Here is a 72,089-nt window from a genome sequence, read left to right as displayed (position 1 = left end):
AATTTTCCAATCCCTGAATATGGAATATATTTCCGTTTTTTGGTGTCTTCTTCAGTTTCTTGCATTAATGTTTTATAGTTTTCATTGTAGGGCTCCTTCATTACTTTGGTTAAGTTTATTTCTAGGTATTTTATATTATTTGTAGCTATTGTAAAAGGGATTATTTTCTTGATTTCTTTTCCAGATTGTTCACTGTTGGCATACAGAAATGCTACTGATTTTCGTATGTTGATTTTGTATCCTGCAACTTTATTGAATTTGTTTACCAGTTCTAACTGTTTTTTGGTAGAGTCTTTAGGTATTTCCCAATATAAGATCATGTCATCTGCAAACAAGGATAATTTGACTTCTTCCCTTCCCATTTGAATGCCTTTATTTCTTTATCTCATTTCTCTAGCTAGGTCTTCCTGTGCTGTTTACAAATATAGTTGGCATGAGAGTTTTACTAGCACTCAGTCTTTTTAAAAAATTTTAGTTTAAGTTCTGGGATATACGTGCAGAATGTGCAGTTTTGTTACATAGGTATACATGTGCCATGGTGTTTTGCTGTATCTATCCACTCATCATCTAGGTTTCAAGCCCTGTGTGCATTAGGTATTTGTCCAAATGCTCTCCCTCCCCTTTTCCCCCACCCTACCACAGGCCCCAGTGTGTGATGTTCCCCTCCCTGTGTCCATGAGTTCTCATTGTTCAACTCCCACTTATGAGCATGCAGTCTTAAACAATTATTCTAGCTTCCCCTCCTGACCAAGTTTAATCTTAATTATCTATAAATATGCACCATATTGAAGGGCATGTTTTTTAGTAGGGAGGTAATTGCTCTTCCTGCTTACAATTTTAATTAAAAATTACCTCCGCCACCTACCTCACCTCTATTTCCAATCTATTTAACAATGTAGAAAAGCAACAGTTAATGTTTATGCATGCCTCCCTGAGTTCAGAAAACACTCTTTTCCCTTTAGTAACAAAGGTAGAAGATTCCATAATGTGACATATTTTCATAAGACATTTTATGCAGTAAATGATCAGGGAGGAGTGTATCTCATGACATAATATGGGAAGAATTTTGACAGAGTTCACTTGTGTTAAGTGCATGTTGTCTGTGATCAGCTTTCCACATTGAAATATACCACCATTTCCAGGTACATGTTTTTTGTTTGTTTGTGTGTTTGTTTTTAGAGGAAGGGTCATTCTCTGTCATCCAGTCTACAGGGCAGAGGTGTAACCATGGCTCAGTGCAGCCTTGAACTCCTGGGTTCAAGCAATCCTCCCACCTTAGCCTCCCAAGCAGCTAGGACTACAGGTGCATGCCCTCATTCCTGGCTAATTTTTATTTTTATTTTTTGTAGAGTTGGGGGTCTCACTATGTTGCCCAGACTGGTCTCAAGCTCCTGTCCTTAAGCATTCTTCCTACATTGGCCTCCCAAAGTGCTAGGATTGTAGGTGTGAGCTGCCACACCCAGCCTTGTCCTCATGGTTTTTTTTTAGCACGGTTAAGCCAAACTCCTTTAGAGATGAGATCACTCTGTCACCTACAGGAGTATCAGAGGCAAGAAGACTGAAATCTGGCAGAGAGAGGCAGAACATATCTCCCTGGTTGGCTTTTCCAGAGTGTCTGCTGTCCAGAATTAGCCCCGAATGGCTTTTGAAGCACAGGTTCCAGCCATTTTCCTTATCTTTGGGTAGCCTCTCCCTGAATGCTTTTCCTACTGCCCTGATCTGTTACTCTCCCAGTGGCCTGAGTAACCTTCAAGCACAGCTCTGCCCTCTCCCATCTAGGGGGCACCATTGCCTGGAAATTGAGTCCTTGTCTGTCTTTTGGACTCATATGCCTTTATTTAACTACTTGAGTCCTGTTCTATGGCAAAGTCTCTGGTAGGTATTGGGGATACAATGAAAAAACATCAGTTGCTATCCTTAGAGTAGAGCATAAAAAAACTAAAAAGAAGCAGTAAAATTAATTTTATTGATAATTTCTGCAACGTAAGATATCTGATATGGTATTTTATCATGAGTCACTAGCCACATTTCAAGCGCTCAGAGGACACTTGTGCTAGTAGCTACTGTAGTGGACAGAGCTGGTCCAGAGGCAGAGCTGGACAAGTAAAAAAGCAGTGCAGTGTATGTAGTGAGTCCTGTACTTTTGTTTTCCTAGTGAATTTGTGTTTGCGTAGGAGATTATTTTTTGCTACATCGTGAACTCCATGAAGGGATAGGCATTGTCCTATTTTCCTCACCCTTTTATCATTAATACTTGATGTTTAGCAGGTGTTTAGTCAATTTTATTATATGAAATTGCTAAGCACAGGGCATTATAGGAAAATCTAGGATGAGTACCTGCCTGCTCTGGAGTGGGAGAAGGGTGGCATCAGAGACATTCTCAAAAGGAGGAGACACGTCTGAATCAACTTGCAAAATCAGAGTATGTGTCTGGGGTAAAGAGGAGGCAGGGAGAATATTCGAAGGAGAGAGGAATGGGTACAAATTCTGGGAAGTAAAAGGGAAGACAACAAGTTGAGGAGGAGTCCCAGGTACTTCATTATGAGGAAAGCTCAGGAAAGTGGAGGAGAACATCAGAAGATGACATTGGAGAAGCAAGCGGTGCTCAGAGGATGTATTAGTCCATTCTTATATTGCTATCAAGAACTACCTAAGAATGGGTAATTTGTAAGGAAAAGAGGTTTAATCGGCTCACACTTCTGCAGGTTGTACAGGCTTCTGCTTCTGGGAAGACCTCAGGAAACTTACAATCATGGCAGAAAGCAGAGGGGAAGCAGACGTGTCTTACATGACTGGAGCGGGAGGAAGAGAGTGAAGTGGGAGGTGCTACACACTTTTAAACAACCATATCTTGTGAGAACTCACCCATTATCATGAGAACAGCAAGGGGAAAGTCCACCCCCATGATCTGATCAGCTCCCACTAGGCCTTTCTTTGATGTGGGATTTGGGCAGGGACACAGATCCAAACCATTTATTCTGACCCCGGCCCCCGACAAATCTCATCTTCCTCTCACATTGCAAAACACACGTATCCCTTCTCAATAATTCCCCAGTCTTAACTCATTTAATCATCAACTCAAAAGTTCACAGTTCAAAGTTTCATCTGAAACAAGGTAAGTCCCTTGCCTATGAGCCTGTAAAATAAAAAACAAGTCAGTTACTTTCGAGATACGATGGGAGTATGGGCATTGGGTAAATATTCCCTTTCTAAAAGGGAGAAATGGGCCAAAACAAAGGTGCTAATGGCCCCATGCAAGTCCGAAACCCAGCGAGAAAGTCATTGAATAATATCCTTTGATTCCATGTCTCATATCCAGGCAACACTGACAGAGGGGTGGGCCCCTAATACCTTGGGAAACTCTACCTGTCTTGCTCTGCAGGATTCAGCTCCCATGGCTGCTATCAAGGGCTGGTGTTGAGTGCCTGTGGCTTTTCCATGCTCACGGTGCAAGCTGTTGGTGGATCTACCAGTCTGGGGTCTGGAGAATGGTGGCCCTTTTATCATAGCTCCACTAGGCAATGCCCCAGTGGGGACTGTGTGGGGGCTCCAACCCCACATTTCCCCTCTGCATTGCTCTTGTAGAGGCTCTCCAATGAGGGGTCTTCCCCTGCCGCAGACTTTTGCTGGACATCCTGGCATTTCCAGTTCTGTTGTCAACCATGCAATTTTCTCAGCTGTTACTTCTGCTGAAACTGCAATCTTGTGAAATGTTCTTTCTTTCAAACAGTCTATTGTGACACATGTTTCTTTTGACATTCACACTTGTTGGATGTTCCTTCTATCAAGCATTCAACATTGTCAGATGTCAAATCTTCTTTCTGTTGAACATGCAATCTTCTTGGATGTGAGTTCTGCCAAACATTCCATTGAGGCCTGTGTTTCTTTTCCAAAACATGTAAGCATGTCAGATGTTCTTTCTGCCAAACCTGCAATATTGTCAGATGTTTCTTCTGCCAAATCTGCCATCTTGACGTATGTTTCCTATGCCGAACATGCCATCTTGACAGATGTTTCCTATGCCAAACATGCACTCTTGTCAGATTTTCCTTCTGCCAAACATGTACCCTTGTCAGATGTTCTTTATCCATAATATGCAATATTCTTACATGGAACTTCTGCCAAACATTCCATTGCATCAGATTTTTTTTTTTTTTTTTGACCAAAATTCAAAACTCTGTGATGTCTCTTTGTCAAACTTTCAATCTCGCCGTGTGATTTTTGGATCAAACACCCAGCCTTGCAAGTGTTACTTTTGTAAGACATTGAATGTTGTCAGATGTTACTGCTGCCAAACATGCAAGCCTGTGAGAAGTTCTTTATGCTAAGCATGTAATCTTCATAAGCGTGAGTTCTACCAAACATTCATTGGGGCACATGTTTCTCTTGCCAAACATGCGAGTATGTCAGATGTTCCTACTGCCAAATCTGCAGGCTGGTAAGTTCTTTCTTCTGCCAAACAATCAACCTTGACAGATGTTTCTCCTGCCACACATGCCATCTTGACAGATGTTTCTTCTGCCAAACTCACAACCTTGTCACATATTCCTTGTCCCAAACATGCAACATTCTTAAATAGAACTTCTACCTAATAGTCAATTGGATTAGATGTTTTTCTTCTTTTTGGCCAAGTTTTCAAAATTTCAAAATTCTCTGATGTCCTTTTATCAAACTTTCAATCTTGTCACATGATCCTAGTGTCAAACACTCAGAATTGTCAGACAGTACAACATTTCATGTTGTCAGATGCTACTGGTGCCCAACGTGTAACCCTGTCAGATGTTCCTGCTACAAAACATGCATGCCTATCTGATGTTCTTTCTACTAAATAGGCCATCTTATTAAGTGTGAGTTCTACCAAACAGTCCATTGAGGCACATGTTTCTCTTGCCAAACATGCAAGTAAGTCAGATGTTCCAAACCTGTAAGCTGGTAAGATGTTTCTTCCACCAAACATTCAATCATGACAGATGATTCTTCTTCAGAGGAGACTGAGTGTTTGGCAGAAGATGTTCAGCTTGCAGTCTTGTGACATATTTCCTCTGCCAAACATGCAACCTTGTCAGATGTTTCTTTGGCATAACATTCAACCATGTCAGGTATTTATTGTACAAAATATACAGGCTTTGTAACATGTTCTCTCTGCCAAACGTGCAACATTGTCAGATTTTCCCTCTGCCAAACACACAATCTCCTCAAATTTTCTTCTGCCAAACTTCCAAGTTTTTCAAATGTTTTTTCTGCCAAACGTGCGGTCTTGTCAGAAGGTCCTTCTGCAAACGTGTAACTTTGTTGGATATTCCTTGTCCCAAACATGCAATATTCTTAAATAGAACTCCTGCCAAACATTCCATTGGATCAGATGTGTTAATTTTTTTCTGCCAAACATTCAAAATTGCCTGATGTCCCTGATTCAAACTTTCTTTTTTTCTTTCTTTTTTTTTTTTTTTTTTTTTTTTTGAGAGAATCTGGCTCTGTTGCCCAGGCTGGAGTGCAGTGGTGTGATCTTGGCTCAATGCAAGCTCTGCCTCCCGTCTTCATGCCATTTTCCTGCCTCCAGGCCATTTTCCTGCCTCGGCCTCCCAAGTAGCTGGGACTACAGGCGCCTGCCACCACGCCCAGCTAACTTTTTATATTTTTAGTAGAGATGGGGTTTCACTGTGTTAGCCATGATGGTCTCGATCTCCTGACCTTGTGATCTGCCCGCCTCGGCCTCCCAAAGTGCTGGGATTACAGGCGTGAGCCACCATGCCCGGCCTCAAACTTTCAATTTCTTCACCTGAGCTGCATGTCAAACATTCAGCCTTGTCAGATGTTACTTCTGATAAGCATACAACCTTGTCAGATGTTCTTTCTGCCAAACATGCAAGCATGTCAGGTGATCTTTCTATGGAATATTAAAACTTTTCAGCTGTTTTTTCTCTCAAACATTAAAATTTGTTAGATATAGTTACTGCAAAACACGCACTCTTGACAGATATTATTTTCTGCCAAACATGCACATTTGTCCGATGTTTTTTCTGCCAAACATGCCATTTTGTCAGGTGTTTCTTCTGCCAAACATGAAACCTTGTCAGATATTCCCTTTGCCAAAGATGCAATCTTCCCAGATGTGCCTTCTGCCAAACATACAAGGTTTTCAGTGGTTCCTTCTGCCAAACATGCAAGCTTTTCAGATGTTTCCTCTGTCAAACATTCAGTCTTGGCAGATGTTTCTCTTACCAAACATAAAATCTTGTAAGATTTTTCTTGTGCCAAATGTTCAATTGAGTCAGAGATTCTCATGCTAAATTTTTAATCTCATCAGATGTTGCTTTTGCCAAAAATTCAATCTTGGCACGTAAGTCTTCTACCAGAAATTCAGCCTCCTCAGATATTTCTTCTGCAAAACATGCAGCCTTATCAAATATTTCTTTTCCCAAGCATGCAAGCTTGTCAGTTTGTTTTTTCTGCCAAACATGCAACATTGTCAGATGTTCCTTCTGCAATCCACGCAATTCTCCAGGTTCTTGCAGAAGCAACTCCAAGAGTAGCCCTCTCCAGCATCTCAAGTAAGAAACTCATTGTCTGCTGTATGGCAGAATAGAAACTCAATGTCTGCAGTCTTGCAGAAGACCTTAACCTCTCCAGCCTCTCAAAGGAAGAGATCGCCATCTCCAGCATCTCAGTGGAGCACCTTGCTGTGTGCAGCATCACAGAAGTGGACTAAGTTCATAGGGCCAGGACAGTGCACCTGCTCCCACTCTAGTTTTATATTTTCTCCCCTCATCCTCACTCCTTCATAGTTCCCAAGCTGTGAATGTGGTGCTTCTCTCACAGCTGCCAGCTACTCCTGCAGTCCCCAGCCCCCAAAAGGCAGCTCTTTTTACCTCTTTCCGTTGTCTGTTTCATTCAAGTGCTCCTATTGAGGACAAGGATCTGCTGCACCTTCCATAGTTTCCCCTGGATGGCAGTTTTGTGAAGCTTCCCAAGAGCCTGATCTAGGCTCTGCGACCAGGGATCTAGTAGACACAATTACTGAAGAAGTTCAGGGTCACCTGGCTCTTCTGGCTTTCCACAGCACAGATGTTCTTTGTGACTTTGGCTACCAGCTGCAGACTCCCCAAATTCACCCTCCCCTTCACCGCACTATCTCCAACCAAACATCAGCAATCAAAGCTGTCTGGCCAATGGCTCCAACAGAAACACTGATCATGTCCATCTGTTCAGAGAAGAGAGTCATCATGAAAACCCTCTCAGAGGAGGATCTTGTTGTTAAAGGAGACTCTCAGAAGAGAAACCTTCTGTTTCCAGCCTCTGACACTAGGACCTCACCACCTCCAGTCTCTTAGAGAAGAAATTTGCCATGTCAAGCCTCTCAGAAAAGTACATCAGGGTCCTCAGCCTCTCACAGGAGAAACTCACCATGTCCAGCCTCTCAGACTAAGACCTTGCTGTCTGTCTCCTGCCTCTCAGAGAAAGAAGTCATCACCAGCCTCTCAGAGGAGCACTTCGTGGATCTTCCATCCTGGAGGTAAAATTCACCACCTCCAGACTCTTGGAGAACCTCATTGTCTCTGGCCTTTCAGGGAAGCAGCTCACTCTTTACAGTTTCCTAGAGGAAGACCTCAACCTCTACAGGCTCTCAGAGGAAGACTTTGCCATCTCTAGGACTTTGCCATCTCTAACCCCTCAGAAGAGGACTCCGCCATCTTTAGCCTCTCAACAAAAGACCTGGACATGTGCAGGATCTCAGAAGAGAACCAAAGACCTGGAGGCCAGGTGTTCTCCCCTGCCTCCACCCTATTTTTCCACATCCTTCCTTCACCACCACTCCCCCATAGACCCCAACTCTGGAAGAGGTGCTTCTCACGCATCTGCTCACTTCTTGAAGTCCCCAGTGCTCAGTACACAGTTCCTGTTATCTCTTATTATTTTCTGTTTCATTCCAGGGCTGTCTCTGGCACATACAATTCTCCTATACCCTCCATATTTTCTCCCAGATGACACCTTTGTGACTCTTCCAGAGATTATCACCACAGCTCTGGTACAAAGGGTCTTAGAAGACATGGTTACTGAAAAAGCTCAGAGGCACCTGGTCTTTTTGGTCCTCCATAGCAAATAACTTCTTTATGGCTGTGACTACTGGCTTCAGAGACACCACACTCGCCCTCAGCCTTCCCATCTCCCCCACCCTGTCAAGCACCAGCAGAAACCCAGTCTGGCCAAGACATTTGACAGGGACATTCACCATCTCCAGGATCTCAGAAAAGGACCTTGCAGTCTGAAGTAGAGGACTACGTGCTCGCAAACGAGACGTTCCCAATAAGTCCTGCTCTTGCAAATGAAGCAGGGCATTCCTTCCCTGCAAACAGGGAGGACAAAGGAGCCAGCTGCTAACAGCAGACCCTGGGGGCTTGTTTATGTGTAAACATCCTGAAAATCCAGAAAGTCAGGGAAAGGTCAGAAAAACAACAATGTGTCTTGTGACTTGGCAACATTTCACAAACGACTGTATAATATAAAGCAGAGCACGCCATTCGAGGTGGCCGCCATGTTTGTCTTGTCTTGTGTTGTCTTGTGTGTTCATTCCTTTGTCTAGGAAACACGCGGACCCCAACATCTGGCACAGCGAGCAGGGTCCGTGGCTCCACGAGAGCAAGGAACTGGAGGGGGAACACCCCGGGCAGGTATATAAATGAAGGGGGACCCACGGGAAATTATGGAGAATTCCACCTCTCTGGCCTCTAAATATTTGCGGTTACTCCAGGGACCGTTGATGTCTATAGGAGTAGAAGTAAAAGAAAAGACTTTGAAGCGATTGTTTGCCCATGTTGAACAACATTGTTATTGGTTTCAATATCAAACCAAAGTGCAGTTAAATCAAAAGGAATGGTTACAAGTGGTTAAAGTCCTGCGTCAAGCTCATCAGCGAGGGCAAATGATACCTCTGACTTTGTGGACCTTGTGTAGTTCCATTACTCAGGCATTAGAGTTACTTGACACTGACTCAGAGCGTGGTGATACTGCCACAGGAGATGAGGCATCTGAAGCTTTAGAGAGGAATGATCCTAGAGAGGAACATATTTATGCCCCAATTGTTGAGGACAAGGAATTGAAAAAGAGCTAATGCCTCCTTCATCTGAAGGAAATTCTGATTTGCAGCATATTTTAGAGATGTAACAACAGTTGTTAAATTTGCAAGGTACCGCTGCTCCTGTTTCTCCTATCTCTCCACCACGAGCCTTCCCTGTTACCTTCCCTTCTGCTCCTTTGCAAAAGGATTTCCCTTTGCCCCCACCTCCAACGTCTTTGCCTATGTCAGGTCAGGTTTTCTCTGTGCCTTTTCCTCCTGCAGGAGAAAAGAAGGAATCGAAGGAAAAGGATGATTTCGAGGAATTAGATCTATTCCCAATAACACGGGCTGCTTTCGGCCCCAATGCTCAGTTCCCAAATGGTGACCAGAATGTGACTTTTACAGCCCTACAATTTAAATGTTTGAAAGAAATGAAAGCTGCAATTTCTAATTATGGACCTCAGTCACCGTTTGTTCTTGGCCTTCTCGATTCCTTCTCTTCAGAACATATGATGATTCCTATTGACTAGGAAACGTTGGGACAGGCTGTCCTTGATCGTTCGCAATGGCATCAATTAAAAAGTTGGTGGTAGGAGGAAGCAAGAGTACAAGCTAGAAAAAATGCTACCCAAAATCCCCCAGGACCTACTGAAGAGCGGCTTACGGGTTCAGGACAATACACCACTCTTAATGCTCAGGCAGACCTAGATGATACTGTTCTCACTCAGATTAAAGCCTTGTTTATAAAAGCGTGGACTAAGGGTGAAATAGCGGGTAAAACTTCTTTATCTTTTGTAAAGATCCTACAAGGAGCCACTGAGCCGTATCCAGATTTTGTAGCCTGTCTTCAAGGTGCTGTATTAAAGACTGTAGGTTCAGGCCCTGCTGCTAAAATTCTTTTTGATACTCTGGCTTTTGAGAGTGCTAATTCCGAGTGCCAAAAATGGCTGCATCCTCTAAAAGCTAGTGGAGCTGATTTAGATGAATACATTCGGGCTTGTGCAGATGTTGGAGGAGCTATTTACAATGCTCAATTGTTTGCTGGGGCACTTTCTAAGGCTTTAAAAGGCAATTCTAAACAAGGTATATGCTATCAATATAGGAAACACGGTCATTTTAAAAAGGAATGCCAAAAAAATTAGGCCTTTCTGCTCTAAAAGAAAAAAGTTACCATCTGATATGTGTAAACGATGAAGCAAGGGCCGACATTGGACCAATGAATGCCATTCAAAACCTGATAAAAGTGGGAATGTATTGTCACCCCTCTCGGGAAACGGGAGCCAGGGCCCGCAGGCTTGGGGGCCCAACAACTACAATGCAGGCCTACCCCAGTACCCAGTGAGCAGTGGCCTACAGCATCAAGGAATGACCTCGAGTCCTCCTCAAAGACATCTTACCCTACCCCAGTTTCTCAGCTTTATGCTGCCACTAAGCAGAGTGATGCTACTGACCTAGCTATTGTCCAACCTTATACTTTATCACCTAATGGAGGAATATATAAGTTGGCTCCTGGAGTGTGTGGTCCTTTGCCAAAAGGACATATAGGACTTTTACTAGGTCAAAGCAGCAGCGCTATGCGGCGGTTAATGGTGGTCCCAGGAATAACTGATCCTGATTTTACTGATGAAATCCTTATTATGGTACAAATCTCATAATTTATGCACCTAGAGGCAGGGGAACGTATTGCACAATTGCTTTTATTGCCTTTTTTTTTTTCCTTTCCTATCTAGAGATGTGTCTCGTCAAGGAGGTTGCGGTAGTACTGGGAAAACTGTTTTCTGGGAAACTTTAGTTTCTGATCAAAAACCTTTATGTTCATTGCAAATTAATGGGATACTTTTTGAGGGGTTAGCTGACACAGGAGCGGATGTATCTATTATATGTTTGGCTCAATGGCCTGATCATTGGAAAAAGAAACAAGTATCGGTTACTCTATCTGGCCTAGGTACTGCTTCTATAGTCTACCAAAGTGTCGAGCCCCTGAGCTGTGTAGGACCTGAAGGACAACAAGGAAAAGTGTTTTTTTTATATTGTTCTCATTAATATTAACCTTTGGGGCCGTGATCTTTTACAACAATTTGGTGCCTTTTTAAGCATTCTTCATATTTCTTCAGCTGCCAAAAATATGATGTTCAAAATGGGCTACGATCCTTTAAACTCTTAGCCACTGTCCACAAGCCTCAAACTTTACAATTGAAGTGGAAAACTGCAACTCCTATTTGGGTGGAATAGTGGCCATTATCTAAAGAAAAACTTAAGGCTTTAAAGAATTTAGTTAAGGAACAATTGGCTGAGGGGCATATTGAACCAAGCATGGAATTTCCCTGTATTTGTCTTGTCAAAAAAAAAAAAAAAAAAAAAAAAAAAAAAAAAAAAAGGAAAATGGCACTTATTAACTGATCTTAGAGCTGTAAATACTTGTATTCAACCTATGGGGACTTTATCCACTGTAGCCGAAGAAGAACTGTCATTTGTAGAAAATAGAATTAGTGAAGCTCACCTTGATTATATTGCACCCAATCTTCCACTTTCGTTGTGTCTTTTTCATACTCCCCATTTGCCAATGGCCATTTTACACCAAGATAATAATATTCTGGAGTGGCTGTTTTTGGCTAATAAAGCCATTAAGAAAATTCACCCATATATTGATAAATTGGCTAAATTAATTATTAAAGGATGACATAGAGCTCGTCAGTTGCTTGGTGCTGACCCTATAAAAATTATTACCTGATTATCTAATCAATACATTAAATCTCTGTTGAAAACTCATGAGGGTTGGCAAGTGGCTTGCGCTGAGTATACTGGTTCTTTTTCTCAGCATTATCCTAGTAATAAATTATTTGCTTTTCTGCAACAATATTCTTTACTGCCATATAATCCTATCTCTTACACTCCAGTTAAAGGTCCCACCTTTTTTACTGATGCTTCAAGCAATGGAAAGGCTGGATACTGGACTTCAGACAATTCAATACTTTCTCACTATCCATTTGAATCAGTACAACAAGGAGAACTTTTTGCCATTCTTATGGTTCTACAATACTGGCCTCAAACCCCTTGTAATATAGTTAGTGATTCCCAATATGCTGTATATGTAACTAAATATATTTCTCAGACTTCTTTAACATTATTTCTTCAAACTCCTTTACAAAAATTATTTTCTTTATTATTTGTAACTCTTACTTCCCACACTACCCCCCTTTTTATCATTCATATTCGTTCTCATTCAGCTTTGCCAGAACCTTTATCTTTTGGCAATAGTCAGATTGATTCTTTACTTATTGGCAGTGTCCACCGGGCTCAGGATGAGCACCAACTACATCATACTAATAGTTTAGGATTACAACGGTGATTTTCTATAACACGCCATCAAGCCCGAGCTATTGTCAGAGCCTGCCCACCTTGTGCTCCTATTATTGCACCTTTTTTAAGTCCAGGTATTAATCCTCGAGGCATTCAAAAAAATCACATTTGGCAAATGGATGTAACTTATGTTCCTTCCTTTGGTCATTTAAAATATGTTCATCATACTATTGATATGTGGCCACATTTCCAGTGGGCTATGCCATTACCCTCTGAAAAGGCTGACTCTGTTATTACTCATTTACTTACTCGCTTTGCAGTTATGGGAGTCCCTGCTGAATTAAAAACTGATAATGCCCCTGCTTATTGCCCTCGCAAATTGGCTGTCTTCCTCTCTTTATACCATATTCATCATTCCACTGGTATTCCATTTAACAGTCAAGGTCAAGCAATTATTGAAAGAGCCAATGCTACCTTAAAATTACAACTTTTAAAACCAAAAGGGGGAGATGGGCAAGATTCCCCAAAACATCAAATTCTGAAAGCCCTTTTAACTTTAAATTTTCTCAACCATTGGCGCCAATTACAGCAGTCTGCAGCGGTGAAACATTTTCAACAGCCTTTAGAAAAGCCACATAACAGTAATCTGTGGGTGCATTATCCTTCATTACAAGGGAAATATTTAAAAGGAAAAGTTTTACAATGGGGCCAAGGCTATGCTCTCATCCGTACAGGTGCCGGAGACAAGTGGTTTCCATCTCGATGGTTGAAACAGTGCCATGGCGAAGAGGAGCCGATCCAAAGAGTTCCTGAAGGAATTCCAGGAGCTAAATCTGAGCGCTCAGAGAACATTCACCTTCGGAACTTGACATGCGGAGCCCCCGACATGGGGACAACTGAAAAAGTTAACTCAAGAAGCTGAAGGGGTTGTTCAACAAGCTGGGCAGCCCAAAACCCCACTGACTTTATTCCTGGCTATGCTGGCTGTAGTAAATTGTCAGGTAACAGCTGGAGAATTTATATACTGGGCTTATATTCCTTTTCCACCCTTATATCAAGGTGTGGCCTGGGGAGACAGAGAAGTCCCAGTATTTACTAATGATACTGCTTGGATGCCATCGCCTTTTTTAAACCAGGATCCTGAATTAGACACTGGCACAGTAAATAGTTCATATCAATTTGGGGTTGAAGGGTTACCTATATGTCTTGGGGGTAGTCCACATTGTCTGCATCCTTCTCATGATGCTTGGGCTGTTCACTATAACCATAGTCATATCGCTGCCCTTAGTATGATTATTGTAGCTCAAAGTTTTAAGTATAATCATACTGCAGTACTTAACTCTGCCAAGTACATTATCTTTATGCCCCATCCCCAATGTGTCCGGAGGTGTTTCCCAACTAGAGTGGACTAGATGTAGAGGTAGTGGGCCACGATTGTTGTTAGAAGTAAAAGGGAAGAGTCGTAAATACCTTGTTACAGATTGGAGTGTACATGGAGATTTTCAGACTAAATTCAGCCATGTCAATCTGCATTGGCATAAAGGTAATCACAGCATTTCTGCAGATGGCAATGAAACTATTATTTGGCATGATGGTGGTCTATCACCCCCTATGCCACATTTGGCTAATACCTCACAAATACAAGGTCATATTTGGAAGTTGCTAGCTGCTAGTAAACCAATGTTCACTTTCACAGGAAACATGTCCTTAAATCTTACTAATATTGCTAACCCTTTCCATATAACTTTGCATCAAAATAGTTCTAGATATGTTATTGCATGTGTAAGAAAGCCTTACTTGTTGTTGACAGGAGTTTTTAAATGGGATAATAATACGGGTGTAGTTAACTGTACAAACAATTGTACATTCTTAAGTTGTATAAATGCTACTTGGTGGAATAATAATTGGAATGAGTCTCATTCCGATTTATATATACTAAGAGCCAGAAAAGAAACCTGGCTAACTGTAAACTTAACACGTACTTGGAGTGAATCTGCTGAGGTTACTCAAATTTACAAGGTTATGCAAGATCTTGTCCACCACAGTCAGAGGATGGTTGGAATCGTCGTGACTGCTGTGATAGGACTTGTAGCAATTTCTTCCACCGCCGCTGTTGCTGGATTAGCTCTACACCAGAGTATACAAAATGCAGAATTTGTGCAACAATGGCATGAACAATCACATTTGCTGTGGCAGCAGCAACGAGACATAGATGCTCATTTGACTGAACGAGTGCATAATCTGGAGCAAGTGGTTTCTTGGTTAGGAGATCAGCTAACAGTGTTGAATATCCGAGCTTTGTTGAAATGTGATTGGACTACCCAATTTTGTTTTACTCCTGTTCCTTTTAACAGCACTGTACATAATTGGACTGAGATAAAGAGACTTTTAATTGGTCATAATAATCTTTCCCTAGAAATACAAGAATTAACACAAAACATTTCTGAAACATTTCACAATCAGTTACCGTTGCTGACTGGTGCAGATTTGATGACTGGTATTGCACAAAGTTTGATGTCTCTGAACCCTATGAGCCCTGTAAAAACTTTGCTGACCTCTGTTTCTAGTAATGTATTGATTGTTGTTCTTGCCTTGGTCATTTTCACAGTCTGCTGGAGACGGTACCAAAGGGCAAACACCAAATCCCAGTGAGCTCAACATGTAATGATGGTTTTAAAAGAAATTCCAACTTATAAATAAGGAAAGGGGAAATGTAAAGGACTATGTCCTCGCAAATGAGACGTTCCCAATAAGTCCTGCTCTTGCAAATGAAGCAAGGTGTTCCCGATAAGTCCTGCTCTTGCAAATGAAGCAGGGCATTCCTTCCCTGCAAACGGGGAGGACAAAGGAGCCAGCTGCTAACAGCAGACCCTGGGAGCTTGTTTATGTGTAAACATCTTGAAAATCCAGAAAGTCAGGGAAAGGTCAGAAAAACAACAATGTGTCTTGTGACTTGGCAACATTTCACAAACGACTGTATAATATAAAGCAGAGTGCGCCATTCAAGGCAGCCGCCATGTTTGTCTTGTCTTGTGTTGTCTTGTGTGTTCATTCCTTTGTTTAGGAAACATGTGGACCCCAACACAGAGAAGGACCTCACCATCTCCAGCCTCTCTGAGAAAGATCTAGCTATCTCTAGCCTTTCAGAAGGGAACCTCACCTTCTCTATACTCTTAGAAGGGAGACTCCCAGTTTGCAGCATCTCAGCAGAAAAACCTCCAGTCTCCAACCTTGTGGAGGAGGACCTCACAGTCCTGGGCTTCTCACCATGTCCAGTTTCTTTCTTTCTGCAAACATTAAACCTTCTCAGATGTTGTCTCTGAGGAGAAACTCACTGTTTCCAATTTTTCAAAGGAGGACTTCACCAGATTCTCACAAGTATGTTTTCTGGTTTTTTGTTTTGTTTTGTTTTCTTCATCTGTGAATATGACTTCATTGTCTTTTGCTTTTTGGAGGGGAAACTTCTTTTCTTCAGGCTTTTAAAGGATAATTTTTTTTTTCTTTCACATCTCAGGAGAGTCTCACTGCCTCCAGCCTCTCAGAGGAAGACCTCACTTTCTCCTGCCTCTCAGATGAGAAACTTGCCATCTCCAGTTTCTTGTAAGAGGAACTCACAGTTATTAGTTTCTAAGAGAATGACCTCTTATCTCCAGTTGGTTAGAGAAGAAACTCACCCTTTACAGCCTCTCAGAAATAGACTTCATTATCCCCAGACTCTCAGCAATGAAACTTGCCATCTGCACTTTTTCAGAGCAGACGTTCATTATCTTCCACCTTTCACAGGACAATTCAAAATTTTTCAAATAATTTACGGGAAACATGTGACCTTGTCAGATACTTTTTGTGCTAAACATAGGAGCTTGTCAGATCTGTCTACTGCCAAACACGAAAGCCTGTCAGATTTTATTTCTGCCAAACGTGCAAGCTTGTCAGATGTTTCTTTGGCCAAACATGCAATTTTTGTCTAATTGTTTTTTTGTCTATTTTTTTGCCTAATTGTTTTTCTGACAAACATGAAAACTGGTCACATTTTCTACTGCCTAACATGCAATCCTGTCAGATGTTCTTCCTGCCAAACATGAAATCTCAGATGTTTCTTCTGTGTAACAGTGAAACTTGTCAGATGTTACTTATGCCAAACATGTAATCTTTTCTTCTGCCAGACCTGCAGCTTCATCAGATGTTACTTCTGCCAAACATGTAACATTATCAGATGTTCTTTCTGCCAAACACGCAATCTTTTCAGATATTTTTCTACCAAACGTATGCAATATTGTCACATGTTCATTCTGCTAAACCTGCAACCTTATCAGTAGCTCCTTCTGCCCAACATGTAAGCTTGTCAGAAATTCTTTCTGCAAACATCAAAGCTTTTCAGATGTTGTCTCTGCCAAACATGCAGTCTTCTCAGATGTTTTGTTTTCTGTTAAACATGCAAGTTTGGAAGATGTATCATTTGCCAAATATTCAATCTTGACTTTCTCCTGCCAAACATGAAGACTTGTTAAAAGTTCCTTCTGCCAAACGTGCAACCTTGTCAGATGCTCCTTTTGCAAAACGTTTAAACTTGTCACATGTTCTTTCTTCCTAACGTGCAGCCCTGTCAGATGTTCCCTCTGCCGAACGTGCAATCTTCTGAGATGTTCCAACTAACAAACATGCAGTTCTTCTGCTAAATATGCAGTCTTGTAAAAAAAAAAAAAATTCCTGCCAAATATTCAGTTGAATCACATCTTTCTCTTGCTAAATATTCAAACTTCTTACATATTCCTTTTGCCAAACATTCAACCTTGTCTGATGATTTCTGCCAAACATTCAGCCTTGTCAAATATTCTGCCAAACAGAAACCTTGTCAGATGTTTCTAATGCCAGAGTTGCAATCTTGTCAGATGTTCTTCCTGCTGAATGTGGAGCCTTTTCAGATGTTCCTTCTGCCAAACATACAAACTTGTCAAATGTTTCTTCTAACATTTTTTGTCAGACGACTTATGTCAAATATTCTATTGTTTAAGATGTCTATTTTGCAAGCTGTCAACCATACTATCTTTTAATATGTTTCTTTTCTGCCAGACCTGCAGTCTTCTTAAATGTTCCTTCTGCTAAACCTGAAATTTTCTAAAATGTTTCTTCTGCCACACATTCAATTGTGCCAAGTGTTTCTTTTGTCTAACGTTCTAATTTGTCAGATGTTTCTTCTGCCAAACATGCAACCTTTGTCAGATGTGGCTTTTTGCCAAACATTTCAAATTTCAGATGTATTTTCTGCCAAATGTTCAAACTTTTCAGATGCTTTTCCTTTTTAACATGCAGTCTAATCAGTTGTTTCTACTTCCAAACATGCGAGGTTGTCAGATGTTTCTTCTCCAAACATTCAACCGTTACAGATGTTTCTTCTGTCAGACATTCAATCTTGTTTGCTATTTCTTTTATAGTAGTTAGCTAGTCAGATGTGATCAGGACAGAAAATCTTTTTCATCCCCACCAAAAATGCCAGTTGTCCATGAGTTGATGGTCAGGTGGTTGTTAAACTGCCTGTATGAGATAATAATTGGTCACACCCAGGAAAAGCAGTCTTTCAATAGATAGAAACACCTACAGTTGTTGATCAGCAGTTTCCCAATAAGATCTCAAGAGTTGAGTGAATAGGCTAATGTACGCTAAGGGGCAAAATGGTGGAGTTTAAAACATTTATGACCTTTCTCTGGGAATATTCAACTGGTAAAAAAAAAAAAAAAAAAAAAAAAAAAAAAAAAAAAGTCAATAAAAAATGAAAAAACAGAATAAAGAAAGCTTAAATGAATGTGCATACAACTCCAGTAAACACACTGTACATGTGCTGATAGGCTACTATGCATGCAGACAGACTGGTCCAAGAAAAGAATCAGAAATGTAATGCAATTTCAGAAGCCTGCCAACCTATACGGCCCCAAGTAAAAGGTCAAATCATGAACCTGATATCTAAAGTCACATGATTGGCCCTCTTTAAGTGTACTTTACTTCCTTTCTTTCTTGCTCTATTACTTTTTAATAAATTTTACTCCTGCTCTAAAACTTGCCTGGGTCTCTCACTCTGCCTAATGCCCCTCAGTTGAATTATTTCTTCTAAAGGGGCAAGAAATTGAGGCTTCTGCAGGCTTCTACTGATCCACAGCTGCTAAAATTCCTATTGCCAAACATTAGATCTTGTCAGCCTTTTTCTCGGCCAAATATTCGATCTTGTCAGATGTTTTCTTCTGCCAAATATTGAATTATTTTACACGTTTCTTTTGCAGGCCCTGCACATTTTCAGGTTTTCTCTCTGCCAACCATGCAGTCTTCTTGGATACTCTTTCTGCCCACTATGAAATCTGTTTAAATGTTTCTGTTGTCGACCATGCAATCTTCTCAGATGTTTCTTCTGTCAAATGTGCAGTCTTCTTAAATGTTCCCTCTGCCAACCATTCAATTGTCAGTTGTTTCTCCTGCCACATGTTAAATTTTATCAGATGTTTCTTTGCCCCAGCATTCAATCTTGTCAGATGTCTTTTAGACCAAACATCCAATCTTGTCAGCTGTTTTTCTTGCCAAACATTCAATCTTGTCCAATGTTTCTTCTAACCAATATTGAATCTTGTCCAGTGTTTCTTTGGTCAAATATTTAATCTTGTCAGATGTTTCTTCTACCAAACATTCAATCTTGGCCAATGTTTCTATTACAGTAGGTAGCTAGTCAGACATTAGCAGGGCAGAGAGGGCCTCTTCTCACTAGGAATGTCAGGCAACCATGAAGTGATGGTCAGGTCTCTCTAAAATAATCATTGGTCACCACCAGTAAAAGGCAGACTCCCAGTAAAGGGAAACATCTGAAGCTAGTGATCAGTGACTTCCTGATAAGATTTCAAGAGCTGGGCTAATGGGCTCATGCATGCACAGTAAGAGGCAAAATGGCAGAGTTTAACTGGTATATGACCATTCTCAGAAAAAATCCACCAGGTAAAAGTGGAATGCCTCAAGTTAGCGTGCGTATATCTCTAATAAAGACTCTGCACACGTGGCTCCTTCCAAGAGCTGACAGGCCACTGCACATGTGAGAGCCTCCTCTAAGGGAAGAATCAGAGAAGTAATGCATCCCCCAAAGTCTACCAACCTATAAAAACCCATGTCAAGGGTCAAACTGTGCACTTGGATCTCTCAGGTTGCATGCTTGGGCCTCTTCCAAGTGTACTTTGCTTCCTTTCATTCCCTCTTTAATACTTTTTAATAAACTTTCACTCCTGCTCTAAAACTTGTCAGTGTCTCTCACTCTGCTCTATGCTCCACAGTTGAATTCTTTCTTCTAATAAGGCAAGATTTTAGGTTAGGGCAGACCTTTTCCATCCACAGACACTGAAATTTCTACTTCCAAGCATTCAGTCTTTTCTAGTGTTTTCTCTGCAAAATATTTAATCCTATCACATGCTTTTTCTCCTAAGTCATCATTCTATTCAGATGTTTCTTTTGTAGGCCATGCTATTTTCCTAGGTCTTCCTTCTGTTAACCATGCAATCTTCTAAGATATATATATACTCCTTCTGCCAAACAATGACACTTCTCAGATGTTTTTTTCTCTCAACCATTCAATATTGTCAGATGTTTCTTTTGTCAAAAAATTACTCTTGTCAAGTGTTCTTTCTGACAAACATTCAATCCTGTCAGGTTTCTTTTGCCAAACATACATTCATCTTAGATGTGAGTCCCTCTAGTGGAACACCAAACGTGGAGGTGATCTTAGGAACCCCTGACAAAATTGCATTATGTGAGATTTCTTTATTTAATTTGATGTGTTAAATGTGACTGCAATCAGAAGATTATTTCACATAATGCTTTTAAAATCCATTTTTCTTTATATTTGCCTCTCAGATTTCTGTCTTTCTATATTTATTGCGATAACAGAATAAAAGGGATGAATGAAACAATGATGTATAAAAAAGGGGAACATGCACAAATCCTATTTCAACCAGAAACAAATTTTCATGATGCACAATATGTTCTACAGTATAAATATTTCTATTAAAAAGATGAAGATTAAGTCAATATTTTACAACTCAGTAGGATTAATTTCCTTTTCATAATAATTGTGCATAAGAGCAGGCATGAGGGCACAGCACAGGGCTATAGTATCAACTACTTGGCTGGCTTACTTTGGGAAATGGCTTGACTTTAGGAGTTGAAGTCTATAGTGCCCTATGATCACACCTGTGAATTGCCACAACACTCCACCCTGGGCAACATAGCAAGATCCTGTCTCTTAAATAGTAAATACATACATACATATGTACATATGTACAGTAATAATTGTGCTTAATTTAGATAAGTGAGATAATTGTAGTAAAACATATATCCACTGAATAAAGTATAATAGTGTTTAATAATAGAAATTGTTTTGCTTTTAATTTTTTTATAACACTACAAACACAGTGAACCTGTTTAAGGCAGTTCTCAGAAAAGTCAGTCAAAAGAATTCCTTCCTCAATGTAAGATGATTTATCTGCTGTTCCCACTAAATTGTGGGTTTAACCATCAAAAATGAATCAAACTTTCAACTTATTTATAAATATGGTAATTGCATTTTACCTCATAACCTAGTTAAATCACAGATTACCAATTTCTGAAGAAATATAATACCAGAAAAAAACTTCATACTAAAACTATTTCAGATACAACAATTTGAGCCTGACCATTCAGAAGACACTCAAAATCTTGGCAGAGCATTATCAGTGACACTGTCACTACGGTATGCATATAAAGAGATTCAGTTTCAGGAACAAAGAGAATACAAGATATACTTTAGGATAGGGAGTCAATTATTTTAAAAGGAAATAATACAAATTTGTCAAACATACATATCTTTAAAAATGTGTTCTAAGAGTACTTTCTTTAAGGATGAAATTCAAAAGGAAGCAGTAAAAGCAGAGATAACAGAAGATAGCAAAATAAAGAGGAATTGCACTAACAAAAAGATGTGTAACAGCTTTTCTACAGATATCCCTAAAATTCCCAGAATACTGAAAACTAGTATTTAAAGCATATCTCCATATTTCCCTCTGTATCTCTCCATACGACATTATATTACTTGTCTGCAATATATTATTATTAAAATGTCCACTTCTCCAAGCCGCTGGTTTATAAACTACTTCTGATTCAAATGTGAAACTCTCAAAACACAGTTGTATTGAGGGGGAGTATATGTGCATCTGACAGTAGCTTCTAGTTCTTGCTACCAGGTTTTTGTTTCAGAGTGACTGAAAGCATTTTTTTCTTTCAGGAAATACAAATGAAGTATTTCCACAAGAAGCAGCTAAGAAAGACAAGATCTTTCTTCACACCTGACCATTAGGTTTTGACAATCCTGGAAAATGTTGACACATGTACTCATTAGTCTAGATAACATTCCCTGACCCTGTGTATGTAGCTGCAAAAAAGTTGGTTACTTTTGGCATCTTGGTAGATTGTTAAACACCAGAAGCATCAATCACATTAATAGTACACCCAAGAACTCTAAATTTTTTTTAAAAGGGTACCACCAGAGAGCTTTTAAAAGCTAAATCCAATTTACTTTTTGCTGTTAGTATCGATACTTCCTGCTTGAAATATTCATCTTTGTAAAAATTTTTTTGCAACATCACTCCCTCTGACTTTGCTCCTGCTTTTCTCTTGCCACTGTTCAGTCTCTTTTACCAACTCTTTTTCCTCTGCATATTGTTAATATTCCCTGGGTTTTGTCAAGGGCTTTCTTCTATTTCTTCTACATATTCTGCATTATGGACAAGCTCATTAAGATCTATGGCTTTGTCTAATAATTATAATAAAATTATTCTAAGTCTGCAACTTCAACCATAGAGTTCTAGCTCCAGGTAGAAATGCCTATTATCCAATTACCAACTGAAAATATCCTACATGAATGTTTCTTTGACCTCAACATATATGGAAATAAGTTAATCTATCTCATTATACCAATTATTATTCTTATATCTTAAGTTTAAAAACTTCAGCAAAAAACAAATGAAAATAGAATAATGCCAAGAAAAAGTTTCACATGTTTAAATGTATAATCTGAGCTTCTAACTTACTTATTTAACCCCGGATGGGTCAAAAATTTTAATAGATTGATAGTAATGCACAAATTGGTGACACAAAACAAACAAACTATAGCATGAACTACTGCAAAAGCTTCCGTTGTTTCTCAATCTCTTTACATGGCTACCCTCCAACTATGCTCTCTATGAAGTGTCAGAAAACTACAGGCCAAAGGTCAAATGCAGCCTTCAATATAGCCTTGTATGTTAAGTTTTATTGGAGTACAATTATGCCTATTTGCTTACCACATTTTATGACATTTTTCACACTGCAGTGACAGAATTGAATAGATACGATAGAGACCAAATGGCCTAAAACGTTTCCTATTGAGCCTATATGGGAAAAGCTTGCCAATCCCTACTTTAAACAGTGACAAGAATGCCCTAATACTCAAATCTAATCTTGCGACTCCCCTGCTTAATGTTTTATTAGATTATTCTTAGCTAATCAAAGTAACTACATTTGCTTTCATATTGACTCGTTTAGGAATGAGCATGTTGTACCCTAAAATGTTACAGGAAGATCACTGCAAGCATCTGAGTTTACTCCCTATTTAAAAGAAACGTGAAGAAAGGCAACCCTTCCAGCCTTCACATACTGTCTTCAGAGAACATGATGATTGAAGTCATTGCTAATTAGCCAACCATGGACAAAACACTGCCAGTAGCACAGCTAAGCTATGATATCCTTGAACCACCAAAACAACTTTGGTTCCCATGGTTTTAGTCATTGTTATTATAGTTAGGTCAGCTAATATTCACAGCCAGAAGTATTCAGAGAATTTTTCCCTGGCCCACAGAATAAGATCTACTCATTTATATACTATTAAAAGGCTTTCTGAAGCTTGCCTTATGTAGGTATTCAGTCCACACCACTCCCATGCCACATTATTTCCACTAGCAAAGTGTAACTGCTCATAAACACTACAAAGATTAATCAAGCATACAACATTTTGCACTTGCTCTTCCTTCTGTCAAACACGAAATCATCTCAGATGTTTATTCTGCTTAACGTGCAAACTTATCAGATGTTTCTTCTGCCAAACATTCAATCTTGTCCGATGTTCCCATGACATTAGGTACCTAGTCAGATATGAGCAGGACAGAAAAGCCCCGCTCCCACCTTCACCAGGAATATAAGAAAACCATGAGGTGGTTATTAAACTACCTTTCTAAAATAATAATTAGTTGCAGCTAGCTCAGGGAAAGGCAGTTTTCCAATAAATAGAAACATCTAAAATTGGTGATCAGCAGCTTCATAATAATACCTCAGGATTTGAGCTGGTGGGCTTAGATGTGTGCAGTAAGAGGCAACATGGTGATTTTAATTGATTTGTGACCTGTCTCTGAGAACACCTTACATTTTGAAAAAGCAATACCTTAAGTGAGCAGGCATACAACTCCAAAAAACACACTGCAAATGCAGTCCCCCAGGTGCTGGCAGGCCACTGCATGTATGGACAGCACACCCTAAGGGAAGAATCAGGGGAAAAATAACACAACCTGAGAAGGCTTGGATCTTCTCAGGTCCATGGATCTCTCAAGCCACCCACTTTGCTTTCTTCCACATGTACTTTATTTTCTTTTGTTTCTGCTCTAATGCTTTTTAAGAAACTTTCACTCCTGCTCTAAAACTTGCCTTTGCCTCTCACTCTGCCTTATATCCCTCCGTTGAATTCTTTCTTCTGGGGAGGCAATTCAGGTTGCTGCCGACACATGCAAATCTGCCACCACTAACATTTTTACTACCAAACATTGAACCTTATCAGATGTTTCCCGTGCCAAATATTTAATCTTTTCAGATTAGAATCTTTTCTTTTGCAGGCCATGCACTCTTCCTAGGTCATCCTTATGCAGACTGTGCAATCTTTTTAGATACTCCCTCTGCCTACCATGCCATCTCCCTCAGGGTTCCTGCTGACCACGCAATGCTCTTAGATGTCTCTTCTGCCAAATACTACATCTTAGATGTTTCTTCTGCCAAAAATTCAAATATGTCAGATGTTCTTCCGCCAAACATTCAGTCTTGTCAGATGTTCTTGTTACTGTAGGTAGCTAGTCAGACATGAGCAGGGCAAGAAAGGGTGTCCCACCACCAGGAATGTCAGGCGACCATGAGATGATGGTCAGGCAGTTTTTAAGCTGCCTCTAAAATCATAATTGGTCATACTCGGTGCCAAGGAAAGGCAGTCTCCCAATACACAGAAACACTGGCAGTTGTTGACCAGCAGCTTCCCCTTAAGATTTTAGGAGTTAGTTGAGTGGGTTCACACATGTGCCCTAAAAGGAGAACTGCCAGAGTTTAACTCCTCTCTGACTTTTCTCTGGGAGCGTTCCACCTGTATGAGAATGTTTCAGGTGGGCAGGCATACAACTCCAGTAAACATGCTGCGCATGTGGCCCCTCCCAAATGCTGACAATCCACTATGCGTAGGGACACATTGTTCCAGTGGAAAAATCAGGGGAAAAATAACACAACCCTAGGAGCCTGGCAATGTAGAAGACCCCAAGTCAAAGGTCAAACCATGCAGTTGATCTCTCAATTTGCCTGTGTTGCCCTCTTCCAAGAGTATTTTACTTCCTTTCATTCTCGCTCTGAAAATTTTAAGAAATTTTACTGCTGCTCTTAACTTTGCCTCAGTCTCTCATTCTGCCTTATGCCCTGCAGTTGAACTCTTTCTTCTGAGGAGGCAAGAATAGAAGTTGCTGCAGAACTTTACATATTCACCGCTACTAACATGCTGTGTTGTTGTGACTCAAATACAGTCCCCCATGGTGAGACACTTCTACACCTCATCTTCTTCCTCTTTGGACAAAGGAATTCAGCTCATATACGTGGGTTTTGTCTCCCCTTTCAATCTCCTGCTTTCTAAACCACCCCTAGAACAATTCCACTGGCCACAAGTGGCTCTGCTGTGCTCCTCCCGGCTGATCTCAGCTCACCCTGATAAGTGGCTTACAGGAGTGGGAAGGAACCTGGAGTCTGTACCACATAGAACCAAGGCACTAATGGCCTTCCTGGACAGGATGCTCACGAGAGCTGTGAGACTGAAGTCTAAGACTGTGCAGTGCCTGGGGCTTCCTCTCAGCTTTTACACCTAAAATCAGCTCTTTCCAAAAAGTCCACACCACCTATTCTCCCGTTTCTCTGTGTGTATTCTGAAATATCACCCACCATACCTTTTCCCATGGAAGTTAGTCTGCCTTTTCTCTGGTTTCACTTCGCATACCATGTGACTTCTCTGCCTGAAATACACATGCTCCTAGTCACTCGCATGCCCGCAACTCTTGCTGTGTTGGCTCGAAAGCAGAGACATGAGCTCTGCTCATGAGATATTCCCCTGTAAATATTCCCTGACATTTATATTTGTTTTCACCAGCTCAGATGATGTTCAAGCCTTTCCCTATCTGCTGGCACATTGCTGGGAAAGATGTTAACTGGAACTCTGGGGCTCTGTCAGCTTCTTATGACTTACCACATGCTTTTCCTTACTGTTATGCTCAGGGCCCAGTTCTTCAGTGGCTTTTGAAGCCATTTGTTCACCTGCATAGAGCTTCATTCTGTGGCCTTTTAAGAACCCTACCTACTTGCTTTTTTTTGGAAATAGTACCCCTATGGGAGGGGGGAAATTCTTCCTCTAACCTTTGGGAGTTTTTACCCTAACGCCCAAATCCTCTGGAGGTTACTACCTTATGTCAAGAGGGCAAATAAATATGGCCCTCTCAAATTCAAGGGTGGCTGTTTTGGGGAGCACAGGGAGGCTTTCCATGAGTATTCCTCACTCGCTTCCTCCCACTTCCTCCTGTAGCTTCTATTTCTCTAATCACTTCTATGCCCTTCTCAATATGCATCAAGGTCTTCAAGGTCAAATTCAAATGGAGTAAAGTCAAACCCCCTTGCAGCACTTAGCTGAAAAACAGGCTTCTCATCTAGTTAAAGAAGATGACAAACGGGAATTTGAGTAAAGAGATCATCATTTTCCTGCTAGAATGCTCTGAGCGAGAGTCACTCTAAGATCATGGAGACATGGATGGAGGCCAGGCCAAGATTGAGGGCATTGGTCCCAGGCTAGAAGATGAAGGCAAGGTTAGCAGTACACAGTAAAACTGGTTCATTCTGGAACCCCAAGGATAAACAGGGGATCCTCTGTTCACTTCAGTATGTTTTGTGTTCTCAAGGGGGTAATTGTAATGAGATGGGACCAAGATTAGGGACACACAGTAAGAACGATTTGCTCCAGAATACTAAGGATGAATGGGGGGATGCCCTATTCAGGATCATAAGAAATTTAAGAAAGTTCAAGCATCTTGTAGATGGTCTGTGTGAGTTATGAGAAAGCTTTGTGAAAGGAACCTTAGGAAAGAAATGTTATACAACTTTAAAGGTTGTTATGTCTATCAAATGCTTCAGGAAAGGAAGCTTTACTGGAGCACAAATGTGCCTATTTGCTTCCATATTATTTCTGACTCCTTTCACACCGCAACAACAGGGTTGAAAACATACAACAGAGACTACAAGACCTAGAAATGTTTGCTATCTGGCCCTTTACAGGAAAAGCTTGCCAATCCCTACTTTATACCGTAACCAGAATGCCCTAATACTCACACCTCCTCTTGGGCCCCCCCTACCCAAAATCTTTGCATGAATCCCTGCAGAAAACCTCACTGGCTCCCTATCCATGACTATTCTTTCTTCTTTCTCACTGGAGAAACACAAATTTATTTGAATATTTATCATTCCATTATCCCACCTCAGTTCCAAAAAAAAAAAAAAAAGAAATGATTATTCTAAGCTAATCATAGGAATTACATTGATCTTATGATCCTATGCAAACTTCTGAGTTGGCTCCCTGTTTTGAAAATAAAACAAACAAAAAATCATGAAACAAAGAAACCCTTCCAGCCTTCAGATACTGTCTTGAGAGAACATAATGACTGGCTACTCATTGGCTACTTAGCTAACCATGAAAAGAGACATTAACAAAATACTGCCAAGAGCACAGCTGAAAAAGGAAACATACATGTAACACTATGATATCCCTGAACCAACAGAACAACTTTGGTGCCTATGGTTTTAGCCGTTGTTAGTTAGGTCATCTAGTATTTACAGCCAAATATATTCTGGGAACTCCTCCATGGCCTACTGAATAAGATCTACTTCTTTATATACTAATCAAAAGTCCTTCCTAAGCTTGCCGTATCAAGATATTCACTTCGTTTCCAACAACTCCCATACCACACTATTTCCACTAGCAACATTGAATTTAACATAAACCCTACAAAATTCACTCAAGGGTCTGCCCTTTTGTATTTGCTATTCCTTCTGCCAAACATGCAATCTTGTCAGATGTTCCTTCTGCCTAACACACAATCTGGTTAGATATTCTTTTTGCCAAATTTCGTTCTTTCGCCTCCTTACCTGGAAAACTACTATTTACTCTGCACGCTTTCCTTAAATTCTACCAATCTTTTTAAATCTTTAATTATTTGCCTTGGACATAAAGTGTCTGGCCCACATAAAATATGACAAATACACAATAAATAACAACTGTAAACTCCCAGCAGGCAGCTGACACAGAGTAAGCACTGAATATGGTAGTAAATAATAAAAAATGACAATCATAGTAACAAGATAGAAATGCTTAGTACCTTAAAAATGCTTTGCAGTTATGTGTACGTGGAGAAGTGGATAAATGAATAAAGGCATTTCCTTTAACAATTCTATTGAAAAACACAGAAATTAAATAGGGAAAGCTCTATTGCATTATGAGCACATTAAAGGTTCAGACTATATGTATTCTTTATCCCTGCAACATGCAAAACCTTACTTACAGAACTTTCTTTGATAACTATATGATAGAGTTATGGTCATACAGTTCATATTGTATAATGTACATTGTATATTGTACATTGTATTATACCCAGGCAGTATAATACCATTTTTCTTATTGTAAAATATTTTGTACTTTTATTGTAATTTGTTAAGCCTAGAGTTGGGCTATTTTAATATTAATATTTTGGCTAGTAGTAACAGAGCATATCTTGTTGTAACAAAATTACTATTATGACAATTATCCATTGGATAAAGCAACACATCTTGTTTTAATGAAGTAAATATTATCTCACTTGGTTTCAACTTGGGGGTAATGCAGCCAATAATAGTGAGACCTTGTTGGTACAAGATTATGTAACACAAGCTGTGCTTCTCAACAAAATATTGTTCTTCTGACTTCTGCACTAAGCAGGTATCTTTAAAAAGTAATTTCCTATTGGTACTTATGCACCCTGGCTAAGTTTTACAATTCCTACTGACATATGATTATGGTACCAGAAAATTATCATTAAGTTCCAAGCTCTAAAGAAAGTTACTTTTTTAGTGACACAAATCATGATGTCATACAGTTGATCCTTGAACAAGGGTTTGCATTGCAGGACCCCCTTATAATACATAGATTTTCTTCCCTCCCACAGCCACACTAAAAAAGCAAGACAAATTTCTCCTCTTCCTCATCCTTCTCAGCCTCCTCAATGTGCACACAGTGAGAATGAAGACCTTTATATATGATAATTCACTTCCACTTAGTGAATAGTAAATATATTTTTTCCATCTTATAATTTTCTTCCTAAGTTTTTTTTCTTCAGATTGCTTTATTGCAAGAATACAGTGTACAATACATATGACTTTATTGCAAAAATACAGTATACAATATGTAACTGTTTATGTTTTCAGTAAAGCTTTAGGTCAACACGAGGCTATTACGAGTTACATTTTGGGAGAGTCAAAAGTCAAATGCAGATTTTCAGCTACACGGGGGATCAGCACCCTAATTCCCTTGTTGTTCAAGGGGTAACTTGAACATTTGTAATTCTCATTTGCTAAACACTGGTAATTCTCATTTGCTAAATGCAAACCATTTATTATAAAAGTTAAATAGAAGATATATTGTACAACAAGCCTATTTTTTTATGACTATAGAGGAAACATACAACATAAGAACTTAAATTTTTTATTATTTATACAAAAATACTATATGGAATTTTAGGGACCATAATTAAATTTTTTTTTCAGACAATACTGCTTGAGATTACAAACTATCTACAACAACATTGTTAACTAATTGTGAATTGTAAACTAAAAAAATTAAATCAAAGAAATTTATATATATCTATATTTAAATATATACACACACACAAGTTATTTATACATTTTTAATTGCTCTTTTGTGATTAAATCTTCCATAATCTTATGGTAGTGTCACAAAGAGTAGTTTACTGTCAGAAGTCTTACCTGGGTTGAAATTTTGAGGATTTTTAGACATATTTTATATTCCAAAAGTTGTTGGTGAATGCTATATATGAAATATGCAATCAATAAAAGTACTATTTTAACACTGATATGAAAAAATTTACCAAATATGTTAAATTATTAGAGTATTCCAGACAATATTAGAGCTAATCTCAGAACTTTACTCATTTCATAATCTTTGAATTTGTGAGCTCTATGAACTTCTTAAACTTTTAGTTAAAGAAGAAAGTAAGGTGAAATATTCATGAATTGAGGGCAATATAGCTCAGTAAATGAACTAGATTTAGGTTGACATTACGGAAAATGTTCTCAACTCAGAATAAATCTTAGCTCTGCAACCAATTGGTTCTTGATCAAGTTGCTTCTCTTAGGCTCAATGTCTTCTTCTAAGAGTGAGACTTGTAGTGCCTTATTTAACTAGGGTATTATAAAGACTTAACAAGATAGCATTTGAAAAAATGCTCAGAGAAGTAGTGAAGCAATGGAATAATTTATTCTTGAAACTTACTGCTGAAACTATTTTAAAATCCCAAATAAAACCCAACGTGTTTGTCAGATGCAGTGGCTCATGCCTGTGATGCCAGCACTTTGGGAGGCTGAGACAAGAGGATTGCTTGAGCCCAGGAGTTCAAGACCAGCCTGGGCAACATAGGGAGATCCTATCTCAACAAAGTTAAAAATAAATTTTTTTTAAAAATGTGTATTTCTTCATAGGTTCTAGTATTCAAATGTTGCAGTTTTCAGAAACTGTTATTAAGTCCTACTCTTGGTTATTAAATGTTCTATTCCTTGTGACTTGTAATTCAGGGCATCTATTTCATAATTTGTAATAAAAATATTTATAAATATATTAATTCATCAAAGTAGACAACATGATTATCTCCTATTGCTGAGTTCATCAATCACACCCAGAGCAGAAAACTATTGGATGTCAAGACCTGGCTTGGACTCCTAATACTCTTTACCAACCTACCCAAACTCTGAACCAACAAATCTTTGTTGCAATAATCCTTACTCCCCATGTTCATCTCCAACTGCTGTGGAAGACAAAACTTTACCTTTATTTTTTTAAAGTTCCATGAAGGGGAAGCAAGCTGATATTTTCTCTTTTCCTGGATGCCTACTAGCAATATATTGCACAGAACATCCCATGTGTTTCCCAGCACAATCTCATTCCATAGATCACCTTACATAAATATTTTTGTGGGTGTCACCATTTTGCATTGACTCATAACATTTCATTGGAGCTACTAAGACAGTAGTCAAATGTCCTTTTGGAGACTGCAAGAAATATAGAACACCTCACAAATTTGTGTGTCATCCATGTACAGGGATCATGCTGATCTTCTCTATATTGTTTCAATTTTAGTGTATGTGCTGCCAAAACAAGCACAAACATCTACCTTTTTTTTTTTTTTTTTTTTTTTTTTTAACATGGAGTCTTGCTCTTATCACCCAGGCTGGAGTGCAATGGTACGATCTATGCTCACTGCAACCTGCGCCTCCCGGGTCCAAGTGATTCTCCTGCCTCAGCCTCCCAAGTAGCTGGGATTACAGGTGCCCACCACCATGCTCAGCTAATTTTTGTATTTTTAGTAGAGACAGGGTTTCGCTATATTGGCCAAGCTGGTCTCGAACACCTGACCTAGTGATCCACCCACCTCGGCCTCCCAAATTGCTGAGATTATAGGCATGAGCCAATGTGCCCGGCCACAAACTTCTATTTTTATACATGGATACCGATGAGTCATGGATGAGGCTTAGCTCTGTTAAATCTAACTTACTTGAGATTTTGTGAATTCTTTTGAATGGCTTCCTTGTGAGGTAGAATTTTAAAATATTTTTAAAAACTCAAGATAGAGATGCAAGTAGTTTGGGAGATTTTTACTTTTATGGAAAACAGATCACTTGAGGGAAAAACCACTACCCTGGGGAAGCAGAACATCGGTCCTTCCAGAACAATATGGTACTCTCCACTACCTACAAAATGGTGCCACACAGAATCTAAAGGGGCCAAGGGTATACATCTGGTAGCAAAGAAGAAAGGAATCTCTGATTTCTTCCTGTGACATTATTTGGACCTCACAGTTTCAAACTATTCCAAGGGATTCAGAGGATAATTTACCTTGAAGGTCTAGGACAAGTCCAAGCTAAGACATGGGTTTCATATCAGGTTTTGAGTGTGAGAAGAAGGGTCACTATGAGTGTGACTAAAGCTAGAAAGCCCAACTGCCAGAGCAGGGTACTGGCACTTTGGAAATAAAGGCTGAGCATATCTATGTGAACTAAAACAAAAAGTAGTAACTTTGAAGTCTATATGTGAAACACCAGGAAGACTGAGGGATCTAGATGAGTAAGGTCATCCTGGTAGCAAAGGTCATTGTTACCAGACTGAAGAAGCAGTTTGCATGGCAACAATGCAGCAACAGAATCAGTGGAAACAACACAATGATTAGAAGGACCTTTTCCCATCCCTCATCCTGACTGTAAAAGAAGACTGTCTTCCTGGGACTTAGGGAACCCCTTAAGTTCTTTTAAAAAAATCAAGGAGGAAGGTATAGAGGATAGCACCCAGAGGCAGTACTAAATTTTTTGCTAAAGTGGACATTTTAAGACCCAAATTACTGACTAGAAAAATAAAAAATGTGACACTGTGTTTATCCCATGCATTGGGGTTATACTTGGAATCAAATAGACAACTTTGATATCTGTAGGGATAACTGTGTTAAAAGCCCTAAAATAAAGAACCCTGGACCCACTGCTCCTTCTAACTAGTCTAGCTTTTTGCCTGATTTCTGGCTGATGAAATGAATTAACTCACTGCCCTTCAAAAACTAATTGAACCAAGCTATGAAATCTCACCTAGCCTTTACATGTAAACACTTAGATTAAAAATATTAGCAACAGCATAATCTTCTGCAGTCATTCCACACATATCTTGAGTAAATATGTCAATATTTTGCTGAAGAATGCTATCTCCGATGACATACTGCAAGCATGAGGGCTGTGCTAAACTAACAGAGAGAGAACTTCATTCTTAGAAACTTTACAAACTTAATATGTGCTTGTCAGTATAGAATTAACCACTTACATGAACTAACAAACATAAGCATCCTGGGTGCTCAAGTGTCAATCTTTGTAAATAACCCCAAAGGCTTAAAGGAAGGGACAAAAAAAATTCATGTCCCACTGGGGTATGGCGTAGTAGAAGTAGTGAACATAAAGTCCTTTGATGGGCAAAAGACTATGCTCAGGTCACTCATCTAAAGGAGGCAAAGATTTAAGGGAAGAATTATCCACTTCTTCCCTAGTCTGATATATTGTAATTCAAAATCAGTTAGAAGTCAGATAAGTAAGAGCAATCTGCAGGCTGAAAACAATAATACGATGAATAATTATATTAGTAATAGTCGTTCAGTTAATGATACTGATAAGCATGTGTGAGGCACTGAATTAAATGCTGTATGCACATAATCTAATTTCCACACAATCACCCCTGAAGGATATGTTATTATTCTCATTTTAATACAGGAAAACATATTCGGTACTAAGTAATGTTTGCAAGGTCACCCCTAACAAGTGAAGAAGCTAGAAATTAAAACCAGTCTTGTGTGAATCTAAGGCCTATCTCTTTTCCATCACTCACCTACAGCTTATCTTCATTAAATAAAAAGTTAATTTAATTAAACATATCTTTCTTCCCTCTACACATACCGATCACAAATAAAAAATTAAAATACACTGTAAATTAAAAAGAAATAAAATGATGAATTCACAGTGGTGGTAACAATTAATAATCACTTAGGGATAACCTAACATTAATATTTTTCAAATAAATCATCTTAAAGCAAACAGTCATCCAAAACACAAAATAATTTTCAATTCCTATTTATGATTCATATTACATTTTATACAAAGAGTATACAAAAGCAGAAGGTAGATAAATACTATAAAATACTTAATAATTCAATATTGAATCAATAAGCAAACTAAAAGTTATAGTTCATATGTCCTAAAACTAAACCCTTTACTGAAGAAGATAATGTGACCTAAAACATCAGATTGCAAATAACATCAGCCAATATAATAAGAGAATATAAATCCTGTCATATACATATGTTCTTTATGTTGCCCAGTCCAAGTAAATGCTTTTCTACCTAACTGGTGATTTGTGTTGATATTTTCCACTATAATCCAATAATTATAAAACTAATCTTCTGATAAATTGAATATTTCCAACTTGAGTGTTATGACTCAGAACAATACTCACTTTAAAAAATGACTAAACCTTTTAAACTTATCTACTGCATTTACATTTGCATTTTTTGTTAGTAAAAATTATACCATTTGCTGTCTTCTTTTAGTTATGGCACATAAAAGTGGTGTGAGGCCATCCTGTAAAATGGCAAAAACAATTTATAATTCATAAAATTACATATTCGTCAGCTGAGCTGAATACCTTATATAATGTCCTATGAACTTAAACACAAAATAGAAAGCAAATAAAAAGCAGTCCCTTCCTTCTCACTCCTCTGTGCTTTCCCATGCACTGCTCCTCCACTTGAAAACATCTGGCCTCTGACTCACCACGTTAACTCTGGCCAGCTCCAAAAATGATTTGAAACATTCACTGGTTTCAAGAATCTTTGCTTCTGGCACAACATTTCACATGGTATCTTGTAATAATTTTATTGATTCCTATCTAAACCAAGAGATTCTTGAGGGAAGCTGCTGTGTCTTTTATCTCTTTATCCCCAAACCCTATGATATCATAGTAAATGCTTTAAGTATTTTTATTAAATTAATGATCTAAATTATTACCTCTAGAGCAGTACTTCCTAAACTATATTCCAAAGAATATTTACTTTGTCAGAAGTTAGACTGCACCTGAACAGGAAGATCCTATGGTCATCTACGTTTGAGAAATATAAAACTGGATTATATGTCCGGTATTCAAGAAATGTCTTGACCTTTGCCTAATCCTTATTTGACAATAGGTTTTGTGGCAACTAACATTTGAGGAATTAAAATTTCAGGAGCACAGTTTTTAAAACTTCCCAATAAAGGTAGGGGTTTCCTCCAGGTGACACAAACTCACTTGATTATTTTCTATCAATGGGCCCAGGATCCCAGCTGCCAAAGTCAGGCATTCCTGCTCCAAGTAGGTCACTAAGGAAATGGGCTCTGAATTAAATGAGGCTTCAAATGAATTTTGATTGCTTATTATTAAATGGTCCCTTAGGTTTCTCCTATGACAGGATCACAGAATTTTAGCTGTTAGAAAGTTCAGTATGAAATTTTATTCTCAATTATAATGATATTGATAATCCTAGGACCCTAATGCATATCTACTTCTTAAAATGCATTAATCCATTTTTATTCTGGTTTCTATTTTCATTGCTACTTAAAATTATCTTTTATTTTTGGCAAAATATCAGAAATACAAATGCAATGGCTTATCAATACAATTTCTAGCTGAACTATATGGGTTATTTTAGCATAATAAAAGCCACTAAATCACTTCCATTTTAAGGGACAATGCTGAGGAGAAATATATAATGTGTTCTGCAATATGCATAACCTATCCAAATATAACCATAATTAACCTAAAAAAGCCTATAGGCCTTCTAATGTGATTATTATGTATGGTATATATAAAGAAAAATCATTGTTTTAAAAAACTTCTAAATTCTAAAAGTCAACTCCATTATTAAGGACTACAAAATATATACTATATATAATAAACAGCTATCAACTATCTTGAAAACCTTGAAATCTCTACCAAAATATACTATATGACAGGAGTTGTTAACTAAAATATTTACAGAGGCAAAGGATGTGACCTGAGTTAGTACCTAGGTGGGGAGAGTGGGAAACTAGAGACCACAGACTTTGCGTGAAGCTATAGCCTCTTCATAGCATACCAAACAGTAATATGGGCTCAAGGGAAACCAGATTTCATTATTTAAGAAGAGCCTGAAATACAGATTTTTGCATGTCTCCTAAATTTTACATGTTGGCTCAATTTATGCAGGCCAACTTTGCTTTCCTGTGTTGTTGTACACTAGTTAGAAAAAAAAATACTTCAGTCAAAAAAATAATTCAAAAGTTTTACCTATAACAAATTCAAATATGTACCATAAATGCATAAAAGAAAGCCATACTCTCTAATACTTTTTGAAAGATATTAGTATTTAAAGTAAAATGTTAGACCATTATTTCAAATTATTTTTATTTAGGGATTGCTTAAGCTTCCAAATAGGAAAAATTGACCCTTACATATGTCAATGTTAAAACAAGTGGATTTCAAATATTTTGAAAATAACAATGGTTGATCTCTACATCGTTTTTCACTTCGATGTTTGTCTTGTATGAAAACAGTTGTTGTTACCTTTGACATACTCTCATTACAGACAGCAGGTGGAGAGCAGTGATGCCACAGACATCTGCAATATTTGGATCAACACCAAAGTCTAGCAGAATAGTTTCACATCTTCTTGGCATGTTAGAACCTATCAGTATTAGAACAAGAAATAAATCGTAAATTGTAGGAAATCAAAATAAATATTCCACAGGTTTCACAAACTAGTTATATTTCAATGAGACAAATTCATTTTTATTCTATGTATTTAAGCCAAATCCATCTCATGCTGAAAGAACTGGCTACTATATTCCTTCGTTAGAAGTGTCTTCTTTTCACTGTCACAGATGTTAAGCTGGCATTTTCTGTGCACCAGAAAAGTTACCACTTCTGGACAGTCATTGGCACAGGCCAAATGTAGAGCCATCCTGCGAAATTGAGGAGATACTGAGAGAAGTTTAGTCCACTATCTCAAAACATACAATGATTCATGTAATTGCAAACAATAAATAGCATGCTATTCCTCTGCCTTCAAAACAAATATTTAATTTCCCCCTGAAAAGAAACAATATTTATTAGCTCTTATTATTCACTACATCAATGAAAGAATGACCTATTTGAATAGAAAGAGCTTGGCCTTTGGGTTCAGTTGAACCTGCAGTTGAATACTATTTTAAGATCTTTCACTTGCTAGATATTATAATTATTACTACTACTTATTAAAGACAACATCTTAATTAGGTAAAATGGTACCATTACACTTCCTTTGTGCTATGTTTTAAAGGTTCGAGATAAGACTGTATTTCAATGATTCTAAGATGCTCATTTTCTCATATTTCAACATCTCTGACATTAAAATGCTGCTTATAATTCATTATTTATTACAACTATATTTTGCAGCATTTTAAACATTATTTTATTGATACATAAAATAAGGCAGCATCACACAATCCACAGTGGCTACATCAAGTGGAATATGGTATATACAACAGGGCAATGGAAGTCCTAGTCATATGATTAATATTTAAATAAATTTTAAGCACTTAAACGTACCATGGGAAAGGAGGGTTGAAATAAAAGCAAATTTTTAAAACAAAGTAATTCCTTAATTTTTAAAAACTTTAAGCCAAAGAAAAGTCAGGATTCAAATAAATAAATATGGCTCGTTTTACTAAGTATTTAGATTTACAGAATCTAAATGTATGCATGTATGTAAATTAGTATTTACATGTATAAAATGCATGTGACGTAAGTATCTATATAATTAATATCACTGTTTAAAACATATAAATTTTCAAAATGGCAACTGATATTATCTTGCACTACTTTCTCACATCAGAAATGATTTTTTTGTGAAAGATGAGAGGACAAGCTTCAGTTGAGACTCATTCCTCATTCTCTAATTTTAAATCTCTCAGCTTGCTCAGGCCAGGCAGGTACACATGAAATTTTTAAGAATAGAAGGGTGTTGATAGTTATTATAATGTGTCTTTTACATAACAAGTATTCAGTTTATATTTGATGAATAAATAGATTTTTAAAATGAATAAATGCAGTTGGGAAGTTTTATATTTTAAAAACAGATACAAATAAAGTAGTATTTTCACAATGGTAATAGTTACTTATATTCACTATTTTTATTTTCATAATAATAACACGAAACTGATTAATATTTAATTATTGGCATATATGTAATAAAACTACACATAATAAAACATGTGTTTAATAAAATATGTACATATATAAAACTACTATCACAGATAAAGGTTATCTTCACTTCCAAAGACACTAAAAGTTCACAGACTATACTAATCCATAGAAATAAAAATTTAAAAATAGAAAGAGGAATTATTTATATCTGTGCAAAATTCATATTTCTGCACTTCCTAAGGATTATTTCATTAATAATAATTATGCTATATGCTATATGCCAGGGATGCCCAATCCCCTGCTTAGTGAAGAAATCACAAATCATAAAAAGGAAAAACAGTTCATTATAATACAATTGTCCCAAAATAACAAATTTTATCACATTTGGTACATATTTTCAGATAAAGCAAGACCATAGTCAGTTTGTGTGTGTAATCAAACTGAATGTCATCTTCACTTGATACACCAAAATACATTTTCACATGTCAACATACTTCGGTAGGTATTACTTTCAGTGGTCACACATGATCTCTTACTATATATTTACTGAAATTTATTTATGAGATTTGTTATATGGATTCTCCTTAACACAACCATATTTTAAGCACTGCTGAGAAAAACAAATTGCATGTATCTCTCGTTGTTTCCTAAATATATTTAAATATAATGGAATTGATCAAGAAAGGGCATACACATAGTTTAAATGTGATACTTACCACCCAACTGACTTTTTGAAAAGTCATCAGCAACTTAACTTTAAGCAGCAGTGTAAATATCACTGCTCCTCATCCTCACAAACTTTGAGGACATAAAACGGTATTTTATTCCTTTTTTAAATTAAATTTGTTCTCATCAGAAACACTAAATATTTTTTTCATATGTGATAGGTGACTTGCAGAGCTGGAAAAAGTACTTCACCCAATTTTAGAGATTTTTTCTTGTTGATTTGGAAGAATTCTCTGTAAAATGAATATCCATTTTTAATATGTACACACAACAAAACAAATGTGGCAAATATTGTACAAGTATGATGTCTTTTATTTTATCTTTTTCTCATATGCAGGGTGATTTAAATTTAATTTTGCTAAATAAACTTCAGACTGCTTGCTTGGGAAGTTCCTAGGAAGATCTTTGTCAACACAAAAATGTATCTGTATAAATAGGCATTTGTGTTTTCTTCTGGTATTTTTCTCATTTTGCATATTTAAAATAATCTATATTCAATGAGGAACTTATTTTTGTGACATAAAAATCTAGCTAGTTTCTTCCAAAAAGCAGGCATTTCATTTATAAAAATAACTCTTTTCCTACTAGTATAAAGTCTCGCCATTACCATGTTACAGATTCTTACCTATACTTGGGTGTTCCTGGATTTTGTATTCTCTTGCATTCATTTATCTATCTTTTCAGTTGTTAGCAAACTATTTGTGGAAATTAATAGCACATTTTGATATCTAGAAAGGCAAGACATTTTTCTGCATTACAAAAATGTTATGTCATCACAATACTAAAAGACTGCATGTGTAATTCAAAAATGTTAACTTTGATAACTTTAGGTAAAATTAATAAAGATCTCACACTTTGAGAAAAATGAGTCTTCTTATTCAAGAACATGAACCATCTTCTCACTTCAAAGTTTCCTTCTAAGGTCTCTCAGCAAAGAACATATTTACATAGGCATTCATTGATATAAAATATTGGATTTTAGTCAAAAAATTCTTAGCCCAGAAGGTGATATATTATGGGAATTCTTTCTTTCATTATGTACCTTTCTATAATGTATCTAACATTATCTTCAAACGTGTACATTAAAAATAAAACGATATATACTTAATTTTGTTAAATCACTTTAAAGTTCTCTCTAAAGTGCTCTGTAAGAGGAACTGGGGGTAGAGGAACCAGCTAAAAGTTTTGGATTCTTTTTGCTGCTCATAAAGATGGCCTGGGCCCTCCGCCTCCAAGGCGTCCACATCACAGGCGCTGCGGAGTCCGCCTGGGAAGAAAGCCCAGAGCCCTGGGGACTAGGACCGCCCGCCCCGCACACCCCATCCTTTCCACGCCTCCCCTGGCCCCCAATCTTCAAGCCCCCAACTCTGAAGGAGGTGCTTCTCCCCACCCGCCCGCCTCCTCCCTCAGTCCCCAGCCCGCAGTTCCTGACATCTGTTCTTGCAGGTTTCAGACTGGTCTTTTCTCTTGAGCAGGAAGCTCCGCTGCAGCTTCCACGCGTTTCCCTGGACGCAGCTTTGTAGATCATCCCGACATCCTCATCTGGGGTCTGGTACCAGGGGTCAGAGAAGATGTGGTTACTCCAGGAGCTCAGGCACACCTGGCCCTTCTGGCTCTCCACAGTCACGATCTTCTTCATGGCCCGGCTTCAGAGACGCCACAACTCGCCCTCGCCCTTCCCCTAGCCCAGGCCCCGCCCAGCCCCCACCCGGCCCAGCACCAGAAAGCAAGGTGGTCTGGCCCAGACCTCAGACAGGGACCCTCCCACCCTAGGACAAGGACGTCTCCAACCTCTGGGAGATTAAGTAATATGCGGAGCAGAGTCGTTGGGCCCCAGCGCCCATGGGCACCTCGGAAGGCAACGGCCTCACGCCTGGCCAGAAACCGCCCTGAGCCGCGCACTCGCGGGCACCGCATGCAGGTGGCAGCTGCTGCTGAGGCGCCTATGGACTGGCGGAGCTCCCCAGACCGGAGTGCGCTGTCCCAGGTGCCTCAAGGCCCGCCTAACAGAGCTGCCTCCTTCTGCTGTTCCTCCCCTGCCCTCTGTTGAGCGCGAGGTCTTGGGTGCTGGGCACTGTGCAGCTGCCTAAATGGGGCTGAGTTACCGGTTCCCCACTCCTGCAGCTGAAGGACCAACCGCCCGAATGAGGCGCTGCCAGGGTGTCTGGCACCGGGGTCCGCACTGCTGGTGGCTCGGGCAGCGTTGGGAGTTGCCACCACTACTACTGCGCGCCGTATGCAGATGACAGCTGCAGCTGAACCCAAGGCGGAGGCTGGCATGGCTGGTCCTAGACGGCCTTCGGGTCTCCGAGTGTACCACCCTCCCATCTTCCTTGCCCTGCTCCCAGAGAACGAGGTCGCCAATGCTGGGGACTGTGCAACAGCCTAAATTCGATGACTGAGCAGCGGGTTCCCGCCCTGTAGCTGCCAGGCCAAGCGGCTCCTCGGTGACGTCTGGTCCTAGGTTTTGCACTGTTGGTGGCGTGGGCACGGTGGGAGGTTGCCACAGCTGCTTCCCTGCACCCTGTGCAGGTGGCAGCTGCAACTGAGCCCACGATGGAGGCTAATAGGGCTGATCCTACATGGCTGAGGGTCGCTTAGTGTACCTCCCTCCAACCCCAGGTTCCACTCTTTGTTGGCCCACGCACAGAGTGTGAGGTCCTGGGAGCTGGACAATATGCAGCAACCAGAATGGGGCTGAGTTGACATTTCTCACTCTCCTGCAGCTGCCGGGCCGACCGCATGAATTAAGCGCCCGACCCTGGGTTCTGCATTGGTGGTGGCAGCGGGCAGGGCGGGGGTTGCCGCCGCTGCTGCAGGATGCCATGTGCAGGTGGCAGCTGCAATTGAGCCCATGGCGGAGATCGACTGGGCTGGTCCCAGACGTCCTGAACGTCACCGACTGCATGGCCCTTTCACCATAGGGTCAGATATGGAATCCTGGCCAGTTCCGAGAGCTCGGCGTCGAGGGTTCTGAGCACTGTGCAGCCACTGGGATGGGGCTGAGCACCGGTTCTCATCCTCCCGTTGCTACAGCACCGATCGCCTGAATTAATCCAAGTGGCAGCGTCTCTCCCTGGGGTCCGGGGCTGGTGGTGCGGGCAGGGTATTGGATTGCCATCTGTGCTGCCGCACGCCATGTGCAGGTGGCAGCTGCAGCTGAGCCCACGGCGGAGGCTGGCAGGCCTGGTCTCAGAGAGCCTGAGGATCGCCGAGAGCACCGCCCTCCCTCCCTAGGGTCCGCTCCTCTTTGTCCCGCGCCCTTAGCGCCGGGTCGCGAACGCTGGGAACTGTGTGGCCGCCAGGTTCTCTTCCTGCAGTTGCCGGTTCCCTTCTTGCATCTGTCCTGCCAACTGCCTGAATTAGAAGCTCTGGTAGCCTCTGGCCTTGTATTTTTCACTGCTGGTGGCGCGGACAGGGTCGGGGGTTGCCACCCCTGCTACCGCGCCACATGTGCCGGTGGCAGCTGCAGAGTCCATGGTGGAGGTTTGGAGGGCTGGTCCCAGACAGCCTTAGGGTCGCCGAGGACACCAGTCTCCCATTCTAGGCTCTGTTGTTCCTCCCATTCTAGGGTCTGGCTCCGAATATGGGGCTTCTCTCAGAAGGCCTCCAGGTCGCTAAGTGTGCCTGCTGCCAGGCCTCAGGGTCCACTCCTCCTTGACCTTCATCTGGAGAGCGGCCCTGTTGCCGGATAATCTGAAGCCAAAGACCATAGACCTGAGCTGTGGTTTTGCCCATTGTTCCACAGCCCAGCCAACTACCTGACTTAGCAGCCACCATGACACCTGGTCAGGGGATCTGTGCTCCTGGGGATCACGCAAACTAAAGTAACAATTGAATATCAATTACCACCTACCTGCTTGGAGGTGTGAAAGAATGTTTATAAAGCAGTTACAAGATCTCCAGAGAAAGGCCAACTTAATATAAAGAGAGACTTTCTTACTAATGGGTGAGAGCCTCACCTTTAGGAAGTCCATGAATTTTCTCTGCAGTGATGCAACACGAAGGGAAAAACAAGGCAGCTCCAGAAAGGTGAGATGTGTGAAATTAAACTGGTTATGAAGTCAGCCCAGTTTCAGGAGTTTTTTTCCTCTTCCCAGATGGATGTGAAAATCCTAGAAAGACTCCAAGGGCCACCTCTGTGTTGAGAAGTGGCTTTCTAATGGGTAGGTTTCTGAAAGGTTCGTTATAGACATGTAGCCTCTGTCTCTGATGTCAGAGATTTTTAGTAAAGGATGTCCTTTGATCTGCAGAACCTGCTCTACCTGAAGATCAGCAACCATTTCAAGCGGAGCCAGTGGGTGTTGAGCTAAGGATGGAGTTGCAGCATGAGATCCGAGGTGACACTGGGCTGAGGAATTTCCTCAACTACATGGAAAGAGGAACCTGAAAGCTCTACCAACCAACATGTGTATCAGTTACCATTTGTTTCTTTCTTTTTAAATACAAATGATATGAGTTAGAAGACATTATAGCTAACCTTACTAGGAAACTAGTAAGATTCTATTGGGATGAGCCATAGCTTGTGGCTTTGTCCATATGTTCTGTGTCTGACAGAGAGGCAGCCTTGCCATTGGTAGTGGTACAGCAGGACTCTGTCCAGCACTGTCAGGCTTAGGTTAAGTATGAACTGATTCTCATTTTTAATAAAGCTTGTCTCGTCAGGTAATATAGAGATCTTGCTACCAGAGATTCTCACCCCCAATACTTCCATAGACTTTTCCTTTAACTTCTTTTATTAAAAATGTTTTACATTTAATAGAAGGCCATTCAGCCCCATACTGGCAGCTGCACTGAGCCAGAAAAAGTGGCTCATGCCTGTAATCCCAGCACTTTGGGAGGCACTAGATGAGTGAGGAGGGCATGAGTGAGGAGGGCGGGTGGGGGTGGGGGGAGGGTTTTGTAGGAATGAAGTGCACTGTAGAAAGCAGAGTTGGCTGAGTACTCAGGGCTCCCTGCAGGTATCCCTGCAAGTAGAGGGAAATGTGAACTGAGAGGTGGGGACTGTGACAGGACTTGCATTCCTCAGTCAGGCTTTTTCCTGCCACTGTTGACAATGGAAACCTGGGTGTGCTTGCTCTTGTAGATTACTCATCAGCACGGCCTTCTATTTGTCATTGTTCCTCCCAGTCAATCCTAATACCTCACCCGGAACTGAGCTTTCAAGCATTTAAAAGTTTAATTTTTAAGGCTAATCTTAGCAATTCATAGTTGATAATATTGTACTTTGGAGGAATGCCAGGTACATGAGAAATGTTGAATTGTTTAATCTTAGGGTAAAAATTTCTCCAAAACGTTATTTCTGAAATGACAGTCACTAGTTGAGCATTTATTTGGCAGAATTGACTGTTGATGCAGACAGTATTACACACCTTATCAGTGTTTTCCAAGTGAATATCTGTCTCCATTTGAAAATTCAGGCCGGGCATGGTAGCTCACACCTGTAATCTCACATTTTGGGAGGTCAAGGTAAGCCGATCACTTGAGTTGATGAGTTTGAGACCAGCCTGGGCAACATAGTAAAACCCCGTCTCTATCAAAAATACAAAAAAATTAGCCACGTGTGGTGGTACCTGCCTGTAGTCCCAGCTACTCGGGAGGCTGAAGTGGAAGGATCGCCTGAGTCCAGGAGTTCAAGGCATGGCAGTGATTGTGCGAGTGCACTTCAGCCTGGGTAACAGAGTGAAGCCCGGTTTAAAAAAAGGTATGATGAATAGTGTACAGAAATCAGATTTCATATTGCCTTAAAATAGTGCCTGTACTTTATCTTCTTATTTAAGGTAATTTACTAAGTAAAACATTTTCTTGCTAGATTGCACGAATAAGTACATAAGGTCCCCAAAGAACTTCCTCTTGTCTTTCTCATTTTAGGAGATGAAAGTGTCATAGAAGTCACTAGCAGTGGGAACTGGCAGTTGAGCTGATTTAGGGGTTGGTCCAAGCCTGGGGAAGTGCGAAATTGGGTCTCGTGCTTGTTTTCCACTTGAGGGAGGGAATCTTTTCCAGCTCAGGACACTGAGAACCTGAAGGTTCTTCCTGACTGAAGCTTCATACCTTAAGTTGACTCACATTTGAACTGCCAGCGCAGAGACTTGCTTGCTCAACGTGTGCCTATTGTTCACAAGGCTTTGATTCCACTCTATTTAATCCACGGTGACAGTTTATGTCACCAGTCTCTTGCCTTCTTGTTTCAGGGAAAACAATGGGGCACCAAGGTTCTCACCCTTCCTTTTCACATTTATCTCCTTTCCCGAGCAATACTCCCTCTCACACACCTGCACGTGTACACATACACTTACTCACCTCCTTATTCACACACACAAAATTACACTTTTACTAACACACAAACACACCCTCCCAACCACTCAACCCTCACACACACACATATAATCACTTACACCCTCACGCACACTCACACACACAGTCACAGCCACACACACACACATCACACCTCACACACAATCATTTATACCATCACTCACAGTCACACCCTCACACATACACAAATACACCCAGTCACTCATACCCATACACACACTCCCTCACACACACATACATGCAATCACTCACACCCACACACATACACCCATACAATCACTCATACCCCACTCGCACACCCTCACACACACACATGCATGCAATCACTCACACCCTCACACACATACACCCATACACACAATCACTATACCCCCCACACACACCTTCACACACATACATGAAATCACACTCTCACACACATACACCCATACAATCACTCATACTCCCACACACCCCCTCACACACACACTCTCACACCCTAACTCACACACATACACCCATACACACACACCCACACACACCCCCTCACACACACATACACATGCACTCACACCCTCACACACATACACCCATACACACACTCATACCCACACACACACCCTCACACACACACATACACCCATACAACCGGCTCATACCCACACACACCCTCACACACACATACATGCAATCACTCACACCCTCACACACACACCCATACACACACACCCACACACACCCCCTCACACACACATATATGCAATCACTCACACCCTAACTCACACACATACACCCATACACACACTCACACCCACACACACCCCCTCACACACATACATGCAATCAGTCGCACCCTAACTCACACACATACACTCATACACACAATCACTCATACCCACCCACACACACCCTCACACACACATATACATGCAATCCCTCACACACACACATACATGCAATCACTTGCACCCTAACTCACACACATAAACCCATACGCACAATCATGCACATCCAGACTCACACACACACCCTCACACACACACCCTCACACACATACATACATGCAATCACTCACACCCTAACTCACACACATACACACAATCACTCACACCCTCACCGTCAAGTTGGAATTTCTCCACAAACCACCAATCCAGAGTGTTACATTATACAGCAGAGTCACCCAAATCCAGGCACATTTCAAAATCAGTGATTAGCTTCCAGATATTTGGTACCTCACTTTGATACATTTTAAAGTTTCATTTTTTAATCCAAACTTTAAAAATATAATTCAAAGTCTACTTGAAAATAAATATATTCATAGAGGATAAGTAAGGTCATATTTACAGTGTGTCATAAAGTTCTCCAACCACTATGAATTGTACATAATGACAGCAATACACCGAGCATATCCTTGGCATCTGTCTCCTAGGGTAAGGGTGAAGTGTTACTTGATAGAAGCTAGATAACTTCTCTCCTGGTCACGACTGGGTTAGTCCTCCTATGTCATTCTGCTTTTATGCCACAACCTTTTAACTCTTCTCTGATTTATGAATATTTGGGTTAAACACATTTTTTTGTATCAGAACAAGTATACTAATTGCTAACAGTTCTGCCTTCTGTCTAGAATTTTTTAAAGCTCATCGTTTAAATTATATAGATGATCTGTCTCAGATAATCTTAATATACCTAATTTAACTGCCTTATCTCCATGCATTTCTGTGTGTCATTATACAGCTCTGTACTTCAGGGGATGTCAGTGAGAATGAGCATACAAAGAGGGCATAAAAATGTGCACCATTTACAAATGTATGTGAATATTGTTTTGTGCTTTAGTGAGAAAAGTTATATACAATTTTACAGTTCAAAAAGCAGCAAAAAGTATCTTCTAGAAATCAGTACAAATATTAGATGGGATTAGATCGCAAAGAGAGTAGTAACTTGGTGCATGGGAGGGGATAGACTGCAATCCATAATGATGTAGCATAGAGAAGATTCCAGAAGCAAAGTATAATCCTGATGGGTTTTTGACATGAGTCATGAAACTCTCAGTAAAACAACAACAACGATATATGTATATATTCTAAATTTATCAAAACAGAAAGGTAGGTGTTGTTGGGTTGGTTGTGTTCGATGAAGAAGCATGACCCTGGTATAGGAAGCCAAAGAAACATAGCCACAAAAGCACAAAGACACTGTTTGTGTGCACTGAACTGTAAGAGAGGGAAAGAATGTGCAGCGGGCATCAGAATTGGAGGAATGAAGCAAAATCTGCCATTCTTTAATACATTACCTACAACTTCAGGTAGACACATGCCCAGAATATTTGGGAACAGACAATTCTCCAGATGAAACATTTCTATTTTCCATAATAACCTGTGATTCTTTTGCCTACATGCATCCTCATAGCCTGTTCTAATTGATCCCTAGCATAAATACAGTAAAATAGAGTAAAATACATTATTAAAAACATAGGCTTTGTGATTCACTCAATGGTTTGAGTGTCAGTTCCACTATTGTGTGCCTGTGTCACCTTATGCACATTATTTAAACCCACTAAGATTCAGTTCTTTCCATATGGAAAATATGGATAATAATAGTATCTCTGAGAAAGTGTTATTGAAAGAAAAATAATAAGTCCAAAGAATTATTTAGCAAAATGCTCAGTAAATCATAAGTATGCAAAACATTTTAGCTACACTTTTTTCACGGTGGGCAGAAAGTTCTGGTTCTGGCTATTTTGGGGACATGTTCTCTCTACCATCTTTATCTCAAACATGGAAAGAATTTAGTCATATGATGTCATGACCCTTTTGTGTTTCACATTAAATGAAACTATTATTTTCAATGTTTTAACTGATGGGGCAATGAGCAAAATGTTTTATAGTTTAGCATTTATAATGTAAACACCATGATAAAGTTATGCTTTGTCACCTTGCTATTCAGAAATTTCACATAATTTAATATTCCAATTCTGCATTTTGAAAATTTGATAGTAAATATTGGTTCTGATGTATAAGCAAAGCATAGAGAAATCATTTTATACTGCCTGTCAATGCAAACCTTGCTAGAAGAAATCCATTGAAAATGTTCATTATTATTTATGCTGTCTTTTTATTTTATTATACTTTTATTGTATATTTACCCTACTACAGAATTATAACCCTCTATAGTTGATATTTTTATTTTGTATTCACCTGGATTGATGTAATTTTGCATATATCTGCCTATATACAAATATAAAATCACCAGTTAGGAAATAATGTATAATCTCATTCAGGAAAGACTTCCTAAATGTTCCTGTTACAAAAAGTCAGTAACTTGTTCCTTTTTGTGGTATCTCTTGAGAACTTATCCATTCCTTAGGCTCTTAGTATCGGAAGATAAATAAACAGATGGTTGTATGAAATGGCAAATGTTGGAAGCTAGCTAAGTAATAACATGCAATATGCTTTATGAAACAACAGTGAATTTTGAAAGCGAGATCAAATTTATATCTGTTTTTTTCATTGTTTTACACATAGGATAAGTTATGGATTTCTGAACAAACCTTAAAGAAACCAAAGATATGTAAAATATTAGATAATGTGAAACTCTTTTTTTGAAGTTGATAAACTTCAATATCCATAAGCCATCTATATTAACAAGTATTGACTGCAGCAATTCTGTCCCATAACATGATATTCCAGGTCAAACTTCTGCATCTCAAGTGATCTTTATAGCTGTTTTGCAGTTTATAAATTCTGTACAATGTGGCTCTGTGGGGTAGTTTTAATAAATCTTGATTATGCTATAAACATTAGTGCACATACTTGAAATGGCATTTCCAGTCCTAACAACATAAATGCAGGAATGGGTCTTCACTGCTATATGAAGTATTTGCCATAGAGTCCATAAAATACTAAGCATCATTTAAGTAATAAGAAAAAACAAATTATTTATCATTGACATACGACAAAGAAAGTTGATACCTATTATTTACAAATATTTAGAATAGTTTTAAGAGTCATAAAGAAGGCTTGCCTACCTTAGGCAAAAACTAATTTGTTAATTTTATAAGAATATAAGATTACATGTTGGGGAAGGACAAGAATTTGCTAAGATATGAAAGTCTTCACTCCTTATAGCAAGTAATTTTTTTCTACCCATCTCATCGGTTATGTTTGGTAAATGGAATCAAGTCATTCTATTCCATCCATCATGGTTTTTTGTTTTTTTTTTTTCCCGAAATCTTAAGTTTGTGATTATATGTGGAGAAAAATTATGAAAATTCCTATATTGGCTAAAGAGAACTCAGCTTTTACATTTAGCATTTTGAGACCAAGAGAACAATGTCAACTGAAGGCAGATAAAATGCTGACATTTAATTAAATATCAGCTTTAATATTGTATAATTTTACCACTTTACAAAACTACTAAAACTCGAGAATATAAATTAGTATTATCTGAAGTTTTCACACTATGCTGAAGATGTTAATAAAGAGAAGACAATGTTTAGAATGAACTAAAAGGGAAAAGGTAAAGGACTTGGATTATGTATTTCCTTCTCTTATTTCTTTCCTGCGTATACCCCCACATTTTTAATATTTTCCCTTCCCAAATATCAGAGAGATTGTTAGCTTTCTGGACATCACTTTTATGTCCCTTAACTATCACTTACATACTTCTTTTCTTTCACCTTTTGCCTAACAAAATTCTTAAATTTAATCATTTTGGCTGACTAATTTTCTGTTCCGGATTGTCCATTCTGGTATTTACTCCATCTGTGGGGCTTTAAAATTAAATATATGTGTGTGTGTGTGTATGTGTGTGTATATGTGTGTGTATGTATGTGTGTATATATATATATTTTTTTTTTTTTTAAACAGAATCTCGCTGCCCAGGCTGGAGTGCAGTGGCACGATCTCAGCCTACTGCAATCTCTGCCTCCTGGGTTCAAGCGATTCTTCTGCCTCAGCCTTCTGAGTAGCTGGGATTACAGGTACAAACCACCACACCTGGCTAATATTTTTGTATTATTTCTTTTTCTTTGCTCTTTTTGGCAGAGATGGGGTTTCACTATATTGGCCTGGCTGGTCTCGAACTCCTAACGTCAGGTGATCCACTCGCCTCAGCCTCCCAACGTGCTGGGATTACAGGCGTGACCCACTGTGCTCGGCATAATTTTAGTACACCATGTTAACCAGTCTGGTCTCAAACTCCTGACCTCAAGTGATCAACCTACCTCAGCCTCCCAAAGTGCTAGGATTACAGGTGTAAGCCACTGCACCCAGCCAGAAGTGAGCTTTTATAAAGGAGGATATTGGTAGTAGTTTCATTAAATAATATAATTTTTATGATTTTCGTTTAAAATTTTCTCCTGATGCAGAGCACTGGACTCATGACAATGTTATATTGATTACAATTCATTACATTTATGGTATCAAAATTAGGGGTTCTGTTTGTTTGTTAAATAGTTAAATTACTTAAAGCACTTTTCAGTAACTTTACTGTTAATCCAGGTAGCAAATTAATTCAGTACTAGATATATCTAAAGATTGACTTATCCAATGTAGAAATGAAATTTTGGTGAGGCCCATGATGATCTTACGGATGACATTTGCATCATGAGAAAAGAGAAGCCTACAAATATATAACAGCCAAACCATATCAACTGGTAAAGTAGGGCAAATTATTCTGAGATTGCCGGTGGTAAAATTGTTTATTTGTTTTGGTAAAATATCTGACCTTCTTTCTCAAGCCACTGTAAACCTAAGAAGCTTCTTGAGATTCCTAACTTCTGTGTTTACTACCAGAGATCCTCAATAATAGTAGATAATCAATAAAGGTATTCAAGTTTAGCAGCTTCTCATTTCTAGACCCATATTCTCTGATGAGGTGAAGGACTAGAGTGGAGATCTTCCTAGCCATAATTTCTTGTTCCAGATTAAGGGAGTGTGGTGTGTCCATGTTTCTGAAAGTCAGTTGTGAAACTTCTAGTGTGTGAATGTGTGTTTGATAGTGATGATTTTACAGTCTCTTGAACACAATGCCCAGGTTATGTGGTTTCCAATCACTTTTCATGATCCAAGAACGAGAGAGAGCCACATGGGCTGAGGTTTCTCAGAATACGGTTAATAAGCAATCTGGAGATGGACCCTGGGAGGTAGTGAAGTACCTCCTGGGACACATCATAGTATAGCAGTTGAAAGTACCATGTTTCCTGAATTCATCTGAGGCTCTATTGGTATCCGTAGCTTGTAGATAAAGCAAGGTTTATTATTTTGGTTCACAACTTTCCTATTTCCATCTTCAAAGTTTCCTTTAACCTTCCTGTTACGTTTACAGAGAGAGTTCCAAGTTTTTACATTTGATTCAAAATCCAAATTAAAAAGAGAGCAGTTTCTCTCTCTCTCTGTGTGTGTGTGTGTGTGTGTGTGTGTGTAACAGGAATAAATTCATAGGCCATAAACCAGGTGAGTTAAGTGTAGAATCCAACTTACTAAAGATCAGCACTTTACACAGTTACCTTGGCACTTCATTTGAAGCTTGATATAAGATAAAAAATGTCATGGTAATTGCGTCTTATATAAGGATCTTTTTCTAACCACACATAGGCTGAATAATCAAAATTAAAGGCAAGTAGTTTCTTACCTATAAAATAGTTTCTTATCTGCTTGTAGTTGATATACCAAGGAAAGATAAAAGATTAGCTATGATGCACTTTTGTACTGTGGAGAAAGAAACTCTAGATGAGGGGGACCAGGTAACTGCCATGCAGCCGCTGCTTAAACTAGTGCTTTACAAACTGGAAATCTGGAATTACCTGACATTCTTTAAAACATTGATGCCTAGAACTCAGCCCCAGAGATTTCAGTATTTCCGGTATATGATGTGACCTGAGCCTAAGGATTTTCCAGATTAAGGGTGTATGGTGTGTCTGTTTCTGAAAGTCAGTTGTGAAATTTCTAGTGTGTGAATGTGTGTGTGATAGTGATGATGGTACACTGACTTTTAGATAATTCCAACGCAAAAAAAGAAATCAAAACATATAACAAAAACCAAGGGCAACTGGTTTAAGCCAACATCAACATGACTTTTCAGCTATTCAACTTTCTCATTTTAAAAGAATCGCTAACAAATTCCTGCTTGGTAGTATTCCTGAAATGATTATATTCAAAGACAAAGAAACACTTAATAGTTTGAGGGACTCTGAAAGGATTATTAAAATTTTCTTTCTTTAACTTTTATTTTAAGTTGGGGAGTATAAATGCAGGTTTGTTACATAAGTAAACTTGTGTCATGGGGGTTTGTTGTACAGATTATTTCATCACCCAAGTATTAAGCCTAGTACCCCTCAGTTATTCGTCCTGGTGCTCTTCCACCTCCCCTTCTCCACTATCAGAAAGGCCCCAGTGTGTGTTGTTCCCCTCCTGTGTGTCCGTGTGTTCTCATAATTTATCTCCCACTTATAAGTGAGAACATGTGGTATGTGGTTTTCTGTCCCTGTGTTAGTTTGCTAAAGATAATGGCCTTCACCTCCATCCATGTCCCACAAAGAACGTGATCTCATTCATTTTATGTCTGCATGGTATTCTCGATGAGTTTGCAACTTTGGTAATGGTGAAATACTGATAGATTTGAATTTTTAATTTTTTTTTTTTAAATTGGATTCTAACTGTGCCTCAAAATGTGTTTCTCCTTATAGTGTTCTCATATTCTGATATTACATTATTACTTTATGACTTTTGCAGCAGGGCACACCAGGGCTCGTGCTGGTTGGCAGTCAGGGGTTAGCCAGTTCCCTTTGAATCATTTTGATATCTTCGGCAAATCAGTTAACATTTTAGTGCCTCAATGGTTTATAAAATGCATGTTGTAATACATGCCCTAACTGTCTCCCAAATATATGGGGAGAATCAAATGTGCTAACAGATGAAAGTCCTTTAAAAAGTAAACTTACTAGTAACCTTCTACAAAAATAAAATCAGCAATAATTGCAAGCTGTGAGACAGGCAGCAGGGTAGTAATAAAAAGAATATTGAGCTGAAAAATCAGTATTCTTTCTCTTCCTCTTTTCTTTTCTCCTTAAAGATTGAGATCTGAAACAAATTGACAAACTATTATCATCTATTAAACACCTCAGCAATTGGTTTCTTCATATTATTTCCTGTACTATCATATACTACAAAATATTTAATAACTAAAAATTTGAAAGTTAAACATTAGAATGTGATTTACAGTATTATAATTGTTTGGTTTTTGACAAATCACATAATATTTTCGGTTCTTTGCCAGCATGAACATATGGTCCTTATTGTCATTTCTGAAATGTCACATTCAGATTCAAGTGCCTAATTGATAATATGATATAAAATAAAAATGATTAAATATTTATGCTGATTGTAGCAGCAATATTTATATGTTTTGAATAAAGAAAAATAGAGGTTTTTTTTAAATTATGCAAGCCAAATGAGAAATGAAGTAGGGGACTTGGTCAAACAAGAAGTGGTCACAAGCAGTGGTGAGTCCATCAGGATAAAGACATAAGATTCCCAAGGTAATGACAAAAGGCATTAAATTTGGACAAAGTTAATACATATCAGATAAAGCTAATGCTCCTGGGAAACCAAAGATGTAGTTGGCCTCTCAGTTCTTAAAAGAGCCTCAGAACACACTGAACATATCAGTTACAAACAGGACCAGTGGATTGTTTCTCGTTCTCTCTGTGGGGGGAGGGGTGTAATTAATGGTCATATATGCCTTTTAAAACAAGCATAGAGGATTCCCCAGCAAGACGGCTGAATAGGAACAGCTCCGGTCTGCAGCTCCCAGCAAGACCAATGCAGAAGGTGGGAGATTTCTGCATTTCCAACTGAGGTACACAGTTCATCTCACTGGGACTGGTTAGACAGTGGGTACAGCCCACAGAGGGTGAGCTGAAGCAGGGTGGGGTGTTGCCTCACGTGGGAAGTGCAAGGGGCCGGGGAACTACCTTCCCTAGCCAAGGGAAGCCATGAAGGACCGTGCCATGAGGGATGGTGCATTCTGGCCCAGATACTACGCTTTTCCTATGGTCTTCACAATCTGCAGACCAGGAGATTCTCTCAGGTGACTACACACAAGGGCCCTAAGTTTCAAGCACAAAACTGGGTGACCATTTGGGACAGACACTAAGCTAGCTGCAGGAGATTTGTTTCATACCTCAGTGGCATCTGCAATGGCAGCAAGACAGATCCATTCACTCCCATGGAAAGAGGGCTGAAGCCAGGGAGCCAAGTGGTCTAGCTCAGCAGATCCCACCCACAGGGAGCCCAGCAAGCTAAGATCCACTGACTTGAAATCCTCACAGCCAGCACAGCAGTCTGAAGCCAACCTGGGACACTCAAGCTTGGTGGGGGAAGGGGCATCCACCATTACTGAGGTGTAAGTAGGCAGTTTTGCCCTCACAGTGTAAACAAAGCCATCAGGAAGTTCAGACTGGGTGGAGCCCACCATAGCACTGCAAAGCCATTGTAACCAGACTGCCTTTCTAGATTCTTCCTCTCTGGGAAGGGTATCTCTGAAAGAAAGGCAGCAGCCCCAGTCAGGGGCTTATAGATAAATCTCCCATCTCTCTAGGACAGAGCACCTATGGGAGGGGGTGGCTGTGGGTACAACTTCAGGAGACTTAAACATTCCTGCCTGCCAGCTCTGAAGACAGCAGCGGATCTCCCAGCACAGGGCTCGAGCTCTGGTTAGGGACAGACTGCCTCCTCAAGTGGGTCCCTGATCACAGTGCCTCCTGACAGGGAGACAACCCCAAGCAGGGGTCAATGGACACCTCATACAGAAGAGCTCCAGCTGGCATCTGGCAGGTACCCCTCTGGGATGAAGCTTCCAGAGGAGGGAGGAGGCAGCAGTCTTTGCTATCCTGCAGCCTCTGTTGGTGATACCCAGACAAACAGGGTCTGGAGTGGGCCCCCAGCAAACTCCAGCAGATCTGCAGAAGAGCGGCCTGTTAGATGTAAAACTAAACAAACAGAAAGCAATAGCATCAGCATCAATAAAAAGGATGATCACACAAATACTCCATCCAAAGGTCAACAACAGCAAAGACCAAAGGTAGATAAATCCATGAAGATGAGGAAAAACCAGTGCAAAAAAGGCTGAAAATTCCAAAAAGAAGAACATCTCTTCTCCTGCAAAGGATCACAACTCCTCGCTAGCAAGGAAACAAAACTGGATGGAGTATTAGTTTGAGAAATTGACAGAATTAAGCTTCAGAAGGTGGGTAATAACAAACTCCTCTGAGCTAAAGGAGCATTTTCTAACCCAATGCAAGGAAGCTAAGAACTTTGATAAAAGGTTAGAAGAATTGCTAACTAGAATAAACAGTTTAGAGAAGAACATAAATGACCTGATGGAGCTGAAAAAACAGCACGGGAACTTCGCGAAGCATACGCAAGTATCAATAGCCAAATCAATCAAACGGAAAAAAAGATATCAGAGATGGAAGGTCAACTTAATGAAATAAACCATGAAAACAAGATTGGAGAAAAAAGAATGAAAAGGAATGAACAAAGCCTCCAAGAAATATGGGACTGTGGCCGGGTGTGGTGGTTCATGCCTGTACTCCCAGCACTTTGGGAGGCTGAGGCAGATGGATCATGAGGTCAGGAGTTCGAAACCAGCCTGACTGGCATGGTGATACCCCATCTCCACTAAAAAAATACAAAAAATTAGCCAGGTATTGTGGTGCTTGTAATCCTAGCTACTCAGGAGGCTGAGGCAGGAGAATTGCTTGAACCTGGGAGTTGGAGGTTGCAGTGAGCCGAGATCATGCTGCTGCACTTCAGTATGAGTGACACAGTGAGACTCTAAAAAAAAAAGAAGGAAAGAAAGAAAGAAAGAAACAGAGAGAGAAGGAAGGAAGGAAGGAAGGAAGGAAGGAAGGAAGGAAGGAAGGAAGGAAGGAAGGAAGGAAGGAAGGAAGGAAAAAAGGAAGGAAGGAAGGAAGGAAAAGAAAGAAAAGACTATGTGAAAAGACCAAACATACATCTGATCGGTACCTGAAAGTGATGGGGAGAATGGAACCAAGTTGGAAAACACACTTCAGGTTATTATCCAAGAGAACTTCTCCAACCTAGCATGATAGACCAACATTCAAATTCAGGAAATACAGAGAACACCACAGAGATACTCCTTGAGAAGAGCAACAACAAGATACATAATTGGAAGATTCACCAAGGTTGAAATGAAGGAAAAACTGTTAAGGGCAGCCAGAGAGAAAGGTTGGGTTACCCACAAAGGGAAGCCCATCAGGCTAACAGTAGATCTCTCTGCAGAAACCCTACGAAGCCAAAAGAGACTGTGGGCCAATATTCAACATTATTTAGGAAAAGAATTTTCAACCCAGAATTTCATATCCAGCCAAACTAAGCTTCAGAAGTGAAAAAGAAAGAAAATTCTTTACAAACAAGCAAATGCTGAGGAATTTTGTCACCACCAGGCCTGCTTTACTAGAGCTCCTGAAGGAAGCACTAAATATGGAAAGGAAAAACTGGTACCAGCCACTGCAAAATCAAACCAAAATGTAAAGACCATTGAAACTATGAAGAAACTGCATCAACTAATGGGCAAAATATCCAGCTAGCATCATAATGACAGGATCAAATTAACACATAGCAATATTAACCTTAAATGTAAATAGGCTAAATGTCTCAATTAAAAGGCACAGACTGGCAAATTGGATGGTCAAGACCCATCTGTGTGCTGTATTCAGGAGACCCATCTCACATGCAAAGAGAAACATATGGGGCAAGGCGCAGTGGCTTATGTCTGTAATCCCCACATTTTAGAAGGCCGAGGTGGGCAGATCACAAGGTCAAGAGATCGAGACCATCCTGGCTAACATCATGAAAGTCCATCTCTACTAAAAATATAAAAATTAGCTGGGCATGGTGGTGTGCGCCTGTATTCCCAGGTACTTGGGAGACTGAGGCAGGAGATTTGCTTGAACACAGGAGGTGGAGGCTGCAGTGAGCCGAGATTTTGCCACTGCACTTCAGCCTGGTGACGGAGTGAGACTCACTGTACAAAAAAAAGAAAAAAGGTACACATAGGCTCAAAATAAAGGGATGGAGGAAGATTTATCAAGCAAATGGAAAGCAGAAAAAGCAGAGGATGCAATCCTAGTCTCTGATAAAACAGACTTTAAACCAACAAAGATTTAAAAAGACAAGGAAGGGCATTACATAATGGTAAAGGGATCAATGCAACAAGAAGAGCTAACTATCTTAAATGTATATACACCCAATACAGGAGCACCCAGATTCATAAAGCAAGTTCTTAGAGACCCACAAAGAGACTTAGACTCCCACACAATAATAGTAGGAGACTTTAACACCCCACTGTCAATATTAGACAGATCAACGAGACAGAAAGTTAACAAGGATATTCAGGACTTGAACTCAGCTGTGGACCAAGTGGACCTAATAGACATCGACAGAACTCTCCACTCCAGATCAACAGAATATGCATTCTTCTCAGCACCACATAGCACTTATTCTAAAATTGACCAAATAATAAGAAGTAAAACACTCCTCAGCAAATGCCAAAGAATGGAAATTATAAGCAGTCTCTCAGACCACAGTGCAATTAAATTAGAACTCAGGATTAAGAAACTCATTCAAAACTACACAACTACATGGAAACTGAACAACCTGCTCCTGACTGACTACTGGGTAATGAAGTTAAGGCAGAAATAAAGTTCTTTGAAACCAATGAGAACAAAGACACAATGTACCGGAATCTCTGGGACACAACTAAAGCAGTGTTTAGAGGGAAATTTATGACACTAAATGCCCAAAAAAGAAAGCAGGAAAGATCTAAAATCGATACCCTAACATCAAAATTAAAAGAACTGGAGAAGCAAGAGCAAACAAACTCAAAAGCTAGCAGATGACAAGAAATAACTAAGATCAGAGCAGAACTGAAGGAGATAGAGACACAAAGAAAACCCTTCAAAAAATCATGAATTCAGGAATTGTTTTTTTAAAGATTAACAAAATAGACCACTAGCCAGACTAATAAAGAAGAAAAGAGAGAAGAAGCGATAAAAAACGATAAAGGGGATATCACCACTGATCCCACAGATTTACAAACTACCATCAGAGAACACTACAAACACCTCTATGCAAATGAACTAGAAAATCGAGAAGAAATGGATAAATTCCTGGACACATACACCCTCCTAAGACTAAATCAGGAAGAAGCTGAACCCCTGAATAGACCAATAACAAGAACTGAAATTGAGGCAGTAATTAATAGCCTATCAACCAAGAAAAGCCCTGGAACAGACAGATTCACAGCCGAATTCTATAGAGGTTGAAAGAGGAGCTGGTACCATTCCTTCTGAAATTTTCCAAACAGTAGAAAAAGAGGGAATCCTCCCTAACTCACTTTATGAATCCAGCATCATCCTGACACCAAAACCTGGCAGAGACACAACAAAAAAAGAAAATTTTAGGCCAATATCCCTGATCAACATCAATGTGAAAATCCTCAATAAAATACTGTCAAACCAAATTCAGCAACGCATCAGAAAGCTTATCCACCACAATTAAGTTGACTTCATCCCTGGGATGCAAGGCTGTTTCAACATACGCAAGTCAATAAATGTAATGCATAACATAAACAAAACAAATAACAAAAGTCACATGATTATCTCGATAGATGCAGAAAAGGTCTTCGATAAAATTCAACACCTCTTCATGCTAAAAACACTCAATAAACTAGGTACTGATGGAACATATCTCAATAAGAACTATTTATGACAAACCCACAGCCAATATCATACTGAAAGGACAAAAACTAGAAGCATTCCCTTTGAAAACCAGCATAAGACAGGGATGCCCTCTCTCACCGCTCCTATTCAACATAGTATTGGAAGTTCTGGCTAGGACAATCAGGCAAGAGAAGGAAATAAAGGGTATTCAAATAGGAAAAGAGAAAGTCAAATTGTCTCTGTTTGCAGATGACATGATTGCATATTTAGAAAACCCCATCGTCTCAGCCCCAAATCTCCTTAAGCTGATAAGCAACTTCAGCAGTCTCAGAATATAAAATCAATGTGCAAAAATTGCAAGCATTCCTATACACCAATAATAGACAAACAGAGAGCCAAATCATGAGCAAATTCCCATTCACAATTGCTACAAAGAGTATAAAATACCTACAAATACCACTTATAAGGGATGTAAAGGACCTCTTCAAGAAGAACTACAAATCAGGGCTCGAGAAAATAGGAGAGGACACAAACAAACAGAAAAACATTCCATGCTCACAGATAGGAACAATCAATATCACGAAAATGGCCAGACTTCCCAAAATAATTTATAGATTCAATGCTCTTCCCATCAAGTTACCATTGCCTTTCTTCACAGAATTAGAAAAAAACTACTTTAAATTTCATATGAAACAAAAAAGAGCCTGTATAGCCAAGACAATCCTAAGCAAAAAAAAATAACAAAGCTGGAGGCATCACACTACCTGACTTCAAACTACATTACAAGGCTACAGTAACCAAAACAGCATGGTACTGACACCAAAACAGATATATAGACCAATGGAACAGAACAGAGGCCTCAGAAATAACATCACACATCTACAACCTCCTGATCTTTAACACACCAGACACAAGCAAGCAATGGGGAAAGGATTCCCTATGTAATAAATGGTGTTCGGAAAACTGGCTAGCCATATGCGGGAAACTGAAACTGGACTCCTTCCTTACACCTTATACAAAAATTAACTAAAGATGGGTTAAAGATTTAAATATAAGACCTAAAACCATAAAAATCCTAGAAGAAATCCTAGGCAATACCATTCAGGACATAGGCATGGCCAAAGACTTTATAACTAAAACACCAAAAGCAATGGCAACAAAAGCCAAAATTGACAAATGGGATCTAATTAAACTAAAGAGCTTCTGTACATCAAAAGAAACTATCTTCAGAACAGGAAACCTACAGAATGGGAGAAAATTTTTGCATTCTATCCATCTGGCAAAGGGCTCATATCCAGAATCTACAAGGAACTTCAACAAATTTACAAGAAAAAAGCAAACAAACCCATCAGAAAGTAGGTGATGCATATGAACAGACACCTTTCCAAAGAAAGGTGCAGCCAACAAACATATGAAAAAAAGCTCATCATAACTGATCATTAGAGAAATGTAAATCAAAACTGCAATGAGATACCATCTAATGCCTGTTAGAATGGCGATCATTAAAATGTCAGGAAACAACAGATGCTGGAGAGGATGCGGAAAAATAGGAACACTTTTACACTGCTGGTGGGAGTGTAAATTAGTTCAACCATTGTAGAAGACAGTGTGGCAATTCCTCAAAGATCTAGAAGTAGAAATACCATTTGACCCAGCAATCCCATTACTGGGTATATATCCAAAGTATTATAAATCATTCTACTATAAAGACACATGCACACGTATGTTTATTGCAGCATTATTCACAGTAGCAAAGACTTGGAACCAACCCAAATGATCATCAGTGTTAGACTGGATAAAGAAAATGTGGCACATATACACCACGGAGTACTATGCAGACATTAAAAAAGAATGAGTTCATGTCTTTTGCAGGGGCATGGATGAAGCTGGAAACCATTATTCTCAACAAACTAACACAGGAACAGAAAACCAAACACTGCATGTTCTCACTCATAAGTGGGAGTTGAACAATGAGAACAAATGGTCACAGCGAGGGGAATATCACACACCGGGGCCTTTCAAGGGGTAGGAAGGAAGGGGAGGGATAGTATTAGGAGAAATACCTAAGGTAGATGATGGGTTGATGGGTGCAGCAAACCACCATGGCACATGTATACTCATGTAACAAACCTGCATTTTCTGCACATATGTCCCAGAACTTAAAGCATAATAAAAAAAAGATGCTGTAATAAAACAACTATTTAAAATTCAAAAAAAGAAGCATAAATGTGTATATGAGTGTAGCATGGATATACAAATCCATGGTCCATTATGTTCAATAATGATGTACATTTATGGCCTCAATTTAAAGCAAGTCCTCTCACACAGGACCTATTTGTCAACATTTATGAACATTTCCTGAGTTTCTTTTCTAGGTTATATCCACTGACTTTACCTTTCAGTAGCTGTTTCACTATTATTGTCACTATCTGACTTTAATATAGTGAACAGCAAATCCTTCAAATAAGGGTTTCTGATTTTATATGCACTATTTTAATTATTTTCTGACACAAATATATAATGTATATATTCCCATACATATTCCTATCCCAATCTTTACTGTAATGTAGCAATAATCATAAATTTTTTTGTAATATGGTTTGTTGTTAATGTAAGGACTGCATTGTTACCTCATGTTAAAATTGATATCCACTATTTCTCATATCTCAGTGATTTAAGACAACAGTTATTTTATTCTTGCAATATTGCCAGCAAGATTTTGCACAGAGCTTAGCAAGGCAGTTCTTCTTGTCCCATGGTATCGATGAGGATCGCCAGGGGATGTTGAGTTGGTGCTGGCTCTTCTAGAGGGTCCAGCACAGCAACATTTGCTTGTCAGCAACCTTAGCAGGGGAGTTGAAAGGCAGGACTCAGGTGCAACTTTTGAGCAAAGCACCTACATAGGACCCCATCAAAGGGCATTCTACTTGTGGACTTTTTGCATGGCAGTCTTAATGGGTCCCAGGAAGAATATTCCAAGAGTTTTGAAGAGTTTTGATTTTGGGTTTTTATTCTTGCTTTTGTATTTTACCAACAGATTTCTATACGTTCCCTATCATTTTCATGATACATGTATTTTAGATTTTAATTTTCTTTAGCATCTTGACCTTAAGCTTTAGATTTAATTTTTCTAGGTCACTTCAGTTATATTTCTCCTTGATTTGGTAACTCTTTTTCTTTACTCTCAAGTCTATGCCAAAGAGTAATATTTTCTAAATAAATGTAAATTGTTCCTGAATCTGCCATTTAAATACGTTCTTGAAATAGCTTCATAAGCAAATATGTCCTTGTATAATTGCCCTATTTGCATTCAATGCCAAAAGTAGGCCTATATTCAACAAGCATTTTTAGGTGTCGCCATATGCATAATTGGTCGTGCACTTAGGAGAATTCAAAAGTGATGGAAGAAATGAGCTCTACATTTTTGCAGTTTATAATCTATTGCAAGAAGTCAGACAAACATGCAAAAATATAGACATTTACAGTAATAAAGAAAAATGTACAATCCATTCACATGTGCTGTAAAATATAAAATCAAATGTATAGTTTGTGTAGCAAGAGGGCAGGCAGGAATTAATCTTGAGGCAGAGGCCCCTGAGTAAGGTATTGAAGTAATGCTGGCAAGGTGTTTTCAGAGAAGAGGGTGTGGACACTCAGCAAGAAAGTAAAAGGGAAGAAGGGTGTCTGGGTTACAGACAAAAATTACATAACTATGATAAGCATAATATTTCTAGAGGTGGTAAATAGAACAAATTGCAAAGCAGGAGGTTAAGAAGCTTATACTGCAAAATAAAGATTAAGGCTGGGTGTGATGGCTCATGCCCATAATCCCACCACTTTGGGAGGCTGAGCCGGGCAGATCTTTTGAGGTCAAGACCAGCCTGAGCAGCATGGTGAAACGTTATCTCTACCAAAAATACAAAAACATTAGCCCGGTGTGGTGGTGCATGCCTGTAGTCACACCTACTTGGGAGGCTGAGGCAGGAGAATAGCTTGAACCCGGGAGGTGGAGGCCACAGTGAGCCAAGATCGCACCACTCCACTCCAGTCTGGGTAACAGAACAAGACTCTGCCTCAAAAAAATAAAAAAATAAACAAATAGATAAATAAATAAATTTCAAGTGTGTCTTATTTCATGTGAATTGAAGTCATTTGTTATATATAAATATATTGTTATATATTTACCTCAAGGAATAAAATCACATCTAATATATATATATACACACGCACAATTATATATATATAGTGCATACATACACATACACTCATGTGTGTACACAATATATATAATTGTATATTATATTTTTAGAAGATAGGTAGATGCATCCCAAAGGACCTGGCTAAGGGGCTCCTGCTCCAAGACTAATTCCTGCCTGCCCTCTTGCTATACTAACTATTTGGTTTTATATTTTACAGAACCGATCCATATATTGTACATTTTTCTTTATTACTATTGTATGTAGTACACAAAAGCAAGTATAAAAACCCCTAACTTCTATTATGCTTTGCATATTTGCCTGACTTCTTGCAATAGGTTATATCTAAGCTTATTAATATGTATACACAATATATGTATACATTATATATATATGTGTATGTGTATACATAAAATTAACTCCGTTACAGGCAAAGGTGCACTTTTTAGTCATATACATATATATGCATATATATAATTTAGATGTGATGTGTTAAAACTTAAAAGACTTAAAAGTTTGCTTTTGCTTGCTGAGTTAATATTATTGTATGAATGTTAACTTCCTGGTGTTGATAGTGTCATTTAGTAGGAAAGGAATTATAACTAGAGGAAGTTGGGTAAAAGGTAAATAGAAACTTTCTGTATTATTAATGTGGCTTATTGTGAGTCTTAAACTACTTTTTAAAGTTATATTTAAAAATAAGAAAGTTTGTCTTTTTCCTCAATATGAATGTAGGTAACCAAAGTATCTTAGAAAGAAAATAAAACTAAAGAGTATTTACTTGATAATAGGTCTTAATACAAGATAATTTAATTAAAAAGCATCTTTTAACTTCAGAAAAGGATTATAGTTTATAAACAGAGCTTAATTCAAGCTAAATCATTAATTTTCTAAAGACTAGTCTGAAAAATCTGTATTCATTTTCAAAAAAGCAAACCAATTCTATGCACACATTCAATTAGGTCACTGCAATATTTTACCAATATGATAAAAACAAAGGATATTTTTACATATGTTTATAATTATTATGTTCTCTTTTCCAGTATTTTATATAGTAACAAATATCTCCTGCTCCTATGTTTTCTGGTACCTAAAAGCTATATCGAAGTATGTGGGAAATGGAATGAGCTTCATGATATTATTTTGATGATTGTATAACTACATTTCTGATGTTAGGAAACATGCTGATTTCTGCTTTCTTGGGCACTTTTTTGTTTGCTTATTGACAGAGTAACCAATCTTACTACATTTTAAATTTAGAAAATAAAATTTGATTTTTTAGCAAAGATGACACATATTTATGAGTAGTTTGTTTTCTACTTAAGTCGGCATTTTTAAATTCCTAAAATAATCACTTGGACTTTAAGAATTTAACCAAAGCACTTCTTCCAGCACTTCTTAGATTGAGACCACTCTTGTAAGTGGCTATTAAATGGGCTGTTTGCCTAAAATTCTTATCATCTTTGCATCTAACAACAACTTTTATCTTCAAATCTGCTAGTGTTTTAGAAATCTTTATTTCATTATCCACTATCCTCAAGGCTCTCCTGAAGCATAAGAAAATGTTTTTCTCCTCAATCTTTCTTCATTTCTCAACTGAAAAAGTTAGGACACAAAAATAAGAAGTGACTTTCTCAGAACGATTCTCATTTTCTGCAAAAACAGGTGATTATGGTAGCATTATGACCTTATCAGTCTATTGAAAAGAGAGCAAAATGCGTATAATGCTCGTTATATATCTTCTAACCAGAGACCAAAAATCATAAAAGAGTTTTCCAAGGGAAGAATACACGCTTACCTCAAGTATATCGTGAGTCTGATTCCAGACAACCATGATAAAGCAAATATTGCAATAAAGCAAGTCACACCATGTTTTTGGTTTCTTAGAACATAAAAGTTATATTATACTATACTGTAGTCTAATAAGTTCTCAGAACATATAAAAGTTATGTTATACTATACTGTAGTCTAAGAAGTATACAATAGCATTATGTCTAAAATAACAATTTACATATCTTCATTATACATGCTTTCTTGCTAAAAAGTGCTAATCATCATCTGAGAATTCAGAGAGACTCCTGTCTCGATGGCGACGGCGGCTGACTCATCAGAGTGGGAGCTGCTGTAAGTTTGGTGCTGTGGTAATTGTTAAAATGAGTCAGCAATGCAGTTTTGCCACATTGGGTGACTCTTCTTTTCCTGAAAGGTTTCTCTGTAGCATGTGATTCTGTCTGACAGCATTTTCCCCATAGTAGAACTTCTTTGAAACCTAGAGTCAGTCCTCTCAAACCCTGTTATTGCTTTATCAATTAAGTTTATGGAATATTCTAAATACTTCGTTGTCATTTCAACAATGTTCACAGTATCTTCACCAGGAGCAAATTCCATCTCAGAAAACAATTTTCTTTGCTAATCCATAAGAATCAACTCCTCATCTGTTCAATTTTATCAGACTACAGCAAACTAGACATATCTTCAGGCTCCACTTCTGCTTCACGTTCTCTTGCTATTTCACCGTGTCTGTAGTTACCTCCTTCACTGAAGTCTTGAACCCCTCAAAATTATCCATGAGTCTTGAAATCGACTTCTTTCAAAATCCTGTTAATGTCAATATTTTGACTTCATCCTGTGAATCACAGTGTTCTTAATGACATTTAAAATGATGAAACCTTTCCATAAAGTTTCCAATTTACTTTGTCCACATCCGCGAAACAAATCACTATCTATGACAGTTATAGCCTTATGGAATACATTTCTTAAATAATAAAATTGAAAATTAATCTTTGATCCATGGACTGCAGAAGGTATGTTGTGTTAGCAGGTATAAAAACCACATTCGGCCAGGCTCGGTGGCTCATGCCTTTAATCCCAGCACTTCGGGAGGTCGAGGCAGGCAGATCACGAGGTCAGGAGATCGAGACCTTCCTGGTTAACACAGTGAAACCCCTTCTCTACTAATACAAAAAAAAAAAAAATTAGCCAGGCGTGGTGACAGGTGCCTTTAGTCCCAGCTACATGGGAGGCTGAGGCAGGAGAATGGCATGAATCCAGGAGGCGGAGCATGCAATGAGCAGAGATCACACCACTGCACTCCAGCCTGGGCGACAGAGCAAGACTCTGTCAAAAAAAAAAAAAAAAAGAAAAAAGAAAAGAAAAGAGAAAAGGAAAGAAAAGAAAAGAAAACCACATTCATCTCCTAATACATTTCCATCAGGCCATCACGGCTTTTGGGTGATTTGGTGCATTGTCAATGAGCAGTAACACTTTGAAAATAATCTTTTTTGTCTTGGGCAGTAGGTACCAACAGTGGGCTTAAAATATTCAGTAAATCATGCTGCAAACATAAGTGTTGTCACTGTGCTTTGTTGTTTCTAGAACTTAAGTTGGGTAGATTGAGCACAATTCATAAAGACCTTAATATGATTGGAAGGGTAAATTAGCACTGGCTTCAATTTAAAGTCACTAGCTGCATTAGCTCCTAATGAGAGAATCAGTCTGCACTTTGAAGCTTTGAAGCCAGGCATTGAATATTCCTCTCTAACTCTGAAAATCATAGCTGGCAACTGCTTCCAGTTGAAGGCTGGTTTATTGACACTGAAAATTTGTTTTTTTGGTGTGGCCATTTTCATCAGTGATCTTAGCTAGATCTTCTAGGTAAATTGTTGCAGCTTCTACATCATCATTTGCCACTTCACCTTACATTTTATGTTATGAGGGTAACTTCTTTCCTTAAACTTCATGAACCAACCTCTGCTAGAGTCAAACTTTTCCTCTGCAGTTTTTCCATCTCTCTCAGCCTTCACAGACTAAGAGAATTAGGACCTTGCTCTAGACTAAGTTTTGTCTTATGGGAAGTTTATGACTTTCCTTAATCTTTTATTAAGACCACTCAAACTTTCTCCATATCAGCAATGAGGCTGTTTTGCTTTCTTATCAGTCACATGTTCACTGGAGCATCAGTTTCAATTTCCTTTAAGAACTTTTATTTTCCATTCAAAACTTGGGTAACTGTTTGGTACAAGAGGCCTAGTTTTTGGCCTGTTGTAGCTTTCAACATGCCTTCCTCATGAAGCTTACTTATTTCTAGCTTTTGATTTAAAGTGAGATGTGAGACTCTTCCTTTTACTCAAACACTTGAACTAGAAGTAGAAGTGGAGCTTGAAGTGGGCCATTGTAAGGTTATCAATTGGCCTAATTTCAATTTTGTTGTGTCTCAGGAAATAGAGGCCAGAGAAAAGGGAGGGAGGCAGAGAAATGCAGGTCACTGGAGCAGTCAGAACACCCACAACATTTATCAATTAAGTTTGCCATCTTATATGTGCATGGTTTGTGGTGCCCCAAAACAATTAAAAAGTAACATCAAAGATCACTGATCACAGACAACCATAACAGATATAATAATAATTTAAAAGTTTGAAATATTACAGGAATTACCAAAATTTGACAGAGATGCAAAGTGAGCATGTGCTGTTTTGTTTTTTTAAAAAACTGTAGCAAAATATTTGCTCAGCACGAAATTGCCATGTTTTGTAAAATATGCAACATCTGTGAAATGTAATGCAGTGAAGCAGAGTAGAAAATGGCATGCCTGTAGTGTTCTGTAGGTGATCAGAGCGACCTTAAAGGCCAGGAATAATTGATACGGGAGCTAGAAAGAAAGTATTTAGGCAGTTAATGAGGGTAAAAGAGTCCTCAGCAAGGTTTCCCTTTTAAGAAAAAGCAACTCCCAACTCATTTTTCTAACAAAGAGCAGCCCATAAAATCGAGCTGCAGACATAGATAAGCAAGCTGGAAGCTTACAGAGGTGAATGCCGGCAGCTGTGACAATAGGAAAAGGCTACCTGGGGACCAGGCATGTTCAACATCTTTTCCTTTTCTTTGTCAACCATGTGTACAGTAAAGAAAGAGGCAACATGGTACTGGTCAGGTAGAAAATCCATCTGCGTAATAAAAGATTAGAGTGGGGCAGCCAGTTTCTTTGTGCACTATGCAAATGGCACACCTGGTCTGACCAATCTTTGTGTCCTATGTAAATCAGACACAGTCTCATCAAGCTCATCCATAAAACCCCCTGCATTTCACCATGGAACCAGAAGACCCACTCAAGAGCCATCCTCTCTCCCTGCAGAAGAGGAAGTCTTTCTTTTACTTTTGCCTATTAAATCTCCTCTCTTAACCTCACTACTTGTGTGTCCACATCCTTGATTTCCTTGGCGTGAGGCAATGAATCTCAGGCATTATCCGAGACAAATGACACCACTTCATAATGAGTTCCTTTTATATAAGCAACAAAGCAAAGGAATAATATATCAGGCCCTTAATGGATTTATTTCATGACTATTTATGTGAGTTATCTATTGTTTGGGGCCACTGAGTTTTAAATAGTAGTTCTTGACCAACCTCTTTATTGTAATGTCTGTTTGAGATAAAGGATGCTACTGAAAGTCCATTCCTTCTTTAATCAATATTATAAACTGTGTACTATGTATTAGAGACTATGAAATAGGAATATAATACCAAATACTTTAGCAGTTAAGAGTGTGAGTTTTGGATTCTGACTTCTTCTGTTTAAATTATATCTCTGACACTTAGTTGTGGACTTGGTTAATTTTTTATTTTCAATTTTCTGTCCCTCAATTTATTCATCTGTAAAAGGGACATAATTATAAGGGTGACTTCTTCTTAGGTTATTTGTGAGGCTGAAGTGAAGTGCTAAATGTTAACTAATATCATTAAGATATAACCTCATGGACCAGGCATGGTGGCTTATGCCTGTAATCCCAGCATTTTGGGATGCAGAGGTGGGCAGGTCACTTGAGTCAGGGGTTTGGAACCAATCTGTCTGGGCAACATGGTGAAATCCCATGTCTACAAAAAATACAAAAATTAGCTGTGTATGTTGGTGCAAGCCTGTAGTCCCAGCTACTCAGGAGGCTGAGGCCAGAGGAGCACCTGAGCCTGAGAGGTCAAGTCTTCAGTGAGACATTATTGAGCCACTTCACTCCAGCCTGGGTGACAGAGTGAGATCCTGCTTAAATAAATAACAAATAAATATATTTATATAAAACCTCACTCTCTGGAAGATAACAGTAAATATGGAGATACTATAAAGATAGCAGTGTGCACCAGATGCAATGCAAGATGAGGCAAAAACAGAGGTGAATATATACTGCAGAGCTGAGAAGTCTTTGAGTGAACTTGACACTGGAGATGAATTTGAAGGAAGATGAGAGCTTGTTAGACGAAATGATTGGAGAGCAGGCACAAGGGGACACCAGGATAGTTACACACAGAGGTGTAAAATCATGCCAAAATTTGCAGAGTTTCAGGAAACTCCATTCTGCTGGAGAAATCATACATATGGAGAGAGTGAAAGGAGATAACATTGAAGAGGTCTGACTAAATTTAGCTGCCTTCAGGAAGCAGGACACTTGTGAAGCAGGAAATTGACTGATACAGATTTGTGTTTTAGAAAAGTCTATGTCTGCCATCAATTTAGAAGGTGAAGGGGGAGGTATCACAGCAGTTGCAAGAAAATTGGTTAGTGGGATCTAGCAATTCTTTGACTGGTTGAGGTAATGGTAGTATGGAGAGAAAGAACTTTTTGAAAGTTGGTAATATGGATGGGATGTGCGGATGTGACTATGAGGAGATGGAGTCAAGGATGGACTTCAAATACAAAATCTGAGCAACTTGCGGGATGTGTACATAAATATGACCTGGAGGCATTTGGGTATGAGGGCCTGAATTTCAGCAGAATATACTAGGCTAGGGGTATTGATTTGGGAATCAAACAATTAAGTGGTTGTTGTGGCCAAGGGAAAACATTAGAAATCTAAAGTTAGAGCTGTGGTGAACACTAATATTTAAAGGGTTGAGAAGTCCAGTGATAAAAGAAGGCTCAAGTATCAAAACAATTTCAGAGACAGTCATCAGCGTTAAATATGCAAAGAAGGTAAGTGTCATCAATGTTAAATATGCAAAGAGGTAAGTGTTCACTGGATTTGCCAGTCTGGATGTGACTGAATACTTATTAAGAACAGATCTCCTAATCTAAGAAGGTAACTGGAAAACACCGATTTTTTCTTTCCATCTGTCAGTTATAAAATTAAATATTTGCTTAAGATTTTTAAACACATGTTTACTTTACCTCTCTGATGTGTTTTTATATATATACATACATACATATATGTGTGTATATATAAGTCACACACATATATGTTAAAAACATACATATATTACTGCCATATTTATATGTAAGAGTCTAATGTTTATATATGTATACATGGACTTTTTTATATCACTGACCACAAATGATTTTAAGCAAAGTAGAACTTCTTGAAGAAAATATGATTGAAACAAATCATGAAATATAAATAAAACTTACCTGTAAAAATGTGATAATAAACTAGTATTTGGTCTTGTTTGATCTGAATATACTACCTAGTTTTGGTTTTAGTTTTGGTTTTGTTTTGTTTGCAGATTCTAGACCACAATTTCAGGTTTCCAGGCAAACTCATAATTGTGAGATTTACTGATTTCTCATGGAGTTGAAGACTATTCCAGATTCTGATTTCTATATATTGAAGCCATTAAAACTTGAACTGATATATTCTGAGTAGAATAGAATTAGAAGTTAATCCCCAAAAATGCTCCTTAGATGGAGAATTCACCAGTGTGCTTTCACTGAACTCAAAATGTGTAAACAAACACTTCTCCACATATAGTTCAAAGACATTCAAAGTCACAGCAAAAACAATTATACAAAATACAATTTCATATTTAAAATGTAAAAGTTTTGTCTTCTAGATAGTGAAATATACATTTAACTATAAAACCAATTATTTTCAAAGGAAACCATTTGAATGCAGTTTTAGGTCTACAAATATTAAGACTCGTAAAATAAAATCTTGAAGAATTATTGCTCTTAACAGGTTTAAAAAAGGATTTAAAATGATTTATTTTCAGGGAGATCGAAACCTGTCTTAACTATAAGGAGACAAAGATGGTCAGGCCCTTGATGTTTCAGGACTGAGGACAAGAAGCTAATGGAACTCCTTTCCTGAAATAGGTGGTGTACTTTGGGGCTGGAGTAACTGAGTCTGCTTGTATTGCTTATGAAGGAATACCCAAGGCTAGGTAATTAGTAAAGAAAGAAGAGGTATTTAGCTCATGGTTCTGCAAAATATATAGGAAGCACGGTGTTAGCAACTGCTTCTGGTGAGGGGTTCAGGCAGTCTCCAGTTATGCTGGAAGGTGAAGGAGAGCAGGTGTCACATGGCAAGACAGGATGCAAGAGAGAGACATGGAGAGAGATGGGAGGGACACACCGGGATGCTTTCAACAATCAGATGTTGTTAAAACTAACTAAGCAAGAAGTCACTCATTATCACAAGCATGGCACCAAGCCATTCATGAGGGATCTTCCCCCATAACCCAAATACCTGCCACAAGGCCTCACCTCCAAAACTGGGGATTTGAACATGAGATTTGGAAGGGACAAATATCCAAACTACTTTAGATAAAATGTATATTATTCTTTTCATAAAACTCTGGTGAGACTTCAGACATAAGATGAGCTACTTTGGGGCTTAGACCTTCTCTGGAAGTTCTAAAATTAGAAATTTAGAGATACTATTTAGGATTGCATAAAGGTTATCTTCAGTGATTTTCTTGCTAGATGATTCATGGACAGTCAATTGAAACATCAAGGAAATGGATGAAAATAAGATAAGCATCCAAATGAGATAACACCATACACCAAATGGGGAAGCGATTCAAGATCCTCAGTTTTTTTATCTACTGAAAGAGCTTTTTTGGATGAGCATAACTCTGCCCCACCTGTTTAGGGAGGGAGGTGATTGGATTATAGGGGTGGTTCCCCCATGCTCTTCTTACGATAGTGAGGGAGTTCTCATGAGATCTGATGGTTTTAAAAGGGGCAGTTTTCCCCTGTGCTTTCATTTCTCTGACCTGCTGCCTTGTGAAGAAGGTGTCTGCTTCCCTGTCTGCCATGATTGTAAGTTTCCTGAGGCCTCCTCATCCATGTGGAGCTGCAAGTCAATTAAACCTCCTTTTTTTATGAATTACCCAATCTCTAGAGCAGTGTGAGAATGGACTCATACAGAAACTGATGCCCAAAGAAGTTACATGTCTTGCCTGAAGCACTAAAATCAGTATTAGAACTTGATAAATTTTCCACTGGTTTATGTTGCTTTCTGGAATAACATTTCATCATATATATATATTTGATATACATATATGTTATATTATATATAATATATTTATATATCAAATTTGATATGTATATGAAATGTGATATTTGAAATTAAAATAGTATATGTGTATATAACCTTGTTT

General features: G+C 38.9%; 1 long non-coding RNA gene and 1 other non-coding gene across 2 annotated transcripts; both read right to left on the bottom strand.

The window, feature by feature from the left end:
• Positions 1-31,041: 31,041 nt before the first annotated feature.
• On the bottom strand, positions 31,042-31,148 carry LOC114680437 (U6 spliceosomal RNA). Its single transcript, XR_003732664.1, has one exon. It is a non-coding gene; the product is annotated as a U6 spliceosomal RNA (small nuclear RNA).
• Positions 31,149-35,970: 4,822 nt separating this feature from the next.
• On the bottom strand, positions 35,971-44,186 carry LOC144330609 (uncharacterized). Its single transcript, XR_013396903.1, has 2 exons — positions 44,066-44,186; positions 35,971-36,267 (listed from the first exon to the last, which is right to left on the bottom strand). It is a non-coding gene; the product is annotated as an uncharacterized LOC144330609 (long non-coding RNA).
• Between the last annotated feature and the right edge of the window lie 27,903 nt (positions 44,187-72,089).

The sequence above is a fragment of the Macaca mulatta genome, chromosome 8, assembly GCF_049350105.2.
Source record: "Macaca mulatta isolate MMU2019108-1 chromosome 8, T2T-MMU8v2.0, whole genome shotgun sequence".
Lineage (NCBI taxonomy): Eukaryota > Metazoa > Chordata > Mammalia > Primates > Cercopithecidae > Macaca > Macaca mulatta.
Note: the sequence above shows the minus strand (reverse complement) of the source record. Positions and strands in the feature narration are given on the sequence as shown.